This window comes from Akebia trifoliata, chromosome 14 (assembly GCF_017979445.1).
Source record: "Akebia trifoliata isolate Shusen 1 chromosome 14, ASM1797944v1, whole genome shotgun sequence".
In the NCBI taxonomy this organism is placed as follows: Eukaryota; Viridiplantae; Streptophyta; class Magnoliopsida; order Ranunculales; family Lardizabalaceae; genus Akebia; species Akebia trifoliata.
This window is the reverse complement of record NC_141388.1, coordinates 26,798,874-26,870,962: the sequence shown is the minus strand read 5'-3', so window position 1 is coordinate 26,870,962 and position 72,089 is coordinate 26,798,874. Positions and strand designations below refer to the sequence as shown.

General features: G+C 33.0%; 2 protein-coding genes across 11 annotated transcripts in view; both read left to right on the top strand.

The window, feature by feature from the left end:
• Positions 1-1,187, top strand: part of LOC147386638 (uncharacterized) — an 8,265-nt gene extending 7,078 nt beyond the window's left edge. Inside the window, exon 6 of one of the 3 annotated variants that reach the window (XM_086424670.1) lies at positions 491-1,187. The gene's annotated coding sequence lies outside the window, so the exon portion shown is untranslated. The remainder of the gene's footprint in view (positions 1-490) is intronic. The other 2 variants (XM_086424668.1, XM_086424671.1) reach the window with 2 other exon arrangements.
• Positions 1,188-23,280: 22,093 nt separating this feature from the next.
• LOC147386637 (uncharacterized) lies at positions 23,281-32,154 on the top strand. 8 transcript variants are annotated; one of them, XM_086423841.1, is made up of 6 exons: positions 23,284-23,626; positions 27,006-27,181; positions 27,424-27,482; positions 27,640-27,822; positions 27,955-28,103; positions 31,322-32,154. In XM_086423841.1, exons 1-4 carry the CDS (start codon positions 23,506-23,508, stop codon positions 27,692-27,694), a joined length of 411 nt encoding a protein of 136 aa, XP_086279967.1. In that variant the 5' UTR covers positions 23,284-23,505; the 3' UTR covers positions 27,695-27,822; positions 27,955-28,103; positions 31,322-32,154. The 8 variants fall into 8 exon arrangements, 4 of the variants coding, with proteins under 4 accessions (XP_086279968.1, XP_086279967.1, XP_086279966.1 ...); XM_086423840.1 differs by having other exon boundaries at positions 27,577-27,822; XR_015172120.1 differs by having other exon boundaries at positions 23,287-23,626; positions 27,314-27,482.
• The last annotated feature ends 39,935 nt before the right edge of the window (positions 32,155-72,089 follow it).

The window sequence follows — 72,089 nt, the reverse complement described above, 5'->3', positions numbered from 1 at the left end:
CACATTTTATTGATTAATTGCTATGGGATTTCAGTTTTAAAAAGAAAAAGTTAGAAATTTAGAATATTTCTTTTCTGCACTTCCATTGTGATTGCAATCAAATAGAGCTGGTCAATTGTGAAGATCGATGAACGAAAATAAAGTCAAAATTTCCTCGAGATTCAAAGGAAAATTAAACCCGTTTATAGGTCCTGCAATGAATGAATGAAGAAAATAAACTCAAACACTTCATATAGCATTCATATGATGCATGAGTCACTATAATTGAAACTATGCTAGCGTTGTTAATAATATACTTGAGCTTTAAATTATTGTTGCAGTGAATTTTAAATTGTGCTTAATTTTATGATATATCTTTCGTTTGAGAAGAAATCTAATGGAGGACATTAATCTCTTTGTACTGTCTTTGTTGCTCTATTCTCAAATTAGCCATTTTAGGAATTTTGAGACATTCATCACTTTTGACCTTATCAGAGTCAATATTTTACAGGGACGACAAGTATAAGTAAATCTGCTGCTCATCCAAGGCAGGAGTTGGTTGATAGGGTTTGCCAATCCTTCTTGACCGAAAGACCATAAGATCGGTACTACTACAATACATTCTAATTCACTTTTGCCTGAGTTATATGGTCCATATCTTCTAATAAATTAAATAGACCAAGTTCTTAGCTTCATAAATACAATTCTTTTGTCTTTGATGACTCTCTCATTGAGAAATCATCAAATCGATGTTCCTAGTTTTATGAATACTGAATTTGCTTCAAAGGGCTCAAAACTGTTGATGCACCAACTAGCTCAAGCTCTTTGATTTACCAATTCTTCTTCATTTGTTCTTGAGGTTTGAAAGAAAAAAAACCTCAATATGCTTGGTACTGTATTGGGAAGGTACGTCTTGGTTCTTTGACTTTATTTTTGTTTTGATCTTGTATTATTAATTGCTAAAATGCAGTGTTTGTCCAATTTCTTTACATTTAAATATGAGTTAAATTGTTACATATTTTATTAATTTATTGCTATGGGATTTCAATTTTAAAGAGAAAAAGTTAGAAATTTGGAACATTTCTTTTCAACACTTCCATTGTGAATACAATCAAATAGAGCTGGTCAGTTAAAATCAGACATCATGTTCTGTTTTCAATGTCTATTTAAAACACTTAACTTCTTAATGCTCCAATTATGGGATATGTATAACATTGAAATTTACCATTGAGGCCATTCACTTCTTAATGCTCCAATTATGGGATATGTATAACATTGAAATTTACCATTGAGGCCATTCAGCTGTGCAGACCCCACTTTGCATTCTCCTAATTTAGCCACTCATCACCCGTTTGTGGTTGGTTATCATATATATGAGTCTTGTTAATGTGTGCCTAGGCATACATTAAATTAAACTGCATTAAATACACATTGAAAATAAGAACTTGAGGGTATTTTTGGTATAAAAAAACATTTTGAGGGAATTTTTGGTAGGAAACTCAATTTTCTAGGCGTATTTAATACACCTAAACATATGCCCTTAGGGCACTTGTTAACAAAACCCGTCTTATATTATGGGACATGATGTATGTAACTTATAATGGAATATAAAAGGCTTTTTATTTTTTTTATTTTACAATTTTGAATTACATTTCTACACAATTTTATATGGGGACTTCAATCTTGAATCTTTTTTCTCACATGATCAATTGGAATGTGATTAAACTTTACATGGATATTTTATGAAGAAAATATCAAAAGTTTGGATCACATACACCTAGGGACAAGATAATATTTGAGATGTAGGACTTGGTTTCAACCCCCATCCCTGGATATACAATTCAAACTCATAACAAAAAAAAAGGAAACATATGAACTCATTGGATGCTAGTCATCCATATCCTACTTGTATGCTACATGTATGCATTGTTCATAGAAAATGACGGTTCATATTGTCCTTGACTATAAAATACGTTGATTTTATGCTACTATCACACTCTCTTCAAGCATATCGATTTGAGACTCAAAACCATTTTGTAAAGGGAAATTTTGGTCTTAAAAAAAGTCTTCTTGCATGGAACTTTTAAGTAAATATTTTAGAATATAGGTACTATGTGGTCATTTTGTCAAAATAAAATTATTATTTGAAAGTTTTACCTGGGAGACCTAATTGTAGCATTTTTATTACAAAAACGCCCTTGAAATTCTAACAATTCCAAGAGAACATTACGAAGTTTGTTATCCACTAAACTTACTTTATAAAGCTTGTTTCTTTGTTATCCGCTAAACTTACTTTATAAAGCTTCCCACTAAACTTACTTTATAAAGCTGGTTGCCAGCAAAACTTGGAGTGGGGACTCAAGTCATAAAAGTGGAATTGATGTAGTTAATCTGTTACTTAACATACCTTGGAGTGGATTATAAACACATCAATTTGTGACATTCAAAAATATGATCTAATGCCACAAGGTTATAAATGTTTCAAATATTTTTCTTTTGAATCTTTGTTTTCCCTGAAATCTAGAAGATTGTGATGTTGAATTGCCAATTTAATAATTCATGTGGGCCAACAAACTTTAGTAAGATTTGAAATCTTACCAAAGTTAGTCATGTTAACCTCATTCATAAAGTAAGGTTGGTTCAGTAACCAACTTGATAAAGTATGGGAGTTTTTGTAATAAAATTACAACAAATCGAACTGTCCGATAAATCTCTTATTATTTTTCCTTGCATCAACAATGGCTGATATGGAGATGTGTACGGAATCCTAAATGGGGTTTTCACTCGTGTATCATAATATATATGGATGTGTGTACACTACCACATCAAGAAAGTATAAATGAGGTCAATCTTGAGGTCACTCCACCGCAACTCTAAATGGGATTCACAAATCCAGTTACCAATCACACCACAAACTAGTTTTGCTTTAAGTGGATTCACAACTCGATCTAATTAATTAGGAGAAAGTAAAATGCAAAATGATTTGAGTGCCTACATTGGACACTACGTTCAACACTGAGCTGGACTGTCCAACCATTGATTTTTAGTTTGCATCTCGAAGAAAACAAATCTATGATTATTTATGCACTACCTCGTCAGCTTAGTGTTGAATGCAGTCTCCAACGCAGGTAATGCAGCAATATGCAGTTTATTTTCAAACAACAGAAGCAAAGCAACGATGACTAACATTACATCAAACACTACTTATTCTTCTTAGTAGAAATTAAAGTCTGCAGTACATACATATATATCTATAACTGCAGATTTATTTCCAAACAACAGAAGCAACGATAATTGCATCATCAAACAGTTGCATGAGGCAGCCCCCCTTAATTAGTCTTCAGGTTGAGCCTTGTTGCTGCATTGTTTATAACAAAAGTCATTGACATCGGTGCAACGACATTGAGGTGGGATTGATCTGGTGCACAGACACGATTTGCAGGATGAATGACACGATGTAGCAATGTCAGAACAACGGCATTGAGGAGGGTAAGATCTTGTACATATGCAGGCATCACAGCATGGTGATGCTTCCGAAGACCCCCAAACTGCATATATGCCCACAACGCGTGTACACAGAGATGAACAAACATGTATTAATTAGTTTTGCTTTGCAAATTAATTAAGAGAATTATAAGACCTAATATTAAGTACTTAACAACAATATACCATCATTAGACGTTTCGGTGGTCATGATGGAGTTAAGAAATGGCAGAAGGTTAAGCCTAGCTTCCACAGTAGTACCGACACCAGCCATCATCATCGCAACCAACACCACTATTACAAACGATGCCTTCATCTCCATCTCTCTCTCTCAAGCACACAAGTTGATTACAGTTTCGATGGCATTTTATAGACCCATATCCAAAAGAGGATAAGGATAAGGATAAGGGTCAATACTTTCCTCATTTTTCACGTGGTATACAACTGTGTAGTCACATGGTGTAGTCAGAGATTATCATGACTCTTTAAGATAAGGTTCAATACTCTTCAGTTTTCACGTGATGATCTGAAGATTTGTCGTTCAATTATTGGTCCAGATTTTAAGATAGAATGGTGATAATCTGACTACCCATGTCCACCGGGTGTGTCACGTGGTGTAATCGGACTATCATGACTCTTCTGTCAGAGTATTTTTTTATATTTAGCAATGTCCCGTGCTGCAGTGAGATTGTTTCACACATTAGTGTGCTAAGAACCATAAGACATTTCTCACTTACATCTCGATGAAAAGCAATTATGATTCTGTACACATTCACATTGACAGTGTGTGAAACTATGTCAATTTCAATGTTATTTAACATTTTCCATTAACTATCCATATTCATAACGAGGTGGGGGCGTTAAGAGTGATGCTGGGGTGACAAGTTTTATTCTGATTCTCACAATTCTATCATGGAAGTGCACACATAATTGTAGATTGTTTTTACTCGTATTATTAGAAAACACATCTATGATTATGTGCACAACTGCATGTCAAAATTGTGAGAATCACAGTAAATCGTGTCACCCCAACATTAATGTTGAATTAAATGTTCACTAATGTTAGAGTGACACAAACGGAGACACAGGGGTGACACAAATGATGTGGTGGCGAGCACATAATTGTAGAGCACGACTCTTAAATGTTAGCCACTTACTTTTTAACTCATCACCATCTCTGCAACTTATTGATCAAAGGGAAAATAACTTTTCTAACCTCAACCTTAGAGACTGTCCATCAAACATATGGTTGAGATAAGAGGAAAAATGCACGTTTCCTAGAGATTATTAATTTTTCTAACGATATGTTGTTCTTAGAAATCTATAGCATCTCAACAGTTTGTTTGAAGGGGAGGCCAGTCATTTTCTTGGATCATCTATTTGATTTGATTTTTGGTATTGAGGATTGTGTATAGGATTTTGTTTTCTTTGATCAACTAATTCGGTGTTATTCTTGATCCGATTTGTGGTTCCATTTCTTAATGAGGCGTGATAATAAGAAACCCTAAAACATAGGCTCTTTGTACGCTCCTTGACATGGCACCATAGATATTTTCTTCGAGATACTCAAGTAAATAGATCTATAGTTCTATGCTGACATATCAAGGAGCGTCAGATTATCATTGAGATCCTTTAATCTTTCTTGTTGCGATCTCCAAATTGTGAAAACACTCCAATGCTCAAATTCATTAGCCAAGCTTTTGAGAAAGTTCATGGAGTATTTGAAAATTGCATACTTTTTTCCAGGTTGGACCTCTATTTATAGAGTTTTCCTTTAAGCCTAGCTTGGTACGTTACAAACAGATGATTTTCATTACAAATGTTTCGCAACGAAGGTCCTTCTTAATACCATGTAAATCATTTGCAAATGCAAAAGCTTCGCACCACAAATGATTTGTAATGCAAATTATTTGCAGCACTTTTTTTACTACAAACTATTTGCTGAAATTTGCGAAGGGTTTAAGAGGTTTATGCGAAAAATTTCAGAATGTAACCATGCATCTGTAAATTAGATTCCAACAAATCATTTGCATTTGCAAATTATTTGCTTCATGCCAAGCAAGGTCAAAAAATTTACGTAACCGTTGGAAAATCTTGCAAAAAAAAAATAAAATTGTGATTTGTTGATATGTGCAATGTAAACTTTTGTTGTAACTTGAAAAAAATTCTAACTTATTCAACCTTATCAGTAAATTATTCAAATTACTAATATAACCTTAGTACTTGCAATATTAATATAATATGAACTTGCAAAAAACATTCCTAGAGGAAATGTAAAAAACATTCCTAGAGGAAATGTAAAAAACGTCGAAGGGCATCCTGTCGAAGGATGTGAAAATGAGAGACAATAAAGTCGAGTTTTCCTTAAATTCGAAGGAAATTAAATTCCAACCCCTCTATGTGGGGGATAAAGAAAGTGAAATCCATGATCGTACTTTATTGTATGGATTAGATTTTGCCTATGCCTAATACCCGAGCATCTTCTTTGAGGTTAAAAAGAAAAGAAAGTACAGTTAGAAGGATATTATTAAAAAAAAAAGGGTAAAAGAGCAAAGATAGTAAAATTGGAGAGATGTTTTTGAAAAGGGAAGGGGTGAAAAGGGAGAGAGGAGAGGAATGACAATAAAGTGGGATATTGTGAACTCCACTCCACTATAGTTAGAGTGGGACGTTTATACCCACAATTGTAACTTGAGTAGGACCCAAAATTGAGTTTTATTATATAGTTGCTTCTGTTGGGGATCAATTCTAATTTAGTAATTTATGCTGATTCAAAAAATAAGGTGATGGATAGACAGATTAGGTACATAGAAATCACTCCATCGGAGACATTGCGTGATTATAAACACCTTCAGAAGAACTTTCAAATGTAATTGGAACTTGATGCAATTTGAAAAATACAAACTATTCCTTATGAACATGAATATAAAACTAGAACTAAAATAAATTAAATAATCTTTTAGTGTAAAAAGCCAAAAATATGGTTACAAATTAAAGATTCTCCTTTGAATTTCAGTTAACTCCCTCCACATCCAACTTTAGTAACATCTTTACACATTCCCCTTAAGAGCACCTGACCCATGAAATTTTAGACCATCTTTTTGTGTTACCCACATAGAAAATTTTTGCTTGATGAGACATTAGATTAGAGCATTTTTCAACATCAATTTAATGAACATGCCCGTGGATGGGGTTACAAGCCCAACCTTTTCTTTTGGTTCTAAACTTTTCAAATTTTGGGTTTATCACATTTCATCTATGTAATGATTCCTTCTGTTTCCTGTTTTTTCTTTGTATTTTTCATGGTCATCTCGACTAGCTTAATGAAATTTTTTACTTATCAAAAATAATAAAGGATAGGTTTCATGCCCACAATTAATAGGAAATGCTTGAATGCAAGTCGATTTTCATTGTGCAGATCCAATAAAATGTACGATTAAAGCATAAAAATTACGCACGCACAAAATATTTTCCTCCGATAATTTCAATTTCTGCAATTTTATAGAATAAAGAATTTTGGATGTGTAGACACCCCAATTTGAATGTGCCCTCACTCAAAAAGGCCCAAAAACAGTGATTTTCCAATAAACTGGGCCAACGGGCCTCGAAGGCTCGAATCATCGAAATATAGCACTTTTGTCAAAATTAAAGCCCCTAAGACCCCTAAAGGTCTAATGGGCTCACCTGGAAAAACTCGGCATGCTCCCATCTACCCCGCTCCATTCAAACTACTGATTTTCCAACAAGATAGGCCAACGGCCTCTACGGCCCAAAACATTAAAAAATGACAGTTTTGATTAAACCGAGGCCCCTAAGACCTCCCAATGGTCCAGGGGACCCATCAAAAGGGTTTAAGCTATCTTACACTTGCCCAACCCTCACTGCTCCACGTTTGCATCCAAGAATATCTAAATACTCGAAAAATTCTCCAACGTGCCTAAAAGGCCCAATTTGCCAACACGTGACATTTTTTATCGAACCAACAATTGCAAAAATCTCAAAAAATTAATAAATTAAAAAATGTGAGATTTGGGATGCCTACCCCTCCTTTACCTTCACCGCTCCACCTCCGAATCCACAAACACCCTAAGCCCATTCAAGGCCCATAAACCCTCAATTCTCTAAAAACCAATTTCTCACCTTACCCTTAACCTAAAATCAATCCCATAACCCTAAAAGAAACCTACCCTCAAAAACCCAATCCAAAACAAGCCCTACCCAATCCAATAACCCAAAATCATTCCATAACCCAAGCCCAATACACTAAAAAGCCCACAAACCCTTATTAATATCCAATTCACATCCAACCCATAATCCTAACCCACAAACCACTACCCACATCAACCAATCACCCTCTCAACATCAAAAGATGACACATGTCATCATCCCCTTTTACCTCCCTCATCTAATCACTTACCCCCATCATCATTCTCTAAACAATTTATCTAACCCACATCACTTCCCTCTAAAATCACTTCAACCCATACCCTACCCTAACCTAACCTAACTTATACCCATTCTCTAACATTATCAATCACTCACATCACAACCCATACCCTACACCCCCTAACCTATCATCATTCTCTAACACCATCAACCACCCATATGACAACCCATATCTCTATTCATCACTTTCCTTAAAACACTCCAACAAAATCACCTCAACCCACACCCCCTTCATCATCAACTAACTAACTCATACTCTTCTCTCTAATCGAATAACCACCATCTACCAATCAACCAATCTCATCACCTCACCATCTCATCATAATTGTCACATGTCTTCATCCTATTAATCCTCCCAAAAACCAATCTACCAACTTCTTACATAACCCATTCTCCTAAATCTACACACCTCACCTCTTCAACCAACCTAACATTATTTCTCTAAATAACCCTCTTACACCCTCATTCCCCCTATCAACCATCACTCATCTCACCCCATCAAACACTCTACCCAAATGGATTTGGGTAAGATCCAAACCATTTGGGTTAAAATACAACCCATTTCCCTCATTACACAACTACCCTCACTTACACTCCAAATTTCATATCCTTCACTTCTAAAACCCATGCCATTCTCTATTCTCTCAACTCATCACCCCATTATACCCCTAAAATATCCTCCAACACCTATAAATACCCCTCCCATCCTTCCAAAAATGGTTACCAAGTCTCACATAAAAAAGAACTCAAATCTCTACTCACATCTCCTCTACTATTCTACCTTCACAATAGTCCTCTAAAAAATACATACACATCCTCTCATAGTCTACTAAGGATTCAAGAAGACATAGAAGAAGAAAGAAAGAAGAGAAGAGAAGCTTCAAGGTGGGTTCAAGCCTCCATACTACCTCTTCTCTCTACCCTTTCATCCTCCCCCTTCTATTATCCCCTCTCCTCTTCATTTATTTTAAATGACTTAGGATGAATGAACTTCAAGGCTAAGGATCTAAAAATGTCATCTCCATCAATGGGATTACCCTATGATCAAACCAAAAATAAATCTCTACTTAGGATACAAATGCACGACACGTGGCACTTCCTTTTTTTATTTTTTTTCAAAATCAAAATAACCGAGTTCTTTGAGGTTACTGCCACTTGGCGGGAAGAAAATGGTGCATAACACCTTCCCTTTTATCCAATCGAGCCACTTACTCGAATCTCAAAGTTTGATTACCCCTTATCCATCGTGAGTCACTAAAAATGTCAAAAATGTCATTTTTTGGAAAATGTACATCGGGTGACCATTCACACCCACTTACAACATGAATGGTGGTGACTCCAAATCATAGTAGGTGTGGCCGTTGTAATGACGAAAATCACGTATCTACAGCTGGCGACTCTGCTGGGGAGTAAGGTTCTACCCTCGTGTCAACTAGGTAACTTCCAAAAAATCAAAAAAAAAAAAATTTATTTGGTTTACTGACATAGTTTGTGTTTGTTGTTCATGTTCATTTCTTTTTTTTTTTGCTTCAAGTGACATGTTGTAATATTTATTTTCTTTTGCTTCAAGGATATTTGTAAGGGGGTCGATGAAAGAAATAAATGAAAATACACGTGTGTATTTGCGAGCATAGCCCCAGTGCACGACCACTCCACCCTCAATATATTTAGTCCCGATGCCTAGTAGTTCTACGGCTTGAGATCGTTGCTTCAAGTGTCGGGAATGAACACATCAAACCCGATCACCAACCAACGACGTGCGTACTTTGGTATGCATCGAGGTTTGAAGGTCGGATAGCCATGAAACTACCTACTAAGCCGCATGCATGTTGTAGACACCTAATTTTTGCATCCGCCTGATTAATCAACTCGTCAACCCGATTGCAACGGTTCCCAATGATGGATGATTATTCCAATACTTTATTTTGTTACCAGATATGTTTCAGAAATCTGGATGAGGTATCTCGAACTGACAAAACTGTAGAAACCACGCTACGCTAGGAAAATATAACCACAAAAGTTTAGAAATCATCATTTTTCAGACAAAAAGAAATTTCAAAATAAAATTCACTAAAAAATGACCAAATTATCAAAATACCCCTAGTCTTAAAATATCCCTAGAGCCTACGTTACGCTTAGGAAAACCCATTATAACACATAAAATAACAAATCGAAATCAAATAAATCATTTCGCCAATTTTCATAAAATTTGACAAAATTACGAAAATGCCCCTCATAAAATTCACGATCATTCCACACAAAAAAATTTCATAAATGACACAAACTAATATTTTCATTGAATTCCTTATGAAAAATCGATTCTAAAATATCCTAGAACATCAAAAATTGACTTGAAACACAAAAAGTCCTCTCCGAGGGCAAAACGGTAATTTTACAACTTTTATAGTTAAAAATTTAGAAATTAATAAATAAAATATTAAATAATTAAAGTAAAATATTAATAAAATTAATTTAAAAATTTAAACAAAAAAAATCGATCAATTAGGCTCTTAGGCAAAATTGTTGATGGTTGCCAAGATATTTATTCAAGGACCCCTCCATTTGGGGGTCTAAAGAATTAAAAATATAATAAAAGGGGGTTCTCCAAAAAAATTGAAGTCAATCAAGTAGGACTAAAGTCAAGATATTAAAATCAATCAAGTAAGACTAAAGTCAAAATTAAAGTCAATCAAGTAAGACTAAAGTCAAAATATTAAAGTCAATCAAGTAAGACTAAAGTCAAAATCTTAAAGTCAATCAAATAAGACCAAAAGTCAAAATCCTAATAGAGTTCTAATTAAATAATAATTCTATTTAATAATAACTCTATTTAATAGAATTCTAACTAAAATATAACTCTACCTAAAACAATTCTAATTAAAATATAATTCTAACTAAAATAATTATAATTAAACACTAATTCTATCTAAACAAACCCTTAAAAAATCTATAAATAGGGGTCCTCACACCCTATTTTCGTATCAAATAATAAATCCTAAAAGAAGTAGGTCAAAAAGCTTCCCTAACCTCCATAAACCCTGATTTTGAAGTCCTAACTCCTTACCTAACACTCATACCTCAATTTTTGCTCGAAAAAATACCTAGAAGCCCTTCAAAAACACCTAGAAATCCATAAACAAATATGAAGAATCCAGATCTAAGAAAGAGATACCTTGCCTCAGAGATCAGAAATTAGATCCGGAGACAGAACAAAGCGAGGAGTACTGTACAAGGAGTTACTCTATCAGATCTGAGGGAACAAAACCGTTGCATTCAGAAAAGGTAACTATTTTTATTTTTTATTATTATTATTTAGAACTTGTTAGCAATGTAATTTTATTTGGAAATTAGTAGAGACTGATGTTTGTTGGGCGGGGTTGGTGCCTAACACCTTCCAACCCCATAACGTGATCCCCAAAATTAGTATCATTTGTAGATTAGTTGTTTTATCTGTTTCGAATCAATATTTGATTCCTAGACCGTAATAACTAGGTGGCGACTCCCAAACCTTAAAGGTCAAAAGTGGATCCGCGTAGCCCGCGGATCGAGGGCGCTTTCAGTAGCGACTCTATTGGGGACTATTGAGGATTAGACTTGAAAAACCTCAAGTATGGGAGCATTGCCAGGATGAACTAGTTTTTTTTTATTTAGTTCCATTTATTTTATTTATTTATTTATTTTTGTGACTTAATTGTGAATGATTTTTGGTATTGTATTTTTGTCCAATTAAGAGTCACTTTTTGATGACCCTTAAATAATGAAATATTCAAATTGACATATGAAAAGGATGGAATGATGAAGGTTGGGACAACAATGTTAAAACGTTTTTACAGAATATTCTAGTGAGAATTAAGTCTGGGCACTTATTAATAAAATGTAGATCCCATCGAGTAGGTTAATTTAGAACCTGAATTCACTCGATTTCGTTATCGAGAGCCTTGGATATCATTGATACAAGTTCAATATGTAAATCTGGAATTATTGCTGAATGAAGGTTGGGACAGCAATGTTAAAACGTTTTTATAGAATATTCTAGTCAGAATTAGGTCTGGGTACCTATTAATAAAACGTAGATCCTATCGAGTAGATTAATTTAGAATCTGAATTCACTCAATTTCGTTATCGGGAGCCTTAGATATCATCGATGCAAGTTCAATCTGTAAATCTGAAATTGTTGCTGAATGAAGATTGGGACAGTAATATTAAAATATTTTTACAAAACATTCTAATAAGAATTAAGTCTGGGAACCTTTAATAAAACGTAGATCTCATCGAGTAGATTAATTTATAATCTGAATTCACTTAATTTCGTTATCGGGAGCCTTGGATATCATCGATACAAGTTCAATATGTAAATCTGGAATTGTTGCTGAATGAAGGTTGGGACAGTAATGTTAAAACGTTTTTACAGAACATTCTAATAAGAATTAGGTCTGGGTACCTATTAATAAAATGTAGATCCCATCGAGTAAATTAATTTAGAATCTGAATTCACTCGATTTCATTATCGAGAGCCTTAAATATCATTGATGCAAGTTCAGATTGTATTTTCCTAATTCATAAAAAATCTGAATTTATCTAGTGTTAACACAGTTAATGTTCTTGAAGCGAGCTCATTTGGCACTAGGATTTTTCTCTTTGATTTTCTTTTGAGATGTGTTTCTAGTTTTTTTTTTATTTAAAAAAAAAGAGGGTTCATCGCTCCTCATCTCAACAATTATCATTCTATCATCAATGTAACATCTATTGGAATCTCGATTTATTTTAGATCACCCAAAAGTGATCATCAATTGGACCTTAAAAATTATGAAAATTATGCCTATTGCAATGTTTGGGTTTGATCAATTATTCTATGTCATGATCATTAATTGATTTGCCATTGATCTTGATCAGATATATAGTTGATGTGTTTATTGGTGATCTTAATGATATTATTGGATTGGTATTTATTTTGGCCAATATTCATATGGTATCAATGTGTGATGGTATGATCAGGACCATGGGCCCATTTGTTTGAAAAGGCCCCGGGCACACCCCACCCTGTTTTGCACACACCACATGCACGTTTACTGTTTTGCATGCTTGCATGTCCCATATAACCAACGTGGCACTAGTGCGAGACCCGGTCTCTTCGGAGATGCGACATTATTCATGAAAATCACAACTCCAGTCACATACCTCAGGGTATATCAAACTGGGGCATCAGTACCGTCTGATCAGGTGACTTTGAAAGGAATATCGATGCACCCAGGCTGGAGCGACTTGAGCCTTTGACCTATTGTAAGCCACACAGTCACATGTCCCTTTGCCAACGTAGTACTAGTACGTGGTCGATCCCCTCGTGGGATGCCAAACCATTTATGAAAGCTACAACTCTTGACTCGTACCTGTAGGTATATCAAAGATAATCCAAGTACATCAATTGCACTTCTTAGTCAAAACCAGTACCTAAGCGAGATCCTGTCCCGCTGTGCCCTACTGTACGAGGGGGATAGACTACGTCTATTCTAGACGAGAGGTATTTAAGTGGGCCCTTGCTCAGCATTGTGCGCCACCTCTTAACTGGGGATCAAACTAACTGTTTTTTACTTCAGAGAAGTGAGTTGGAGTTTTAGATTATCACCTATACGGTATATCAAACCAAGTCACCACGTACCGTCTGATTGAGTATGCTCGAGAGGTATATAGGTGTACTTGGGCAAGGTTGGCCAGATAAAAATGCATTGCATATAGTAAGTTTAGAGTCTAAAAACTTACCCTATAGGTCACGACTCGAAATTATCGTGGGTGTTCACGGGTTATTTATTGGAATCGGACCTCATGAATTATGAGATCAGGAATGTGTGTTTTGTCCTCAAGGATAAATCTTTTTGTATTACTGGGTGTACCAACCCAATAAAAAATTCATTTTAAAACTTGGCAATGATTCATAATGACCCAGTCCGTCTCGATCCAATGATCATAATGAGCCGGGCCATTTAAATCAAAATGGAATTTAAACCATTTTCTAATTCGATTTTCAACCCATCTTAAATGAAGAAAAGTATTTGAAAAAATATATATTTTTCAGAAGAAAAATATTTTCCAAAAGAAGAGAAGGAAGGAAAAATGATTTACAAAAGATATATTTTTGCATGAACCTTGAAAATTTCTTTTTTGCATGGACTTTGAAAAATTACTAAAATATATTTTTTTTTAAAGAAAATGACTTGCAAAAAAATAATCGGATTTGTGAAAGTTTTATTCAATGAAAACATTATTTGTCAATAACTTTCAAGAGTACAATAGAATTATTTTCTTTCTGAATAATCATTGCATGAATTTTCAAAGTTCATTTAAAATGTTATTAAGGAGGTAATACTGGAATTGATTAAATTCACCTTCAATGAGGTTTAATGGTTATCATTGTACCTCAGCTCAATCGTCGATCGTCTAGCCATGGTTATAAGTCTAACAAACGTCAATATCAAGTCAATAGTGAGAAATGACTTCAGAATTTCTCAACATCACCCAGTTATTCCCTGAAGATCATAGTGCTTCAGTCTTGCCGGTTATAAGCATTGTCTCAAATCCTCAGTCCATAATCAAGCCCGTTGTGAGTAGTTTTGAGTTTTCATGAGTCATTTGGGTTAGCTTGAGTCATTTTTTTCAGCAAGGTTATGTCTTCTTTTCGAGTCGACTTTTTTTTTGTTGAGTCGACTTAGTTTGTCGAGTCATAGAGGTGTTTGTCGCCCCTTCTAAATTTGATTAGATAAAGAAAATTTTTGAATACCTCGAGCGCATTAACGAATTAACTAATAATCTAATAGATTTCTCTCCTGAACAAAAAAGATAAGAGTCGGGCTCAACTTTTTATCAAGAAAGCAAAGGTCATTGACTTCGGAACAGAAAATAATTCTTAAAGAGATTCAAATAGAAACCATCATATCCCTAGAGAAACACAAGGGGATAATGAATTTTCTCAGAAATTTCAAAAGACTTGTTCGTGCGGGCCTATGAGGATATGTTAAGTGCAAGCTTGGATGTTGTCTGACACAGAATAGATACTGGCTTGAGAAAATGAGATCAAGGAAGATGTTACAAAATGTATTAGTACTACACTTCTCAAAATGGTAGAGCTCCCATAATAGATTACCATTATCAGATTAATGAAACAGTTGAAGCAGTATTGATCTCTAATAATGAGTCGTACATCAAAGCTTAGGTTATCACTCTGTGTTCAAAGTTTGAGATTCGACATCACATTATCTCTCTACCATCCTTAGATTAATGGAAAGGTTGAAGCAACCAATAAAATATCTCAAAACAATCTTCAAGAAAATGTGTCAATCACACCAGGATTAGTAAGAGAAGTTACCATTCATACTAGGGGCACATCATACTTCAATACAGTCTTCCACTGGAGCTATTCCCTATTTTCTAGTATATGATATGGAAGCAATCTTACCAGTTGAAATGGAAATCCCGTATCTCAAGGCCTTCAAGGAAAGTCAATTGTTAGAAATAGATTGGGTTAGTCAATGGTATAAAGAATTAAATTTGATCGGAGAAAAACGACTAAGAGCTTTATACCGCTTACAAGCTTATCAAAGAAGAATCGTCCGTGCGTTTGACAAAAAGATCAAGGCCCGTTACTTACAAGTCGGGGATTTCGTACTCAAAGAAAATCGGGCACCTATCTTTGACCCTAGAGAGAAGTTCAAACCAAATTGGGGTGAGTCATTCATCATCAAAGAAATATTACCTGGAAAAATTGTCAGACTTCAAGATTATGATGAAATTGAATTCCCAGAACCAACCAACCTTGACCAGATCAAACGGTACTACATTTAAGGAGGCCATCTTTAACCGAATCAATTTCCTGTTATCCAGTTCAAAAGTTCAATATCTCATTTCTCAGCCTTTTGCAGCATTTTTAAAAAAAAATAAAGTTAAAAAAAAACATTTTTATTCTTCAGCCCGATCACCTAACCTAGGGGAGGGAAAAATTCGAACTACGTTTTGGTCTGATCCCAAAATTTTGGGGCACGTAGGCAACCTGAGAAGTTATTTCAGGCCCGACCACATCAAAATAAAAAAAATAGATTCTTCGACAAAGAAAAAATCTGAAAAGAAAAAGAAATACCATCCAAAATGGGGAAGAAAATTCAAGAAAAAAAAATAATTTAAAAGGAAATGTCATACAAGGGGCATTTGGGTTTTTGAACCTCAAAATTCCTTTCTTTTTATGCCTAGTCCTAAGCCTATTCATAACAGTCCTCCTAAGTACTATGCGAAAAAGTTAAGAAAGGTAGTAAAGCATGATCAGACAGTAACTCCAAAAGTTCAAAAGGGAAGAGAAAGAAAAAAATAAGATAAAAAGTCTGCTAAATTGACCCAAAATGACAACTTAAGCAAAAATTAGGGCAAGCTCGCAAGGTTGAAAATCTGAAAGGACGACCTTAGCAACAATCAGAACAAAGAAAAGAGAAAAAATTGTAAGCTCGCTAGATCGAAAATCTGAAAAGGTGATCTAGGCAAAAGCTAGAGTAAGCTCGCTAGATCGAAAACCTGAAGAGGTGATCTAGGCAAAAGTTAGAGCAACAAAGAAAAATAGAAGAAAATCTCAGGAAGTTTGAGCCGAGACATTTGAAGTCAGAATAATCAAGTTCAACACTTAGCTTAAACCAGGCAGAGACTCAGAAGCCACAAGTATCTTGTCTATGATGGATCTGAAAATTTTCTACTTCTCCAAGTGAACCAAGGGGGATAAGGGTGAATTCTATGATGATTTCAAAAGGAAATATTTTATTCTCGTGAGCCTAACTCAAAATCTTCAATAAAATCAAAATTAAAAGTTGGATCTTTATTGTGCTTGTGGTAATCAAATATTTCAAACCTTCATACAAGGGGTATTTTCTTTTTATTCTAAATATGTAATTTCCCCCTTATATTAGGGGCATTTTTTTGCATGATGTATTCAATTATCTCCAATGCCATGTTTATTGTCAAACAAGGGGCATTTTATTTTTGAGCAATGTTAATCCTAAAAGATAATGGGAACCCCAAACTTAAGGTTACCCTCTTGATAATAGTTTTTCGAAAAACCCTTGAGGTTCAAAAGAAATAAAAACTCAGGTTTTAAATTCATAAAACTTTTGGAAAATCTTGAGATTCAAACAAAAGCACTTCGAATCTCACATTTGACTGTGCCCAGAGATTAACTAATAACTCATTTACCTAGAGTATGAGATATGGCATTCTTTCGTTCCCAGATCCTTTTTCAGATCTATTCATTATTGGATTCGATCATTCTCTTCCAGATTTATTATCTTCCAGATTTATTCGTTCCCTGATTCATTTTAATCAGTCTTCTCCAAATTCATTCATTCATCTGCTAGTTTTGCACAGTTGCCGCCAAAGGTTATCTTGGATTTTGTTCAGTTGTCGCCAAGGGTAATCTTGGATTTTGCTCAGTTGCAGCCAAGGATTATCTTGGATTTTGCTCAGTTGCCGCCAAGGGTTAACTTGGATTTTGCTCAGTTGCCGCCAAGGGTTATCTTAGATTTTGCTCAAATGCTGCCAAAGGTTATCTTGGATTTTGCTCAGTTGCCACCAAGGGTTAACTTGAATTTTGCTCAGTTGCCGCTAATAGTTATCTTGGATTTTGCTTAGTTGCCGCCAAGGGTTAACTTGAATTTTGCTCAGTTGCCGCCAAGGGTTATCTTGGATTTTGCTCAGATGCCACCAAGGGTTAACTTGGATTTTGCTCAGTTGTCGCCAATGGTTATCTTGGATTTTGCTCAGTTACCGCCGATGATTTTCTCGGAATTATGCTCAGTTTATACTCAAATTATACTCAGATTATGCTCAGTTTATGCTCAGTCTATGATCAGTTTATGCTCAGATTATGCTCAGTCTATGCTTAGATTATGCTCAAATTATGCTTAATTTATATTCATTTTATGCTCAGATTTTACTCAGTTCCAACTTAAACTCTTTGAAATTTATCTCAGATTTTAAGTCACACACTTGCACAGTTGTTACATCAGTCAAGGAGAATTTTCTAAAATTCAAGGATCTGACACTGCCAGTGAGAGCCCACTCTCAAGGACCTGACAATTTTTTAGTTCGGGGTAAATTTTACCCTCAAGGATCCGAACGCCCTGACGAATTGCTAAATCAAGCTGCAAAATGAACTGTCACTAGCTTTAGCATTCAGATATCGCACCATCTACCAAAATAGATTTGCTATCTAGTTTGCTTCAACCCTCTGCCAAAGAGGGGCATCTGTAGACACCCCATTTTTACATCCGCCTGATTAATTAACTCGTCAACCCGATTGCAACGGTTCCCAATGATGGATGATTATTCCAATGCTTTATTATGTTACCAGATATGTTTCAGAAATCTGGATGAGGTATCTCGAATTGACAAAACTGTAGAAATCACGCTACGCTAAGAAAATATAACCCCAAAAGCTTAGAAAACATCATTTTTCAGACAAAAAGAAGTTTCACAATAAAAATCACCAAAAAATGATCAAATAATCAAAATACCCATAATCTTAAAATATCCCTAGAGCCTACGTTACGCTTAGGAAAACCCATTCGAACACATAAAACAACAAATCGAAATCAAATAAATCATTTCACCAATTTTCACAAAATTATGAAAATATCCCTCATAAAGTTCACGACCATTCCACACAAAAATTTTTCATAAATGACACAAACTAATATTTTCTTTGAATTCTTTACGAAAAATCGATTCTAAAACATCCTAGAACATCAAAAACCGATTTGAAACACAAAAAGTCCTCTCCGAGGGCAAAACTATAATTTTAGAATTTTTATAATTAAAAATTTTAAAATTAAAAAATAAAATATTAAATAATTAAAGTAAAATATTAATAAAATTAATTTAAAATTTTTAACAAAAAAAATCGATCAATTAGGCTCTCAGGCAAAATTGTTGATGGTTGCCAAGATATTTATTCAATGACCCCTCCATTTGGGGGTCCAAAGAATTAAAGATATAATAGAGGGGGGTTCTCCAAAAAAATTGAAGTCAATCAAGTAAGACTAAAGTCAAGATATTAAAGTTAATCAAGTAAGACTAAAGTCAAGATATTAAAGTCAATCAAGTAAGACTAAAGTCAAAATCTTAAAGTCAATCAAATAAGACCAAAAGTCAAAATCCTAATAAAGTTCTAATTAAATAATAATTCTATTTAACAATCCTAATTAAATAATAACTCTATGTAATAGAATTCTAACTAAAATATAACTCTATTATAACTTTAACTAAAAGAATTATAATTAAACACTAATTCTATCTAAACAAATCCTTAAAAAATCTATAAATAGGGGTCCTCACACCCTATTTTCGTATCAAATAATAAACCTTAAAGAAGTAGGTCAAAAAGCTTCCCTAACCTCCCATAAATCCTAATTTTGAAGTCTTAACTCCTTACCCAACACTCATACCTCAATTTTTGCTCAAAAAATACCTAGAAGCCCTTCAAAAACACCCAGAAATCCATAAAAAAATATGAAGAATCCAGATCTAAGAAAGAGATACCTTGCCTCGGAGATCAGAAATCAAATCCGGAGACAGAACAAAGCGAGGAGTACTGTACAAGGAGTTACTCTATCAGATCTGAGGGAACAAGACCGTTGCATTCAGAAAAGGTAACTATTTTTATTTATTTTTATTATTATTTAGGTCTTGTTAGCAATGTAGTTTTATTTGGAAATTAGTAGAGATCGGTGTTTGCTGGGCGGGGTTGGTGCCTAACACCTTCCAACCCCGTAACGTGATCCTCGGAATTAGTATCATTTGTAGATTAGTTGTTTTATCTATTTCGAGTCAATGTTCGATTCCTAGACCATAATAACTAAGTGGCGACTCCCAAACTTCAAAGGTCAAAAGTGGATCCGCGCACCCCGCGGATCGAGGGCGCTTTCACATGTGCCCGATTAGACAATGCTAGGACACAAGTTTTCAATTTTATATCGACCCTCGAAGCAATGTTGTAAATGTTTAGTGTATTCGGGCCTCGAAGCCCACGGTGGCAAGTTGTATAGGTTTAGGTGTATGTCTTTGCTTTACTTATTCCCTTGGTAAGAGGGGAAAAATCAATTTTTTTCATTATCATGCATATCATAAAAAAAAATAAAAAAATGAAAAAATGAAAAAAATGAAAAAATGTAACTTTTTTTTGACCAAGCCAAAAACCAGAGGCAATGTGCCTCATTTTGGAATAACAAACATATAAATAAAAAATAAAAATAAAAAAATTTTAGCCAAAACTTGTACTGGTCCGTATTTCAAGCACGGATGGGCATGAAATACACTCATCCGTACTTGAAATACGGATGGAAATATATATATATATATATATATATATATATATATATATATATATATATATATATATATATATATATATATCTATATATATATATATATATATATATATATATATATATATATATATATTACTCATTTTATTCCCGACGTCAGTCTTGACAACTTTTGTTACAAAGGTAATACACTTCGTTACAAGAGTGCTTTCCGTTTTTCAATTACATCTTCTTCTCCATTTGAATTATTTTTCTTCTTTGTATATGTGTTTTCAATCTTTTTTCGAAACCTCTTTTCCATCTAAAATCTTCTTCTTTTTTGTTACAACTCTATTATTTTTTTATTGATACTAAATTGATGTTACGTATTAGAGACATGTGTCACATATGAAAATATGTGTGATAACTCAATATGGCACGTCGATACACACACATACGTGAAAATTGGAAAAAATGACAACAAAATTTGTGTATTTAGAGCCAATGATTCTAAGATAACAAAATTCATGATCTACATCCCAATGAATTTTGTCTCTTGTTTCTTAATAAAACTTTCTTTAACAAAGAATTGCAACAAACCATGTAACACCATAAAAAATTATTACGTATATCGAGAAATTAAGTTACCTATATTGACCTGCTTTCATATTTAGTTTAGAATAAAAATATTATAAATTGTAACATTGTAGATCTAAAATGAAGATTTGTTAGAAAGAGAATTTGATAAATGAAATGTGTAATTCGGGGATTTCTATCATAATCATGTAAAGTAGATAAAATTCAAAATTTTATAAGAAGTTCTTTTGATCAAATGAACGTTATCATTGAGTTCAAAAACATCGAAAAACATAGTTTAGATTGTCAACGTACTTAAATCCAAGTTTAATATGATAAGTTACGAAAACATTAACTTTATTAAGAGAACTTAGGGCATAGAGATATTTTGGTCAATAGAGAAAAATCAATAAAAAATTTCAAAAATTTGAGATACACAGTTCGAATTGGTCTAATGTAACAGAGACATAATAAAAAAAAAAGAAAAATATTATTTAATTATTTTTTTATTATTAAATATTAAAATAAAATTTTATTATAAAAGTGAGTTTAATTATAATTATTTATATAAGAGAATAGATTTGAAGTTATTAAAATATTAAAAAAGTGAAGTGTAATTAATATAAATATAAATATTATTATATTATATAATATTATTAATTATAAATATGTTAGTAGATTAGATGCAAGGTGTATTTATTTTATATGTTATATCATTATATTATTATATATTATAATTTTACTTGATATTCATTTATTTTTCAAAAATAGAAATAAAGATGAGTGGGTTTTAATAGTGGATTTGTGTATGTTACCTTCGATCGAGATGTAAATGTGTTTTAGATGTGAATTAAAATTCGGCACTGAAGAATAAAATATCAACGATGTCGAGATCTACTTAGTTATTGGATTATTTTATCGAGTCACTGAGGGAATTAACCGAAAAAATTATTTTAATATCGTAGGAAAGTGTAAAATCCAACTGCGACTGTATGAAACTTATAATTTTAAATTCTTATTATAATTTTAAATAAAATATATTTTATTTTAATTTTAATAATTAGTTTCAAATTTATTATGATTTAAATTTAGAATTCATGCATAGAATTGTAGAATAATTTGTTTTATATCTTTTTTCTGATATTTTAATATTGTGAAATAAAAATAAATAAATTTGAGTGAGTGTAACCAGAAAATCCATTTGTTTAACAAATTGATTTTCATAATAACTTTCGTAAATTGTTCATTTTAAAAACTGTTAAGACACCCTATTTTGAAAGTGTATTTTCATTGAGTGATAATCTATAAAAAATAAAATATTTAAGTTTAAATTTGAAATCAATAATGAAAGTCTTTATTGTTTAGAATAGGGAATGAGATTCTCAGTTGTATATGCTTGTGTTGAAGAATTTTTAGGTTTAGATTATTTTAGAACACTATGTAATAGGGCATGGGATGTAATTAGGATGGTAACCATGGGACGGTGTACCTGCATATTTACTGTTTTATGATTTACTACTTTCAATATATGTTGTATGTTTATAATTCTAGAATACTTGAAAATGTTATCACACTTGCAAATTTGTTTTTATTTATTTCAAATGAATTTTGACAAATATATTTATTATTTTTATTATCTATTAGAAAGGTAATGAATTCCTATAAGATTAATCAGTAGTTATTTTAAAAAATAAACAGTTAATTTAGAATAATAGGGATTTGATATTCTCTCTAATAGTATGAGATACCACCTAAGAATACCATTGTACTTACTATTCGAAAAATTCATATATTATCTTTATTAGAAAATAACAAATTATATTATAAAGATGATTTATAGATGACTATGTTGATTGAGAATACATGCATACCATAGAGCTGTGATGAAGCTAACTTGTTAAATAAGTATTTACAGTCTATATAATCAAACAACTGATCTCTGTTAGGGATCAACGACCAATCTAAGTTAGAAAACATGGTCATAAGCATATTACAAAATGGATCATGATACATAGGAATCCAACCATATTCACACCCTTTCAGAGTAATTTGGTAATCATTATATTAGAATCAATTATAATTTTAGAATCAGTCATACTAGAAACAATTGTGATAGAAATATTTTTTGAAGAATGTTTATCAAGCCATTAAAATTAATTAATCCTTTATATCGAAAGCAACACCAAGCCCCTCATATTGAACATTTTAAGAACATTGTAAGGAGGGATAGTGAGATTGTGAAACCTTAATGACAAAACTTCTTTTCATTAATTAATCCTTTTTCGAAAATTGAAAATTAGATAGTTAGATCAATGTTGAGTTCATCACTTTTTATTTGAAAAAAATGGTGAATTCGACTGTAATTAAAAAAAAAACATTGAGTTCAAGAGTAAAAATTATGAACTTAACAGTAGAAAGGACTATTAAGAAAGAAAAAGTTTGCATGTCCTGTCAAGGTGACACACAAAATTTAGGGTGGTCGATCCGGTAAATCTCTCTAGTTTATATCGCCCTCCATTATAAAATATGGAGATCTAGGGCTGGGATACTATCACAATCGCTCTTGAAGGGTATTATTGGTTTGAGAGTTGAGACTGAAACCTTTCCTAGGGTAAACTGGTTTGAGTTTTTATGTTTTTCCTTCATTCTTTTTCTACAAAGACATGAGATGTTAAATTCATGAGTTGAGCCATTGATGGAAGCCATTCATCTTTCAATAGCAATCTTAATCTTAATCTTGACCGTAAACCCCAATTGCTTGACAATCTACAATGAAAAAAACATGAGGTCACAAGTTCGATCCCTTCCCTCTAAGGGTATGTCTATCCCCATCATTATTTTGCTAAATAGTTTCTTACTTTAATCCATATTTTCGATAATTATTTTGTTTATTATGTCTGATGAGTTTAATTTGCTATATTTGAAAACTTCAATTTCGTATAGTAAGGATTAGGGGTGTAGAGCAAATCGTGTTTGGGCTTAGGCTTGTCTATGGATCTTAAATGGACTGATTTTCAATTAGACCTAAGACTTAATCGCAGCTTGACTCGTTCACAGTTTGGCGTATTTCATCAATCTTCTTGGGATTTTATTGGAAAGATGATTACTTCTAATTTCTATAATGAATTTCAAACCCCAATTTTCTAGTTTTTAATTTCCGTTTAGTTTCTCTCAAATTTTTGAGATAAGGCTTTGGTCATCTTAGCATTTTATCTTTCTCCATAGGCTATTAATCTGCTCGATCGAGTATATTTCGGGCCTGCAAGTAATATCCATTTAACCTTCTACTATGGCCCATGAAATTCTATTTGGCGGTGCTGATTTAATTTTGTAGTAGACACATTAGATATTTGGACAATTAATTCCACAGCCAATTTGTTTTCTTATCGGAGGGACATAATCCTCATGCTGTTTGAAGAATTTTCATGCAAATAAATCTTGCATGATTAGTAAAATAAGGCGCATCTTTTTATTTTATGTAAGCTAAGGGTTATGCCCTTCTCTTGATGTACATTAATTGTTTTTAATGAAATCTTGCTTATTTAGTAAAAAAATGACATATAAAAAGAAAATAGAAAAAAAAATGAACGAGCTTTTTATAGTTGAAAAGATTGAAATGTCCTCCACTACACCAAAATGAATAATTAGGAACATTTTCAAGGGATGATTTTAAGAGTGCCTAATTAAGAACGGTTTATAACCATTCCTTACTCAAATAATCATGCCTAAACATTGCTAACAATATTTGACCTACCAAGTGTGCCTAAGTTTTATATGAGAACACACGATTTTCACCTTCTGTGGTTTTCTAGTACTCTTTGAATGGATTTAAAAGTAAAACCATCTCAAATCTCTTCAACTTTAGGGTTTCATAGCGAGAAGCTATCAACGCCAAGATTCTTCGGAAGTCTCTCGAACTTAGGGTTTTGTTTAATTTGATGTTGAGAAGCTATCGAAGCTCCAATCTTTAATCGCAAGCCTCAATCAGCAGGGGCGGAGTCAGGATTTTGCTCATGTGGGGGCAACTAAGAGTAGAAAAAAAATTGTGGGGACAATTAAGAGTGAAACAAATAGTTGTGGGGGCAACTAAGAGTGAAAATTTTTTTTTGTGAGGGCAATAGTGGCAAATTTCTTTGTCCGCCTTTAAAATCTGTCGCAATAGCACATTAATCCATAGAATTTGAAAACTCTTGTTGGGGCAGGTGCCCCCACTCAAAATCCGCTCTTGTCAATCATATCAGGTGAATTGTGTGTTTTTAACTTAAGATCATAGATCTAAGTTGAAATTCATTCTCGAATCGTTGTTGCAATGAGAACGATAATTGATTCATCTATCTCGTCTCTAGTTAGCTCAAGTAAGAGTTGAATCCTTTTCGATTTTTTTTTTTTTAAGCTTCCAGATCCATAATCTCATCTCTAGATATAACTCTCCATTGTTTTAAGCTTCGAATTACTTCCAGATCCATTGTTTTAGTTCGTTTGAATTTTTGCTGAGATCTCTAATTACTTGTTCTTGTTTTTCTCCCTTATAATTCGAGTTATGGCAAGTATTTCTTCCTTTGTAAGTGTTTAAATTGCACTTTTATACCCGTTTCCATCTATATTTAGTTCTTTTAGGCAGATTTTGATTTCATGAAGCTGTATGAGTTAGTTTAATCAAGATTTCTGATTTGGTTGTATAGATCTGATCTGATATGGATCTTACTTTCGTGTTTTTATTCTCATTTCTTTGATCTCAAAAGAATTCGATTCGTCTGTAAAATTTACTGTGAGTGTTCTTTTTTTTTAATCGCCTTTATTGTTGACTCAGTCTTTAATATATACACACATATTTAGAGACATTTAAAATTTTATTATTTTTGACTATTTCAGCCCAGTATGAAATTGGTTTTGCACATCGTGTTGATGTCGCATATGTGGCCTTGGCGAATTCAATAGAAACATTGAATAGTTCACTGAGAAGACGGTTCTCTATTAGGATCAATGATGAGTGTGAATGTAGCTTTAATTCTAATCTTTTAGAAGCTAAATTTTGTTCCATATGTGTTAAGTCATGCTTCAAAGATATTTTGGCCAACTTTGGGTAGATCACGTGGGATGTCCAACTTCCTAGTTTCCTGAAAAGAAATTGGTTTTGTAGTAAAAAAATGTGAAAATGGTACTTCATTTTTACTTGAAATGTTTTTCTTTCCTCTTTGTTTTTCATGTGTGGTGAATGTAGTTATAGAAATAGAGGCTTTGATCTTGATATAAATCATGGATTATTTTGTTTTATTCCTTTCGAATATGTCAGATTTTTTTGCTTCTTGCAATCATACTTCACCATTGTAGGCCTCCATTTTTAGGAAAAGTGAGGTGATTTTTGATTGATAGGATGCAAGGACCAGAAAATATTATAATTTTTTGATACTAAAGTTTTCTCAAATTTGTTTAGAGTATTTTTTGATCATGAGATTTTAAATGTGACATTTGAATCCAATGGTAACCAAACATATGATGTTCCACGTAGGGTGACTACATCATGTTCACCAACTACAATTAGCAAAGAAAAAGAAACCAAGAAAATGTTCACCTATTATAACTCTTAGACTTTAGACTGGCAGAAAAATAAAATTCAAATGGCGAAGATCTGAGCGTCAGTTTGAGTAAGTGGCAGACTATGTTTTCTAGGCAAGAGGTGTGTTGGAGGACAGAGAGGATCCCAACTATGGATCCACGGAGGTATGTGGTGTCAAGGGTCATGGCGATGTGGATGATTGTGTGAACGTTTGTTCAGAGTAGTAATTTGGGGCAATTGATGCAATTTTGGAAAGTTGGGCCTTCTCTGAATGGTGGGAGACCTCCACCAGATTTGGTGTCAGAGGTGGTGTTGGTGGTGGAGAGTAAAAGTATTAGAATAGATGTGAGTGTTACTGTAGGAGGAGGGGGGGGGGGGGGGTATTAGTTTTGTGGAGACATTGATGGTGGTGGTGATGTGGTGGTTGCTATGTGGATGCATTTTAGTTCCTTTGCTTAATCAAATAATCATGCCTAAACATTACTAACAATATTTGACTGAGCAAGTGTGACCGGTCAGGTTATACTCTTGATTCAATAAGAGACAACTTCTCATTACTCCATTTATTTCCAAATTGACAGCATGTTTGGCTTGTTGATGTACTAGTTTTGATGTGCATCCCCATTTTCTTATCGCAGATTGTTTGCAACTATCAAGCATCCCAAATGGTAAATGGTATTGCCCATTTTGCTTAAATGCCAATGCAAAGGCAGCTGGGAGAGTTTCTGGAGTTGATTCTATTGAACAAATATCCAAGCGATGCATTCGGATTGTCAAAACACGAGACCGAAGCTGGTGGATGCGTTTTATGCAGGTGGGCTTGCAGGAAGCTTGTTATTGGACATAATATTGTTACTTCATGGTAGAGGGTTTTGTTTGTTGTGCTGATTTCCATCCTTTGTCATTCTGGTTATGCTTGAGCTTATGCTTTGAATTTTGCTTGTAGGCACGATGATTTTAGCAAATCAGGATTTGGTTCACGCACAGTCATATGAGTTCTCGATACGCATAATTTTTAGTATACAAATTTGAACCCCCCCTTTTTTTTCTCTCCAGTGCAAGAAGGGATTTCATGTTGGCTGTTTGAAGGATCATGAAATGGCGGATCTGAAGGGGTGTGTGTGTGTGTGTGTCAATGATCTGTTATTTTATTCTCATTTAGAGTTTCATCTTACCTATATAATAATCTTACCTATATAAATATAACAGGAATTGCCAAAAGGGAAGTGGTTTTGTTGCACAGATTCAAGTAAAGTCCACATTGTTTTGCAGAAGTTACTTGGTCGTGGATAAGAAAAGCTTCCAGACTCTCTTTCAAATGTTATAAAGAAGAGGCACGAAGAAAAAATTTCAATATCGAGACTGATCTTGATATAAGATGGAGCCTTCTTAGGGGGAAAAGTTAAGTCTCTTGAAAGTAGACTCTTGCTTTCAAAGGCTGCAGCAATAATCCACGTAAGTAGTTATCAATGCATTGGTTCAATCAAATTCCTTTTTGTGAACTATTTTGAGGGTTTTTTTTTCATGTGCGTAATATAGTTTGAAAAAATATTTCAGTTTTTATTCTAAAGCTAGGATTTGTTGCAGATGAATGGTCGATGGAAGCCCAATTCACCTTCCATTTTCATTATAGTTATCTTGGATCTTGATCCTAAAGCTCAACTTGCTGGCAATCATGAACAAAAAATGAGATCACATGTTTGATCCCGTCTCCCACAATTTTTCAATTTGCTGAGGTATGTTTATCCCCATAATGACAATTTTTCTTGAAGTATTAAGATTATTCAATAACTGAAATAATATTTTCATTCATTAGAAAAATTCAATTTGTACAATGACTTACTTGATGCTGTTTTCTGGGATTACTTAGCAAACCTCCCTAGTTTATTTCTTCCATAAACCCGTTCAAGGCTTATTAATTGATTCTTATTCTACATATTTGACAAACCCATACTTTGTATGGATTCATAATCTAGGTTTGATATTGATCTGATATGAACTGGTTTATTTATGCTTGATAAGTTTATTTTGATGTGAACCAATATTTAGTACACTTTAAACCACATGGTAAGGATTAGGGATGCCGACGAATTTGGTTTCGGCCTTCAGTATGGGTCTTAAATGAATTGATTTGTAACCAATCTTAAAAGTTAATCTTAGGAAAATTTTGGCATCGGTTTTATCATTTCTTTTTATTCAAGATCTTTTGACCTTCCTTTGATTGCAAAAAATGCTTCATGGGGGAATAGTCTTGCTTTACCTGAAATCAGAATTGTATAACAGGAGTTTTCCACGTAGTTTTTCCTCTTGTATATTTAGCCAAAAATAAAAAGTAAAAAAATTTCCAGAGTTGGGCTCTCATTGTGTTGGCTGTAACCATGCCCAAATTTAGTTTATATTTATTCCAATAGCTAAGCTTAATGATGAAATTACAATGCTAATAATTTATATTGAAAGGAAGATTACATATTAATTTAACTGATCTTACAAATCCTCATTTGAAATTTATCTATAAGGAATAACATTAATGTATATGTATGTTTTAAATATATCTATGTCTGTCCAACTAAGTTGAACTGTATCCGATCGTGGTCTGATCAATTTGATAAATTATTGGCCTAATCGTTGGTCTAGTTTTTAAAACATTGTTTGGTCAACTCTTAAAAGAACTGACTGTTTGGAAAAGAGTTTTGAAGGTAACAAAGATTTTGGACAAGAGTCCCCCTAGTATGACGATCCCCAAGGTACTGTGTTCCTGGTGAACAAATCTAAAGGTTAGTTTTTAATTAAATATATTCAAGGAACGAGGAGGTGTTGAAAGAAAAGGGGAAGCTAATTACACAGTTAGGAAATTGAATGATTAGTAGTGTACCATAACTTAACAGAAGTTGGTTAACAAATTGTGTTATGAAGTTACTTCTCTCATACCATTAACAATTATTTGGTGGATTTCTGTTCATTTGAATGGTGAAATGAGATTGAAATTGGCAAAACCCTGGATATATTGGGTACGGCATAAATGATGATGATTTTAAACATTTGAAGGTAGATTGAATGCAACAAGTGGGGATGGGATGAAATATAAATGCCTAACTGGTGAGCACTTGGCTCAACTTGAGAGAGTCTAAGGTAATTTGTCACTTAGCTCGCAACCATTGGATTCCTAGCTCATGTGCGAATATTGACCTTTGACTGTAATCTCGGGAGTTCAAATGTTTTACTTTTGGTATCTCCGTGCTTCTGACTTCTCAACTTCTTTGGGAACTCCAAAATTTGTCAAACCAGATAAACCCGTTTATAGGTCATGCAATGAATGAATAAAGAAAATAAACTCAAATACTTCATATAGCATTCATATGATGCATGAGGAACCATAATTGAAACTATGCTAACGTTGTTAATAATATGCTCGAGCTTTAAATTATTGTTGCAGTGAATCCTTCTCGATCGAAATTAGCCTTTTTGGGAATTTTGAAGCATTCATCACTTTTGACCTTATTAGAGTCAATATTTTAAAGGGACTACAAGTAGAAATAAATTCGCTGCTCATCCAAGGTAGGAATTGGTTGATAGGGTTTGCCAATCCTTCTTGATGGAAAGACCATAAGAGTACCACTCCAATACATTCTAATTCACCTTTGCCTGAGTTATATGGTCCATATCCTCTAATAAATTATATAGGCCGAGTTCTTAGATTCATAGATACAATTCTTTTGGCTTAGATGATTCTCAATTGAGAAATCAACAAATCCATGTTCCTAGTTTTATGAATACTGGTTTTGCTTCAAAGGGCTCAAACCCGTTGATACACCAATTCTTCTTCACGCCCAACTTCCCAAGTTTTCCAACACTTCGTCAAACACACCTAGTTTGAATGACTCTTTCTAATAGAAACCAACAATGTCTTCTAAACAAGATAGGGTTTTTTTCTTGAGGTTTGAAGGAAAAAACCTCAATATGCTTGGTACTATATTGGGAAGGTGTGTCTTGGTTCTTTGCCTTTATTTTTGTTTCGATCTTGTATAATTAATTGCTAAAATGCAATATTTGTCCGATTTCTTTTCATTTAAATAAGAGTTAAATTGTTACACATTTTATTGATTAATTGCTATGGGATTTCAATTTTAAAAAGAAAAAGTTAGAAATTTAGAATATTTCTTTTCAACACACCCATTGTGATTGCAATCAAATAGAGCTGGTCAATTAAAAATGAAAAATCAGACATCTTGTCCTGTTTTCAATGTCTATTTAAAACATTTCACTTCTTAATTCTCTAATTATGGGATATATATAACATTGAAATTTACCAAGGGCACACGTTAAATTAAAGTGCATTAAATGCACTTTGAAAATAAGCACTCGAGGGTATTTTTGTTAAAAAAATATTTTGAGGGAAATTTGGGTAGGAAACTCAATTTTCTAGGTGTACTTAATGCACCTAAAAATGTGCCCTTAGGTCACGTGTTAACAAAACCCCTTGTATATTATGTGATATGATATATGTAATTTATAATGGAATATAAAAAAATTTTCTTTTTAATTTACAATTTTGAATTACATTTTCTACGCAATTTTATATGGGAGCTTCAATCTTGAATCCTTTTTTCTCACATGAACAATTGGAATGTGATGATAATTTGCATCTTAAATTTGAAAAAAAAAAGCTTTGAGCACGAAACTTGAGGTACACAAATGCACTCACTAACACTTCATGCTCCAAAAATCTTAACTCAGTAACTTATCTTCAAAAGATTAGGTTATCTTTCTTTTAATAGGTAATTAAAAAAACAAAATGAACACCTCTTTTTTCCTTCGACAAATTCAAAAGACATGATGACTATTTTGATGGAAGGTTTAGATTCCATGATCGAGAAAAGTTTTAAAAAAGGAAAATTTATAAATGCCCGTGTCTTAAAATCTTTTGTTTTTTATTTTTGTTCTCAATTTTATACAGGACGAACTTATAGAAGAGGGTTATGTGCAAAAAATTAGCCAAGGATGGTCTTGGCAAAATACAGCAAAAAACCCACTATGAGTGTTATTTGAGGTGAGTTTCTCAAATTCTCTTGAACTTCATTAATTTTTTTCTTTGTTAATAAATCAACTCTCTCAAAAAACAGGGCCTATCTATGTGAAAATTGGAAATTTTGACAGGAAAATTCAACGGGCTTGGCCCATGAATTTTAGTAATAGAATTTCGACAGCCCATGACTGTTGAAATTTTTTATGTTCCCCGATTCGACGGCTTAGAACCACCGAATTTCTCCCATCCTCCATTAATTTGATAGTTTCGGCCCGTTGAAAAACAAATTAATGGAGGATGAATATAGTGTCTAAGAATTTCTATTTGGACTATCAAGTACATTTTCGGAGAGGGTAATACAGTAGCAGATGCCTTGGCTACATATGCTTCACGTTCAAATGGTTCTAGATTTTTATTTTTTTAAATTTTATGGCTGAGTTGCCTTCAATTGTCGAAAAAGCTTATGTTTAGGTTGGACCTCCTTTGTTGCTAGTCGTTGGTACCCTACCTACATGTGTTCAGTGTGTATGAACCACCGGTTTAAAGTTGATAGACAGAAATACCCCTCACAAAGAATCAATATGGATTACTAGTACAACTAAATTTCAGGTTGGAGCCCCTCGGATGCTAGTCGTTCATACACACATGGCATGGAAGCCAATTCAACTTTCATTTTCTTTGTAGTTATAAGATGACCTTGTAAACCAATATTTTATTTCTTCCATAAATAAAATACAATACCTATTAATTATATATATTTGGCACACTCATGCTACATTTTATTGGGATTAGATTTTGATCCGATATGTTTTGAGTGATATATGCTTTGCAAGTTCACAATGATGTACTTTAAATTATGCCCTCAGGATTAGGGATCGTGTCCACATTTGGTATGGGTCTTAGGTTGACTCATTTTTAATCATGCTTAAAACAAAATCTTAGCCTAGCCTAACCTTGGGTTGACAATGGATCGGAGGAGCATCGATACTGAGTCAAAATACTAGAGCTATACAAACACAATTTTTTTTACTATATGATCCAGATCAGATCTTATCTGATCCAATACATAAATTTTAGAACCAAATGACAACCGAGTGGAGAGAGTAAGTTATCCGTCTGGGAATTAAATTTTTTTTTTAAAGAAAAGTAAATTTGGTTAGGACTTTTATCGAAATGGGTTGGGTTAATCCAAAACCAATCTGAAAAATTTTCGTATTTACAACGTTCGATCCGAAAAACCAACTTTAAATCTAAATCCTATTTTTGCACATCGGAATGGATGTGTATCGGGTAAAACCCAACCCATTGCCAGCTATAGCTTAAACAGAGTTGGGTCTATAATTGTGCTAGTCGCAACCAATCTTGAGTGTTGAACTTACACCCTTTAATTTTTATCAATATTAGAGATACACCTTTCAATTTTGTTCGATATTAGAGATATCCCTTATTATTGATTGATGTTAGCACTAAGTCCCCACTGGCCAAAAATCCAGGCTCCACACCTACTTGCAATACATATCTTCTTGCAATATAATATCCAATTCACTGGGAATATGAAGCAAGGTAACAAAAACAAGGATTGCTTAGAAGTCAACCTTTTCTTTTAAAGTTCTTAGATTTCACTTTTATTTCTGGTGTAACTCTGATCTTCAATTTTGATAAATAATTAAATTTTCTTTTTCTTAGAAAATATAAAATCTAGACTTAAACAGAGTTGAAAAAATGGGAAAACATTAAAAGAACATAAAACAAACTATTAAATTATTAAAGCAACATCATTTTCAAAGCTTTATCCTAAAAATTTGGGGCCATCTCAAAAAATCATGTTCCACCTTTCAATTCTATTTAAAGACATGTCTTTAGGGGGAAAAAGCCATGCCACTTGGCAATTCAAGCTTTAGTTCAATTGGTCTTTGTAATTTAACATCTCCTCTTTCACCTTGCAATTATTAGTATTCCACTTAAAAATCCAAGCGTTATATGAGTGCAAGATGGCACATGCACTTTAATACTAACTAAACCATGTGATTCCAGTGGTATTTTGCTAACTAGTATAGAAATCCAAAAACATAACAGGAGGCAATGATGACAAACAACAAATAACATTATTCATTTTGAGCCATAGTAATAGTAAGAAGGAAATAACCTCCCAAAACTTAACCTAGAATAGCCACACCACGGCACTAAACTAACTATAATGTTATTGAGCCTACAATTGCTTAACAAAATCGAATGTTAAAATAAGATCAGTAGCATACGAAAATATGACAGTTCTGGAAAAAAAAAAAATCACAGATAGAACCCAATTTCACTTTGGCCTTCCTCTCATTTTTTTTTAATAAACAAATATGGAAAGAGAAAAAGAAATACAACATAAGGTAAATTACATATGAAACCTGGTAAGGTTGTTACACCAGAGCCTTTAATTTCCTGGTACTTTGAATGAAAGAGTTATGTTGTAGAGATTCTTCACGCCTTTGAACAGGTATGGTCAGTGTTAGATTAGATTCTTTATCATCTAAAATAATAAGAATGTTGCCTCAAACAGATAAAAAAACATGTACTTGCAAAGAATATAATGTTCCGGCTCGCAAATAAAACCTCTCTATACACTTACTCAATGGCTAAACCCCCATTTAAAGTCACTGACTTTAGTCAATAACGACTATTTAATGACAATTAAAAATTGTCACAATGAACGACGAATTTTATCAATTGTTTTAATGTTACGTAGTGACATCAACAATGTGAGAATCGATGTCAATTTTAATGTTATTCCAGGACGACTCTTTCTTGAATGAGTTGTGATTTTCTGACGACCCCTCTAACAAAAGCCCTTCTAGACTCCCTGACATGGCATGATTTGAAAGCATAGATTTCCTCAGGATACACAACTATGCATCTCCTTAAATATGTGCAGTTGTGTATCCCTTGCGTTATAAATGAAATGATTCTCAATAAAATTCAAAATGAATTAACTGAAGCAACTAATTACCGTTCGTAGTAATTAAGTTGACAAAAATGAAAAGGAAGATAGGAGAAAATAGCCAAGCACATTTGTAATTATCTAAGAAATATGTTCCAAACTGTAATTGTGTCTTTACCGTATTATTTTGAATTATTCGAAGTTTGCAATTTTCTATGATCAAGATCCCCATAAAAGGGATTGCAATTCTAGTGATATCTTCACCATGGCATTAACCCTAATCAAGAGTTTATATAGAGCATTAAGAGACCACAACACAATTATATTTCAATATTGATTAAAAGGGACTACAAGACAAAATGGGAGAAAATGGTAAATATAAAAATAGAAGTTTAACCATCAACCAATCTTTTGAGCAAAATGAGATATTATAGAAAAAAATTGAAAAAAAAAAAAATTATAACATTCAACATTATCATTACATCCCATATTAAACCACATTTATGAATCTAATGGATTAACGAACTAGAGAGAGTCCTAAAATTTAATCTACCCACATCGGTTCCTATCTCGAGGAAGCTGATGCTGCTGCACATTCCTACAAAACATGTCCCTCCTAGACATCGTCTGAGTATTTCTTAGTGTAAACCTCCTCTAGTTGGCTAAAGATCAATGTTGATGGCGCGGCAAATTCAGTTCTAAGGACAGCCAGTTGTGCTGAGGCTGAGTGCTTTGCCCTCTTAAAAGAATTGGAAAATTTCAGCATTTCCTATGCTAACATTATCATCGAGATGGACTCAACACTTATGATTAAGGGTCTCCTTGGTATGATTGAATTGCCCTGGAAGCTTGATCATTGGGTTCATATGATCAGAAATCTATTGGCTTGTTGCAATTGAAAAATCCAACATATCTATCAAGAGGGAAATTCAGTAGTTGATGCACTAATGTAGCCATTATGAACCGTGCTTCCTCTTCTTTTAGTTCTGTTGAGTCTCCCCCATTGAAAGCCAGGACTTGTTCAATGGGTGATACTCTCCAACTTCCTCAATTTAGACTTGTAAATTAAGGGCTTTCCCTTTGTACTCTTTCTTTTTTATCAGTATACAACTTTCTTGCTTAGCACCAAAAAAAAAAAAAAAAAAAAAACTATAGAAACTAACCATAAACCTACCCAATAAAAAATAAATTTGGGGTCTTATAATTATTATTACCTAAAAAATGTACTTACGATGTAAAAACACATTTTTTTTAAGATGATTTTTTTTTAAATTATTTTAATTGTTGGAATTAGAAAACACGTTTTAAATGAGACTTTTTCAAAAAAAAAAAAAAACATAGATTTTTTGAAAGGGGAAGAAGAGAGGAACAATAAAGTTGGAGGGGTTTTATTTGAGAAGGAAGAGAGATGTAATATATAAAGTTGTAGGGCTATATTTGGAAAGTGGATAGTAAAGGAAATGTAATAAAGGTCGAAGGGCATCCTTGGAAAAGATGTGAAGATCGATGAACGAAAATAAAGTCAAAAAATTTCCTCAAGATTCAAAGGAAAATTAAACCCTTTTATAAGTCCTGCAATGAATGAATGAAGAAAATAAACTCAAACACTTCATAAAGCATTCATATGATGCAATCAGGGACCATAATTGAAACTATGCTAGCGTTGTTAATAATATGCTCGAGCTTTAAATTATTGATGCAGTGAATTTTAAATTGTGCTGAATTTATGATATATCTTTCGGTTGAGAAGAAATCTAATGGAGGACATTAATCTCTTTGTACTGGTCTTTGTTGCTCTACTCTCAAATTAGCCATTTTAGGAATTTTGAGACATTCATCACTTTTGACCTTATCAGAGTCAATATTTTACAGGGATGACAAGTATAAGTAAATATGGTGCTCATCCAAGGCAGGAGTTGGTTGGTAGGGTTTACCAATCCTTCCTGACCGAAAGACCATAAGATCGAGTACTACTCCAATACATTCTAATTCATCTTTGCCTGAGTTATATGGTCCATATCTTTTAATAAATTAAATAGACCAAGTTCTTAGCTTCATAAATACAATACTTTTGGCTTTGATGACTCTCTCATCGAGAAATCAACAAATCGATGTTCCTAGTTTTATGAATACTGATTTTGCTTCAAAGGGCTCAAAATCATTGATACACCAACTAGCTCAAGCTCTTTGATTTACCAATTCTTTTTCATTTGTTCTTGAGGTTTGAAGGAAAAAAAACCTCAATATGCTTGGTACTGTATTGGGAAGGTGCTTCTTGGTTCTTTGGCTTTATTTTTGTTTAGATCTTGTATTATTAATTGCTAAAATGCAGTGTTTGTCCGATTTTTTTTTTCATTTAAATATGAGTTAAATTGTTATGTATTTTTTTTAATTAATTGCTATGGCATTTAAGTTTTAAAGTGAAAAGATTAGAAATTTAGAACATTTTTTTTCAACACTTTCATTGTGAATACAATAAAAAAGAGCTGGTCAGTTAAAAACAAAAAATCAGACACCGTGTTCTGTTTTCAATGTCTATTTAAAACACTTTACTTCTTAATGCTACAACTATGATATATATATATATATAACATTGAAATTAACCATTGAGGTCATTTAGCTATGGAGACCCCACTTTGCATTCTCCTAATTTAGCCACTCATCACCTGCTTGTGGTTGGTTATCATATATATGAGTCTTGTTAATGTGTGCCCTTGGGCATACGTTAAACTAAAGTGCATTAAATACACCTTGAAAATAATCACTTGAGTGTAATTTTGGTAAAAAAAATATTTTGAGGGAATTTTTGGTAGGAAACGCAATTTTCTAAGTGTATTTAATGCACCTAAACATGTGCCCTTAGCGCATATGTTTACAAAACCCCTCATATATTATGGGACATGATATATGTAATTTATAATGGAATATAAAAGACTTTTTTTTTTTAATCTATAATTTTGAATTACATTTTTACGTAATTTTATATGGGAGCTTCAATCTTGAATCTTTTTTCTCACATGATCAATTGGAATGTGATTAAACTTTACATTGATATTTTATGAAGAAAATAACAAGATTTTGGATCATATGCACCAAGGGATAAGATTCTTTCTTTTAATGAGAGATCTATGTGGCAATATTTGAGATGTAAGACTTGGTTTCAACCCGTCCCTAGGTATACGATACAAACTCATAATAAAAAAGGAAACATATGAACTCACAATTTATATTAGGAAAGATTATAACTCCGCCATTGGGGATCGATATGTTGAATACAAATCTCTAAATTCATTGGATGCTAGTCATCCAGATCCTACTTGTATGCTACTTGTATGATCGTTCATAGAAAATGATAGTTTATATCGTCCTTGACTATAAAATATGTTGATTTTGATTTTATGCTACTATCACACTCGTTTTTCAAGCGTCTTGATTTGAGACTCAAATCATTTTTTAAAGGAAAAATTGAGTCTTAAAACGTCCAAGTTTTCTAGTGTGGAATTTTTGAGTAAATATTTTGGAATAGGTACCATGTGGTCATTTTCTCAAAATAAAATTATTATTTGAAAGATTTACTCAGGAGACTTAATTGCAAATTTTTATTACAAATACTCCCTTGGAATTCTAACAACTCCAAGAGAACCTACTTTATGAAGTTTGTTATCCACTAAACCTTACTTTATAAAGTTTGTTTCCCAACAAACCTTGCAGTGGAGACCCAAGTCATAAAAGGTGAATTGATGTAATTAATTTGTTGCTAAACATACCTTGGAGTGGATTGTAATCACATAAATTTGTGGCATCCAAAAACATGATCTGATGCCACAAGATTATAAATGTTTCGAATTTTTTTCTATTGAATATATGTATTTCCATGAAATCTAAAAGACTGTGGTATTGGATTACCAATTTAATCATCTTTATGGGCCAACGAACCTTAGTAAGATTTGAGATCTTATCAAGTTAGTCATGTTAACCTCATTCATAAAGTAAGGTTGGTTTCAATAACAAACTTGATAAAGTAAAGAAATTTTTATAATAAAATTGCAACAAATCAATTTACGGATAAATCTCTCTTATTATTTTTCCTTCCACCTAATCTTGTTGGGTATTGTGTCAACATCATTTGTTTTGGAATTTATAAAGGAATAATGCTGGAGTAGTGACCTCATAATTGATCTCAATTCACACTTTTTGCTGACATGGAGATGTATACGAAATCATAAATGCTTTTCATTGATATACAAGTGAAAAGCATTTATGGATTTGTGCGCACTACCACATCATCAGAAAAGTATAAATGAGGTCAATCTTAAAGTCACTCCAACACAACTAACTCTAATGAGATTCAAAATCCAGTTACGAATCACACCACTTACTGGTTTGCTTTTAGTCGATTCACAGCTCGATCTAATTAATTAGTAGAAACTAAAATGACAAATGCACTGCCTATGTTAGACACTGAGTTGGGTTGATTTTTAATTTGCATCTTGAAGAAAACAAATCTATGCTTATTTGTACACTGTCACGTCAGTTCAATGTTGAACGCAGGCATTGTAGCACGACTCAAGTAAAATATGGTATTAAATAGAAAAGACTAATGATAAAATGGCATGCAAAGCCGTACGTAGTCGTTATATGGATGACGTGGCAGGTACACGTAACCGTAGATCGTTTCCATGTGCATCTCGGAGAAAAAGATTTATGATTCCTTGCACTTTCCACATCAGCCACACAGTCGTCTTTGGTTTAGTGCGTCATTTTATCACAGAAGAGGGATCTATTTAGGTAGACCTTTTCTAACTAAAGTTAGGTCACGCACTCCATTTTTTTACCACGTGGCATTTTTATTTTTGAGGACTACTGACCGTATGGATATATGTGTTTGATAATTTGTAAGCTATAATCATTAGATGACACGTGAAATAGAAGGGGGTGTCACCTGACCTGACCTGACCTTGATTAGGAACGAGATGACACCATAACTACATCAGTTTATTTCCAAACAACAGAAGAGAAGAAACGATGATTAACATTACATCAAACAGTTACCAGCAGCAACATGCAGTTTATTTTCAAACAACAGAAGCAAGGCAACGATGATTAACATTACATCAAACGCTACTTATTCTTCTTAGTAGAAATTAAAGTCTGCCGTACATACATACAACAACAGAAGTAACGATGATTGCATCATCAAACAGTTGCATGAGGCAGCCCCCCTTAATTAGTCTTCAAGTTGAGCCTTGTTGCTACATTGTTTATAACAAAAGTCATTGACATCAATGCAATGACACTGAGGTGGGATTGATCCGGTGCACAGACACGATTTGTAGGATGAATGACACGATGTAGCAATGCCAGAACAACGGCATTGAGGAGGGTAAGATCTTGTACATATGCAGGAGTCACAGCAGGGGCGGAGCCAGGATTTTCCTGTAGTGGGGGCAAACTATGGTTAGTTGTTTAGTGAAGATGAATGGTTTTAAGGAAAAATTAAGAGATTTTTAGTTAGAAGTTGAAGAAAATGATATTTAGATCATTTCCAATTAACATTTGAGAAGTCCCGGTCAAGGACAATGTCATCAACAAAAAATAGAAGAGGTGAGGGAGTGAGGACAACTGGGACATGTAATTAGTTGAAAAATATAGGGCTGTCTCAAAATTCTGTGGGGGCAAAAATTGGAAGGAGGTGAGGGTGTAAGGGAAAATGGGGAGAGACGTGAGGGAGTGGGGACAAATGGGACATGTAATTAGTTGAAAATATAGGGGTGTCAAGTTTTGTGGGGGCAAAAATGGGAAGGAGGTGAGGGTGTGGGGGCAAATGGGAGAGAGGTGAGGGAGTGGGGACAAATGGGGCATGTAATTAGTTGAAAATATAGGGGTGTCTCAAAGTTTTGTGGGGGCAATTGCCCCCACCAGCTCCTTACTAGCTCCGCCCCTGAGTCACAGCATGGTGATGGTTCCGAAGACCCCCAAATTGCATATATGCCCACAACGCGTGTACACAGAGATGAACAAACATATATTAATTAGTTTTGTTTTGCAAATTAATTAAGAGAACTATAAGACCTAATATTAAGTACTTAACAACAATATACCATCATTAGACGTTTCAGTGGTCATGATGGAGTTAAGAAATGGCAAAAGGTTAGGCCTAGCTTCCACAGTAGTACCGACACCAGCTATCATCATCGCAACCAACACCACTATTACGAACGATGCCTTCATCTCCATTTCTCTCTCTTTCTCTCAAACACACAAGTTGATTACAGTTTCGTGGCATTTTATAGACCCACATCCAAAGAGGATAAGGATAAGGTTCAATACTCTCCTCATTTTTTTACGTGGTGATCTAAAGATTTATCTGTATTGTTCAATTATTGCTCTAGTTTTTAAGATAGAATAGTGATAATCTGACTACCCCCACGTTGACTGAGTACGTCAGATCATCATGACTCTTTAAGATATTGGTAAATTATCGGTTCAGTCTTTTTTTTTTTAGTAATGCTGGGGTTACACTATTGGGAAAAAATACTGTAAACAATATATTTATGGATCTAGGATTTGATCTTGAACAAAACAGAATAATCGAATCGAACAAACAATAATTGTAAAATACCCGGATTCGCTTTTCCGATTATCCGTGGAGAATACGTTGATCTTGATCTACAAAGAATAGGTGTACTAGCCCAACTCTGCCTACACTTTTGGTGATGGGAACCTCTATCTCAATAATAGAATAATTTGTGTGTAGAGAGGGGGGGGGGGGACAACCACCTATTTATAAAGAAAGATACTAGATTTTCTACTCATCGTAGAATTCTAATATTAGGTAAACACCACTTAAGTTTTGATATGATGTTCACTAACCCATCATATTTGATGCTGGTAACCAATGCTAGACCACTAGCATGATTTCTAATTTTATCCTTAATGTTTTGAACAAATTACAATCCAGTATTTATATAAAATTTGAATATGTGAAAAGGCCACAAAATAATTTTAATTACGAAAATAATAATAATAATAATAATTCCAACAATCTCCCACTTGGCCTTCACATATACCTTTTGTTTAAAACGACTCTCTGGATTGTTACCTTTTGAATAATCGAGTGCACTCTTTAAAAAAAATAATTGTTCAAAACAATTCAGATAATCTTTAACTGTCACCTTCATTCAAAAATACCACTAATGATGGATCATTGATATAACAAAGTGCTCATTTGTCGGCCTTAAGACAGTTCTATGATCTCAAAACTAGTACCATCAATGAATTTCAGGAGTTTACCTTTACGTGAACTTTCTTTGTGGTATTAGGGTAATGTACACTCCTCAATATAGTCTGTATGTACATTCCCTAGGTGACCAACTTCATACTCATCGTATGTCATTCTGATATCTTACTAGCAACCAGTTATGTGATATTCCATCACCTTTCTATCCAGAATGAAGACTTCATCAACGTGATGCCAAATCACGTCTAGTCCAATCATTTCTTTAACACTTTACGAGCACATTTACTCACAGACAAACATAACATGTGTACACAATAATACATAAATAATGACTAGTCATAATCAATTTCTTTAAGCAGCAATAAATAGTCTATCAAGAGTATAAATAAATTAAAACAAGCATAAAATAACTTAACACTTAAATAACATGATCAAATGACATGATAACTCCCATAAGAGTTACATGTTCCTTGAAAATCTTTAGCGGGAGTCTTTTTGTGAGAGGGTCAGCTATCATATTGCTAGAATCTATCTTGACAATCTCGATCAATCCTTCACGAACCTTTTCACATACTAAAAGGTATTTTATTTCGATATGCTTGTTTCCTCTAGTTACTCTTTCATTATTTGTAAAATCAGTAACAACCTTATTATCACATAAGAGATGAGCATCATTGCTTACTAGCAATATATCATCAACATAAATCACAAGAATAATGAATCGACTCCCACTCATCTTGCGATATATGCATTTGTCGACGACATTTTCTTTAAATCCATATCTGATCACTACTTGATCAAATTTCAAGTACCACTGTTTTGTAGCTTGTTTTAACCTATAAATTGATCTTTTCAACTTGTAGACAAGATGTTCTCTTTTATCAACTTTAAAGCCATCAGGTTGTGCCATGTAAATCTCCTCATCCAGTTCACCATTCAAAAAAAATAGTTTTACATCCATCTGATGTAAATCTAAATCATAGTGTGCCAATATCGCCAAGATGATCATCAATGAATCTTTAAAAGAAATTGGAGAATAAGTCTCACTGAAATCAATACCTGACTTTTGCTTGAAACCTCTGCTACAAGTCTTGCTTTGAACTTCTCAACCTTACCATCTGAATCCCTTTTAGTTTTAAAAATCCATTTGTATTCTATTATCTTACGACATTTTGGAAACGTCGTTAGTTCTCATACTTCATTATTTTCCATAAATCTCAGTTCTTCTTTCATTGCTTCCTTCTAGAATTGAGATTTATTTGAGTCCATTACTTTTTTGAATGTAGAAGAATCATCTACATCTCCTTTGATAGTATCTCATTCCTGAAAGTACACCTCATAATCATCTATAATAGCGGGTAGATCTCCTAATGGAAATGATTGGTTGTAGAACTGGAACCACCACCACTTGAGGATTGGGTTCTGGTTTGATTACTACATTTTCTACAACGATTATACGGATAGGTGAAGCCACCAAATAAGGTAAAAGTTGTAGAATAAAATATATTGGTGGATCATTATGTTTCTCTTCAAATATAACTTTCTTTCGCTTTTCACTCCCACTATTTTGACCATATTCAAGAAACCTAGCAAATCGATACCCTAATAACTTCAAACTTTCGTTGCTTAATCATCTTATCTTTAAGGCAATTCACACAAACATCAAAAATCTAAAAATCTAGAGGACCTAGAATTCTTTCTTAAAATTAAGGATTCTAGTTTTTATTAGAAATGTGATCTAATTTTAAAAATCATAACATAGAAGAGTTTTCTGACAAACTAGGACGTTTAAACCCCGACACATGCAAATCAACAGATAAACATAATAGAGAATAAGCAAACAAACTATCCAAAGATAACTGATAAAGATCATCTAATAAAAATATGTCCAATAGTGTCATTATGATAAAAAACGTGCATCCTATTATCGCGAAAAATAAAGAAAAACATAACCAACAATGTCCAATTTAAAAATGGAAATAATGTTCCGTCTAAAAGACGAGATGTAGAAAATCTCCTCTAAAATCAAGGAATGTCCTATATCGAGACTGAGATGATAAGTTCCAACAACTTCAACCTGCAATGCCTCTACATTCCTAAGAAAAAATCTATCCTCTAGTTTGGGGTTTCTCTTGCTATCGAACCCCTTCTGGATTCTTTTGCAACCAGTTCTTATACGCAAAGCAATCTCTCTTCATGTGTCCCTTCTTCTTGCAGAACCAGCAATCTTCATTATCTATTTTCCCAATATCTATCTTTTCATTGATTATTTTCTGATTCTTGAAACCTTTGAACTCTTTTCCTTGTTTGAAATTCTTGTTGTCGCCTTTCTTGAAATCTTTATTGCTATTTAGGTGCACTGCCAAGTGTGCTGACTCAACCTTCGAACCTCTCAATCTTATTTCCTCAGTGACACAAAGGGAAATCAACTGATTCAGATCCCATTTAGTTTCTTGTGCACTGTAATTAACTTTAAAAGTATCAAAAGAATTAGGCAAAGATAAAACTGCCATGTGCACCAGAAGGTCATCTTCAAAAATAATCCCCTACTCTCGGAGACCAATTACAAGTTTGGACATCTTAAGTATGTGTTCCCGTACATTTCCATTACTATCATATTTCAAATTCATCAACTGACCCAAATATTCATATTGAACAAATCTCTTTGTTCCCACAAATTATTTCTTGATGATCTGTAACAGTTCTTTAGCTGTATCTATGGTTTGAATACCACCTCGAAGAGTCTCACTAATAGATGCTCGAATGATCATCATAGACAATCTATTAGCCTTTTCCTATTTAATAAAATGGACCCTCACTAACTCCGTAGAATCTGGAAATGGAGTTGGTAGCATGTCCTCAAAGAAAACAAAATCAAAATCCATGCATCTCAACAAAATGCCAATATTCATCTTTCAGGATGAGTAATTAGAGCCATTAAGAGGTTCAATCCCTAGCAGACTCTTTTGAATCAATGACCCATCCGTAACTGCAAAAAGATATGGTCAAATATTAATATATATTCTGGGATTAATTCTTTCAATTCGTACCAGGGGTATTGGTTGAATCATTTTAGAGTGTATTATTAAGGGTGAAACTTTCACTCTGCAAGTACAAACAAGTCGCATCATCAAGACTCGCATTTGGGCTGAGATCTTAATATGTTGTATGTTCCCTAAAATTGCGTTGGAGTACGCACATAGACCTAGCCACTCATGTTCCAGTTCAATCCAGACACTATCCACACCTTTAGGCAAGAAGGTTATCGTTTTCTCCCCTTCACACTTGTGACTATTCTATTTACTCAACCTACACAAACATCCATAAATCACCTTTAGGCAGAAATTAGTGATTTCATGTAAAAGAATGCCACAAAGTAATCGTAGTGAGATACTAAGTCTCAAAATTCAAGAACCTGTAACTTCCATAGAACGGTCACCTTTAGGCAGACTACTATCTTATTTCCATCACGTTCCTTGAACGATCACTCAAAATGTCTTCAAAACCCCTATTGGCAAGACCTATACCCTAATATATCTAAATTTGTTTTTTAATTATTCTTATTTTGAATGTGCGTACAACTATTTGTGATAAATATAACAACTAAAAATTACAACATAAAAGAAAGCAATTATAGATATATTCTCCAAAGGGTACAACTTGATCTGAATTTTATTGATATATGTTGTTGTCAAAGAATTATTTTAATAATTTTATTGAATAGATCTCAAAAAAATATTCAAAATGGACTCTTGTTTTGTCCAAATCGGAGTTAAAACGAATTAGTTATGATTTTTCAAAGTTTTATAAGAAAATGGTTTTCTATGGTCTGGTTCACGTTTGAACCAACTGAACCGGTTCGGCTGGACCGGTTTGACTAGAATCGAGTAGAGAGTTGACCCAAACGAGTCGGATAAATGGGTCGGTATGGCTGAATCGGGCATGACCCAACAGACTATTAAAACATTTGTTTTTATTTGAATCAGGTTTAGCCCAATCCACAGCCAAACGGGCTAGCATCAACTGTAGCTTAAAACAGCTTTGGCCCAAAAGAAATAATTAATTGGGCTTAGCCCAATTGATCAAATAGTGAAATCGATTTTGGTCAAATTGAAAATAAAAGCCCAATCACAATAACCTATCGGGCTTGGCCCAAACCAAAACTTAAAACCCAATTAAATAAAGAAGCCCAACGGAAATAACTATCGGGCTTAGCCCAAATGAAGAGTGAATTGGGCTTTTGCCCAAACCGATTATGCAAACGGGTTTAACCCACACCGAATAACAATGTCCAACAGCATCGTCTTCTTCGTTAAGAAGAGTAAACTTGCTGTAAACCCTAAACGCCGCCACCCATTCGACGACCGGCAGGTTTAATCGCCGGCATCAGACGACGTCTACGATCACCAGTAACTGTCCGGTAATGTCCGATTAAAATCCCCGTGACTCAGATCGACAGATTTACGATTCAAATTTTTTATTTATTTTTATTTAATCTTTTTTTAAACAAATCTGAAATCTTTTCTATTTCAGATTCTCACAATCGTTTAGTATATTCGATTTCATAATGTCTTTTATTTTAAATCAACAACGATAGAAACGATTTGGATTTTTCTTATTGTTTCAATGGGTTCACCCCATGAAGGTTTTTCCTACCGATCCAATCATAGCAGAGATGCGAACTTGAATAGGAAATTATTTGCTAATGTCTTTACAGAAATAGATTTCTATTCCATTCAAGTTCTTCGATTGATTTAAGAAACTTGATTCGTTTGGTTCTTTTAGATTGAATAAATAAATAAAAATATTTATTTCAAAATTAAATCTATTCAACTCAGATTTAATCAACAATTTTGAACAAGAACAAATCCAGAATGGCTCTGATACCAATTGTTGGGGAAAAATACTGTAAATAATATATTCATAGATCTAGGATTTGATCTTGAACAAAACAGAATAATCGAATCGAACAAACAATAATTGTAAAATACCTGGATTCGCTTTTCCGATTATCCGCGGAGAATACGTTGATCTTGATCTGCGAAGAATAGGTGTACTACCCCAACTCTGCCTACACTTTTGGTGATGGGAACCTCTATCTCAATAATAGAATAATCTGTGTGTAGAGAGGGGGGGACGACCACCTATTTATAAAGAAGGATACTAGATTTTCTACCCATCGTAGAATTCTAGTATTAGGTGAATACCACTTAAGTTTTGATAGGATGTTCACTAATCCATCATATTTGATGCTGGTAACCAATGCCAGACCACTAGCATGGTTTCCAATTTTATCCTTAATGTTTTGAACAAATTACAATCCAGTATTTATATAAAATTTGTATATGTGAAAAGGTCACAAAATAATTTTAATTACAAAATAATAATAATAATAATTCCAACAAACACAGGTCTTTTTCCACAGTTTCTCAAAATTCTAATGTGACTTAGTATCCATGTCACTCACTTAATGAGTCAACAGTCACGTCATCTTTTATTATTAAAAAAACAGAGTTGGTAGATTGTGCAGGCTTCTTCGAAGAACATTTGGATTGAGTAAATCTATAAATAAATAATAAAATAAAAATGGACAAAAGAGAACCCGTTGAAGAAGATTATATTCTCCTTCAATCAAGGACTTACAGGTCTAAACCCTTTACACTCCATTAACGTCTTTTGAACCCTACCATTACAAAAGAAAAAACTTAGTGGGCATCGAAACAAACAATTATCAACCAAGCTCACATTAGCAAACCCAGGTTTCAACGCCATTAACGGACTTGGAATGGGCCCAAACAAGTAATTCCCACCGAGCAATAATCTTTCAATGGAGAAATCAATTCGATAGGAACAAAAACCTTCAAAGTGTATTGTGAAGTTATCATCCCTATAAACTTGTTGTTCTCTAAAACCAAAGTAGAGAGCTTAGGCATGGTCGCCATAAAAGCTAGTAACAATACTTGAATCTCATTGTAGCTCAGACCGAGAGCTATTAATTGGCTTTGGGTACTTAGATTTCCTGGAATTTGTAAAAATGTGAACTTGTTGTGAGAGAGTGTGAGTTGTTGGAGTGATGGGTGATCGAACAGAGCGTAAAAACAGGGCTAGAGATTCAATTTTGACTCAGATCCATAACCTGTAAAAAAAACCCAAATTTCTAATGTTCTTTGGTAGATTTCCTTCTAGACTATTGTTCCTCATCGAAATTTCAACCAAACATGCTGGAAAATTATACGGACATGTCCAAAGATTCCATTATCACTGCAATCTAAGAAAGATAGGTTTTTTAAAGTACCCAAATTGGTGAATTTTCTAGAAATCTTATTTCCTTGAATCTCCAACCTTTTCAAGCTTACCAGATTGTTGAAGGTCGCGAGAATCTGCCTTGAAGAAGATTGTTATCGAGATAGAGCTCTTCGAGACTTGAAAGAGACCCAATTGATAAACCATAAATCTTTGAGTATTTGGGCTTGTTAACTTCAATCTAAGAAATAAGGAGAGAAGAGGAGAAGACGTTAGCTTCTTCACCAAGTTTTTATTTTTTTAATAATAAAAGATGACATGGCTGCTGACTGATTAGGTGGGTGATGTGGATATTAAGTCACATCAGAATTGTGAGAATCAGAGTAGAAGGCCTGTGTCACCCCAGCATTACTCTTTTTTTTTTGGATTTAACTATGAGTTGTGATGTAGTGTGCGGAGAACCATAAACACTTCTTACTTGTATCTCGATGAAAAGCATTTATGATTCTATACACATCCACATCAGCAATGTGAGAAATTATGTCAATTTCAATGTTACTTCAACATTTTCCATTAACTATTCATGTTTATAATGAGGTGGGGAATTAAGAGTCATGCTGGGGTGATAGGATTTATTCTCACAATTCTGACGTGAAGGTGCACACATAATTGATAATTGTAGATGATTTTTTACTTGTATTGAGAGGAAACACATCCATGGTATGTGCGCAACTCCACATCAAATTGTGAGAATCACAGTAAATCGTGTCACCCCAGCATTAGTGTTTAATTAAATGTTCACTAATGCTAGAGTGACACAAACAGGGATACATGGGTGCCACAAATGATGTGGTGGCGTGCACATAACCGTAGATGCTTATTACTTGTATCTCACGAAAAAGCATCTATGGTTGTGTGCGCGTCACCACGTCATTGTGTCACTGCAGCATGACTCTTAAATGTTAGCCACTTGCATTTTAATTCATCACCATCTCTACAACTTATTAATCAAGGAAAAATAACTTTTCTAACCTCAACCATAGAGACTCTCCATTAAACATATGGTTGAGATAAGAGGAAAATGCATGTTTCCTAGAGTTATTTATTTTTCTAACGGTATGTGTTTCTTAGAAACCTTTAGCATCTCAATAGTCATTTTCTTGGATCATCTAATTGGTTTGATTTTTGGTATTGAGGATGTGTCATTCTCCACTAAACAGTATCCACTTGATTGTGTATAGGATTTTGTGTTCTTTGATAAACTAATTCGGTGTTATTCTTGATTCGATTTGTGGTTCCATTTCTTAATGAGTCATGATAACAAGAAGCCCTAAAACATATGCTCTTTGTACGCTCCTTGACATGGCACCATAGATCTTTTTCTAGCGCTCCTTGACGTGGCACCATAGATCTTTTTCTTTCTTGATACTCAAGGAAAAAGATCTATGGTTCTATGCACTGACATATCAAGGAGTGTACAAAGATCACCAGATTATCGTTAGTCTTTCCAAATACAAGTAGAGGTGAGTCTTCAAGTTCATGAATTAGTAGTAAGTAGTTTCATTTCTATGAGGAAAATTTCATTGAGATCCTTCAATCTTTCTTGTTGCGATTTCCAAATTGTGAAAACACTCCAACGGTCAAATTAATTAGCCAAGCTTTTGTGAAAGTTCATGAGTATTCAAAAATTGCATACTTTTTCCTAGGTTGGGCCTCTATTTATAGATTTTTCCTTTAGGCCTAGCTTGGTACATTACAAACAGATGATTTGCATTGCAAATATTTTGCAATGAAGGCCTTGCTTGGTATCATGCAAGTCATTTGCAAATGCAAAAGCTTTGCACCACAAATGGTTTGTAATGCAAATTATTTGCAGCATTTTTTTGACTGCAAACTATTTGGTGAAATTTGTGAAGGGTTTAAGAGATTCATGCAAATAATTTGCAATGCCAAAAATTTTTAGAATGTAACCAAGCATTTGTAAATTAGATTCCAACAATTCATTTGCATTAGCAAATGATTTGCTTCATGCCAAGCAGGGCCAAAAGATATACTATTGCTTGGAAACAGTTGGAAAATCTTGCAAAAAAAAAAAATTGTGATTTGTTCAAATTACTAATATACCCTTAGTACTTGCAATATTAATATAACATGAACTTGCAAAAAATATTCCTAGAGGAAATGTAATAATGGTCGAAGGGCATCCTGTCAAATGATGTGAAGATGAGTGACAATAAACTCAAGTTTTCCTTAAGATTCGAAGGAAATTAAGTCCCAACCCCTCTACGTGGGGGATAAAGAAAGTGAAATCCACAATTGTGCTTTATTGTATAGACTAGATTTTGCCTATGCCTATTACCTGAGATTCTTCTTTGGGGTTAAAAAGAAAAGATGGTAAACTTAGAAGGTTATTATTGAAAAAGGGGATAAAAGAGGAAAGATAGTAAAATTGGAGGGATGTTTTTGAAAAGGGAAGGGGTGGAAGGGGAGAGAGGAGAGGAATGATAATAGAGTAGGATATTGTGGACTCCACTCCACTATAGTAGTAGGACATTTATACTCACAATTGTAACTTGAGCGGGACCCAAAGTTGTATTTTATTGTATAGATGCTTCAGTTGGAGATCGATTCTAATTTAGTAATTTATGCTAATTAAAACAACTAGGTGATAGATGGACAGATTAGGTACATATGTTTGTATTGGGGGATGGGTAATTGGGTATGTAAAATTCTTTGAGCAAGAAATCACTCCATCCGAGGCATTGCGCGATTATTAACACCTTCAGAAGAACTTTCAAATGTAATTGGAACTTGATGCAGTTTGACAAAATACAAACTATTCCTTATGAACATGAATATAAAGATATGTATGTTCATTATAAAACAAGAACTAAAATATGAACAAATTAAATAATCTTTTAGTGTAAAACCCCAAAAATATGGTTACAAATTAAAGATTCTCCCTTGAATTTCAGAAAACTCCCTCCACATCCAACTTTAGTAAAATCTTTACACATTCCCCTTAAGAACACCTGACCCATGAAATTTGAGACCATCTTTTTCGGGTACCAACATTGAAATTTTTTGTTTAATGAGACATTAGATTAGAGCATTTTTCAACATCAATTTAATGAACATGCACATGGATGGGGTTCCAAGCCCAACCTTTTCTTTTGGTTCTAAACTTTTCAAAAATTGGGTTTATTACATTTCATCTATGTAATGATTCCTTTTGTTTCATGTTCTTTCTTTGTATTTTTCATGGTCGTCTCGACCAGCTTAATGAAAATTTTTTACTTATTAAAAATAATATAGGATAGGTTCCATGCCCACAATTAATAGGAAATGCTTGAATGCAAAATATAAAAATCACAAATCAAGCCGATTTTCATTGTGTGGATCCAATAAAAGGTACGATTAAATCATAAAAATACTAACTATTCACACGCACACACACACATACAACATATTAGAAAATATTTTACTCCGATATCTTTAATTTCTACAATTTTGTAGAGTAAAGAATTTTGGATGGAATTGTAAAAAGGGCCTAAATTTTTACAAGAGATGTCTTTAGGTTCAAAAGGTTTTGAACTTAGGGGACATATAGATCTATTTCTTTGAAACAAAAGCTTCTGGGATTCACCATCAACTAGATGTCAAAAGGCTCCAACAATCAAAATATTATGAATCATTAGAGTATCGACTATTGGATCGAATAGATGGTTTAACTTTTAGGAAATTATGGCATTTGCACACATTCTGTTCCGACACAAGTGTTCGGGGAATAAGTACATCAACTTTGAAAGATGAGTCCCAATTAGAGATAAATAATTCTAATAGACTTTAGAGTTATTTCTGCATTCAAACAAAGCCTTAAAGAGACATCAAAAACAAATTAGATAAGTCAGGAACCAGGATGAACTACCATTTTAACAGTGTTTTTAATTGTAAATTTCTTTGTTGTTACCGAAAGCAAGATAATTGAGCAAAGATTTAACAGATAAAATAATCAAATTTCATGAACAACTATCGTACTTCAATTCAAATTCTAAAATGTCAGAAACATTGGCATTTCTTCAACTAGCAGGAGTTACATATATGTCAAAAGAGAAGTGTACTTGGAAATTAAAGTCAAAGAGAAGCTCATTTCTACCTTCACAGTCTCGAATTTATTTATTTTCTTTGAATTTCTATTGTCTCTTGAGTGGATCTCCATTTTTTTCGCAAAAATTATTTTTTAGAATAATTTGAATTTCATATATAATCTGAGATTTCTATTGTTGCTTTCTTGAGAAAAAACAACAATTTTTTTAACATATAAACAATCCCTTCAATTAGAATTGGTTAGTTTCTTACTTTATTTTCATTCCTTCAGTTTATTAGATTAGAAATTGTTGATTCTCTTTCAGATTATCAAAATTTTCTCTATCTTATGTTATGTTGTATACAAGTTTAGACTAAATTAATTTTGGATTAAGTATGAGGGTAATGAGGGAGGCCAATGTTTTGGCTGATAGTTACACTCAAGGTTTAGAGCTTATTTTTTGCATGAGAAATTTGGGAAAATGTTATACGTGTAACAAATTCATTGCCTTAAAAATAGTTTGTGAAATGCTAGAAAACCTCTTAAATCTTTTCCTGTTTTGTAATTTATGCATTTGCTACTCCATTGCATTGAAAAATATTAACTTCTATTTTTTTATTCAATAGGATCATTTTGTTTAAGTTTTTTAAGTGTTCACAGCTTCTTGTTAAAACTAATTTTTCACCCTTATTTAAAATTGTTAAATTGGATTTGTTGATAATGTGTTTTAATAATTCAAATATTTTTAATATACTTTTCACTTATAGATTTTCAACCTTGCTCAATCTGCGAGAAATTGGGTCCAAAGTATGCTTCCATGTGAGCCAATGAACTAAAAAATTGACCATAATTTTTTGAGGATCTTCTTAGGTATAAATCATATATGCTACCATAAAAATATCCTTGAAAAGAGTTCTTTTTATTAACATTCTAACTTATAGCATATGTCTTTTCATCTATTATTTTATTCTGCAATTGTTATTATTATTGTTGTTGTTATTGTTATTTATTTATTATTATTAATATTTTTTTTTGAGGGGGGGGGGTGTTTGTTGTTGGGGAATAAATCAGTGGTGGCTTTAAGATTCCCCGATACTTTACAAAATGTCATTTTCCCTCGAAGGCTTACTCCTTATGATACAAATTGAATGGCCTAATCAATGGATTAGAATCACATGTACAATAATGGTTTGGAAAGTTAAGCCCTCTTCTCTTGGGACAGGGCTCATAACACACAGAGAAAATATTTAGACTATTTTTCTTGTTGATTGGCCTAGTTAACCTTCTAGAAAAGAGTATCTTGGATCCTTACATCCAACTAGCTCCTAGTATTTGTGAAAATAGCTGTTTGACTACTTCCATGACAATTATCGACCATGTTCTACTATTTGTTAGACATGATCTTGGCTCATGCCTTTACTATTTTTTTTTTAAAGTAAATTTTGAATGTTAAAGCATTATTATTTTTTTCTTATACAATTGGTGGCAAACAAATTGGAATAGTTCACAATCCAAGGAGTATTTGACTTATACATTACTACAACTTAGGTATATACTAAAATTTTCCTATGTTCAACCTTTAAGGATCTTTTAGCCAATTTTTCTCTCAACTTTTAGGAGTAGTCTTATCTAGCTTATTGTTTTATGTGAAGAGAGAAGATTATGGGAAGTAATTAGAGCTCTTTACTACATCGAGTGTAGTTCAAAAACACAGCAGGTATCAATGCTTTTTGTGTCTCCTAGTGATCCATTATGGAGGTGTTGCAACCTTAATTTATTAGGTTTGTGAAACCTCTAGTGACAATGACAAATCTAAAGACAGTATTTGATGTGGAAGTGATGGATATATTAAACCTTTTGATTGCATTATTATAGAAATTGCATAATTTTTAATGCATTTTCCCTTTAAGGGATCTGAGAGCACAACAGGTGGTGTAGCCGTAGGTTACACTATGGACCCTTAATTATGTTATATGCGTTTCAATTCATTTTTGGAAGTGGTGGACAAATTTTAGACGTTTAATGAAGGATGTAAACAAAAAAAACTTTCAAGTTCTTCCATTATTATTAGAAAAATAAAAATTCTCACATTTACAGAATGAATAGGTTGATATGCTTTTACATCTTTTCTAATTATCATTATCTATTTTGGTTTTCTTTTCTTTTATCAGTGAGTGGCTATAAAAAAATTTCATTAACAAGAGATGTAACACATCAAAAGCCTCAATAGGTGTTTGATATTTCAATTTTTTTTTCTTGATAAATCAAAATCTTTATTGATGGCATAGTTGAAAAGGCCATGAAGTAAAGTACAAACCAAACAAGTAATAAAAAAAGTAATGTTTTTTTTTTGTTGAGCAATTATCTTTATGGATGGAGTTAAGTCAACAAGCACCACTTTGAGCAACTCTTCAAAAGGAGTTGGATAGTTTTAACAAGATGTTTCAGTCACATATGTCTTGTTTATGCTATTTAAAGTTTGTTGATTTCTAGTAAACTTAATTTCCACCAGTTTAATCTTTTTTAAGTGCACAACACCTTTTATTTTTTAGCAGTTGAAAATTCTTTTGGTTTTTCATGATAGTGTAATGAGTATTATGGATATTGTCGCCAGGTGTAGACACTTCATTTTTGCATCCACCTAATTTGGTGATTCGTCACCTAGTTGTGGTAGTTTCTTAACGATGAGCGCAAAGAACTTGAAAGTTTGAGAATCCTTTTCCCAAGTTTTTTGATTTCTAATCTTTTTCACTTCTTCCACGCGACGTAGAAAATCACACACGTTTAGGATCACTACACCTTATGCTCGATTTAGCAAGTACGCACGATTAGGTTCACTACATATTTTGATTGCCTAGAAACCTCGCAACACTAGGAAAATGAGACCTTGAGACTCAGAAGTAATCATATTGGGACACAAAGAAACCTCACGCCAAAATTTGTAAAATGTGATAAAATGACGAAAATACCCGTCTTGGGTTTCACGCTTCTGAAATTTCTCAAAAATATTTTCATTAATCACGGAATGTGATTTTGAGTCTAACGAGACTAAAACTGATGAAAATGAAGAATTGCAAAAATGATCAAAATACCCCCTTAATGTTCAATTTAGAAATCTCAATTTCTAAGAAAACATGATTGAGAAAAAAAAATTCGACAACATTCACATACATCGAGAAAATTTTAAAATCCTACATTTAGGAAAACTAAAACACTTCACATAAAATGATAAATATTTTAACATAAAACTACAATGTCCCTCAAGTGGAAAGATACCAATCGATCACATGAAAATAAATCAAACTTTAATTAGTCGACCAAAATCAAATTAAACAATCAAAATTGAAAATTTTAAATTCCATTAAACGACCAACTTGAAAGTTTTAAATCAAATTGAAATTAAAATTCAATCAACCAATCAAATTCAAATTTAAATTCAAATTTAATCGACAAATTGTAATTAAAATTTAATCAACCAATCAAATTGAAATTAAAATTCAATCGACCAATCAAATTCAAATTAAAATTCAATCGACTGATCAACATTCAAATTAAAATCCAATCGACCAATCAAATTGAAATTAAAATCCAATCAAATTAAAATTAAAATCCAATCGATAAAACCAAATTAAAATTGATCAATTAAAGTAAAATTGAAAATCAAACCATTGAAAATAAGTAAGTTATTAACAAAAAATACTCAAAAGAGTTGATATTGACACACCAACTTTAACTTGTAACGTGTCAATTCAATATAAACAATTCTTTACTTTTTAAATATTGGCATCTCCTAAGTAAAATTTGGGTGCCAATAAAATATCTTTGAGTCAATAAGGATTCTTATAGTGCGTTTGGAACAGCCGTGTGAAGGTAAAATTCAGCCGAATATGTTCCTTTTTTGGAATTTGAGTGGTTAGTATCATTCACAACTCCTTTTAGTTGCCGATTTGTTCATAAAAATCAGTCGAATCCCTTGATTACCAATACTTCACCGAGCCTCTGCACAGTTTAACAAGCCGTTGCAAAAAAAGAGTAAAACAGAGTAGAAAGTTGGCACCATGTCTCTCTCTCTCTCTCTCTCGCTGATCTTACAATCAATGAGCTTTCTTTCAATTTTCTTCATCTCTGCAACTCTATTAGGTAAGCAACCATCTCCAACTTTTGTTCATTTTTTTTTTTCAATGTTCATGTTTTAAATTTCTAGTCGACAATTGCACAGATGGATCAAAGTTACATACTATTGATTGGTAAATTCTTCTTAGAAGAAATATGAAATAGAGCTGAATAAAGTTCTTTGAAGTTGAGAGACCACCAAGCAATCCTCCCAAAATGAACCCTGGTCCCACTTCCAACCCTAAAGCTTACAAAACTCCCAAAGGACCCTAACTTCTGTCAATCCATTAACTTCTGCCCAAAAAATTGGTAGAGAACAAGTAGACTATAGAGAGAGGAAGGAAAGAGAAAGAAGACATACCTGAGAAGGACGTTCTAGGTTTGGATTGCAAGATGGAGAAGAAAACGACAACCTCCCAATGCTCTAATAACTTCTCGGATCTTGAACAAAAAAATGTGTTGTGATTTTTCAATTGAAATAGGTGTTATTGGCACTCCAACTTTGGCTTATTACACCCCAAATAAAAATAAAGAAAACAATTGTTGCTGAAGTAACTTGTTAAATTGAGTATATTGTTTGGTAACATACTGTTTAATTGTGTTGTTAAGATGTTGAACTGGTTGGTAACCTACTGTCTAAAAATTGCTAAATGAAATTAAAAATAATATTAAAAAACGAGATTATTTATCTAATTTAAGTGCTAATATGTTAACCATAAGTATGAACATAGGATTTAATATTAAAAAATAAAAATAAAAATTCAATTTCATTTTTTCGGTACTAACATATTTAATATCTATCAAATAAATAATAAATAATTAAATAAGAGTTTCTATTGGCACCCCAACTTTTACTTATTCTCAACCATTCACCTATTTTCTTTATTTATTACTAAGGTTTGCATCTAATGAAGTGTATTACCTTTGTATTGTAGTGTAATTTATTTGTAACGCATCGCATTATTTAATGATATTAGACTTTATAAAGGCGTCATGTCACTATGTGAAAAGACCCATATTTGATGGCCTCAACCGTCAAATTTTAAGAAATTTGATAAACCAGTTTGTCAAATACTTTCTTGTAAATTTTTTTTTTGACGACCCTAAACTATCAAATTATTTTAGGATGAGCTTAAAATTTTTTTAAAAATCCATAGTCTATGGCCATCAAATATGGAGGTTCGACAAACAACAGGATGTTTATCCAATTCACCAATCACAACAAACGAAATAATAATAATAAAAATCATAAAATAAATATCACTCATAGAAATTAAATCTTGACCACCCAAGAAATTCAATTCACATAAAATCCAATTGAAATATCAACTAATTCACAAACAACGTAGTAAAACAAATTGTTCAACTAAAATTAAGAATGGGAAACAAAAATGCAGGTTCCAAAATCGAAACTACTTCTCACCGAAGAGATCTAAATAATTCCACCACCGCTTGCTTCTCATTTGTAATTGGTACCCATTGTATATGTCTTCCCTCAACCAGTTTGCACCAATTATAAACAAAACACATTGTGTCCATATCTTAGTTTATTTTTTAAAAGGTTCAAAATATAAAATAAAAATGGAAAGAAACATAAACGCAAATTGGAAATGTAGGACCTAGCCATAGGCAAGAACCGCCACATTATAGCATGGTCATAAATCTTTCCTCGCTTGTCTGTTTCTTTGTGGGAGATCAATTCACTGATGTATTCTCCAAGGAAATCATTTTTGTTAACAGGGTTCTAAAATCACATTAAACCCAAGTTCAGGTAAGAAGTAGCAAGAATTATTGAGAAGCAATTGTCTACCCACCTTCATAAAGGCTCCCCATCTAGCAACATCAGATTTTGCTAAAAGGATCTACAAAAATTGGTTAAAAGTGATAAATTACAAATATGCCAATCATTACAAAACATACTCATTGCAATAATAAAACGATCAATATTCCTCACTCTCTATTGTTGTTTTAGGAGTAACTTCATGTTTTCGCATTAATAACCATCCCCTCGTGTTGGTGGCTGTAGACACCCTATTTTTGCACTTGCCTGATTAATCAACTAATCAATCTGATTGTGACGGTTCCCAATGATGAATGAATATTCTAATATTTTTTTATTTGTTACTACATATGTTTCAGAAATTCAAATGAGGTATCTCAAACAAACAAAACTTTAGAAATCACGCTACGATAGAAAAATATGACCCAATATATAAATCATCATTAAGAGACAAAAAGAAGCTTTACGAGAAAAATCACTAAAAAATGACCAAATTATCAAAATATCCCTAACATCAAAACATCATTAGATCCCACATCACTCTTAGGAAAATCCTTTCGAACATATAAAACAACAAAGTAAAACCAAATAAACCATTCCGTCAATTTTCACCAAATTCGACAAAATTAAGAAAATACCTCTTATAGGGTTCACAATCATTTCATACCACAAAATTCATAAATGACACAAACTGATAATCTCATCGAATTCTTTACGAAAAATCAATTCCAAAACATTCCAATACATCGAAAAACGACTCCTCAACACAAAAGTCCTCTTTAAGGGTAAAATGGTAATTTTTTAATTTTAAAAATTTAAAATTCTGAAATTACTAAATAAAACATTAATTAATGTAAAGTAAAATATTAATAAAATTAAATTAAAAATTTGAACAAAGACAACCAATCAATCAAATCCTCAGGAAAAATTTTAGGTACCACTTATTTAAGTAGAGCCCCCTTGATATTTATTAAAGGACCCCTCCATCCGGGGGCTCAAAAAATTAAAGATATAATCAGGGGATTTTTCAAAAAACTTAAAAATATATTCTTTCATCGTACACAAGATTGAAAACCCTAAATTCAAAATCCTAATTCAAAAATCCTAATTCACCTTATCCTAAGAGACCTAATTCAACACCAACTCTACCCAAAAAACTCTATAAATATAGAGCCTCCACAACCTAATTTCGTAGGTCAAGAGAAATCCTTGGAAAAAGAGGTCAAAAACACCCCCCCTTCCCAAAACCCTAAATTCGAATACCCAACTCCCTACCTAATATCAAAATCCCAGTTTTTTGCTTAAAAAACACTCAGAAACCCTCCAAAAACCTTTCAAAAATATTTAAAAAACTAGAAAATACTTAGATCATCTAGAAGGAGGATACCTCATCTTGGAGATCAAAAGTAGATCCAGTGATAAATAGAAAGTAGGAAAACTCACACGAGGACGCTCTCCACCAACTCTGAGAGAACCAATTGTTGCAGTCACCCAAGTAAGTTAGGTTTTTATTTATTTTAGGTCATTGTTAGCAATGTAATAATTTTTGGGAAAAGTAGATATCGACATTCGTCAAGTGGGATCGGTGCCTAACACTTTTCGATCCCGTAACGTGATCCTCAGACCTATTCTTTTTGTAGACCAATGTTTTTTTATCTATTTAGAGTCAATGTTCGGTTCTTAGACCATAATAACTACGTGGTGACTCCCAAATCACAAAAAAAGCGGATCCGCACACCCCGCGGTCGATGGCACTTTCAGTGGCTCACCTAAAGAGTCATCTCCACAGGTCACATAATAAGAACTATTGCAAAAATCAGTCGGAGGTAAACTTGTAATGGAAACAACAAAGAACATCCAATGTTATCTATTAATCATAAGTTTAATAGTTCAATACCATCTATCTCACACTAGTTACAATGTCAAAGTCCTCATTTGGAATCATGTCCATTGGATGTGGCTGCATTTGACCATGTTCCTTAGCCTTTGGTGCAAATCAATTGAATAAAAAAGAGAATACTAAAAATGAGAGGGTCTTAAATGACTACTTTAGTTGGTACTATGCCTCAAGTAGACTTTTGATTACGTTAGCACTTATTGTGATTGTATATGTACAAGATCACATGGGATGGAAAGTTGGGTTTGGAGTTCCTATCATTCTAATGTTCTTAACAAAATGTGATAAATTATGGTGTTATTTAGAAATACTTTGATGACTTAAGATACGGGATTATTATCAGTAGAGGTAGCTAAAATCCAATCAAACTCAGGTGAACGATTGGAAATAGTTCAATCCAATCAAGATAAAAGAATCATCCATAATTCTTAATAGTGTTTGATTTTTCTTCATGCAATTCACAAAAAAAATAATAATAATAATTGATTAGGTAGTCACCTTGCAAGTTACCAATTTATCTTGGTTTTTCAAACTCCATGCATGACCTGTTAATGGGACTATCATTGTCCTTCCCATAGAAATTAATATGTTTATAACTTTCTTTGACTTGTGGGGCTAGTAAGAGATCGAATCCAAGAGAAAGGGGGTTAACCAAGCTAAGGTAAAATGAAGTTAATCTAAGTCACTATTTTAAAATCTATTTTTGTGTTTTGTGTAACAAAAATGAATGTAAATGTTGCTAGAAAATAAAGTAATAGAAATGAAAATTAAATTGAGAAGCAAGAGAAGAATATTACTAGTGATTAGAGTAACTTAGGGCTAACAATTAAATCACATCTAAGTTCTATCATTCTTTTAACTCAACTTCAAAGGCTTGGTGTGAACTCCTTGGGTTGGAAGATATAACATAAAGCTTGAATAACACAATAGTTAAGGCTCCTTCACTCACTAATGTGTAAAACCCATACTACCAATTATCTAGATTAAGCATATTTTATCTTGATTTTATCTAAGTATAAAATGTCGAATTTAAGCATAAAAGATGTAGGGATTCATCTAAAGCTTTGATTCAATAGAGTTGGATAAAACCTTGAAGATAATCTAATAATCATAAAGAAATATAAAAGGATAAGAACTAAATTACAGAATTAAAAGTTTCTTCCTCTTACTAATAGAGGGAGTCTAGCATATAGTGTCATTACGAGGAGACAAGAAGAAGTTATGAAACTAACACCTATATTCATTAAGAAATCAATGTACACTATCTTCTTCTTGGAGAAATTATAGAAAATTGTAAACTATCTAAAAAAGGAAAATTATAAGAGAAAATGCCAAGGGCATTAGGAGAGAAAAGATAGAAAGGATAAGGCCCAAGAAGAAGGTTAAAGAAGGGGCAAGTTTCCTAATTGGGAAAATATTTATTTGTAAACATTCGAAGTTCTAGAAGAACCCAACAATAGCTACCATCAATCTTGCGCGTGTCAGCTCATGAGATGAAAATATTTAGGGCGCTCCAATTGAAATCCATCGCGCAACGTTAGTTCTTGACTGCGCCACATTGATGCTGAGACTTTTGGATCTCCAATTTTGCATGGTTGCTTGATTGGTCCTCTAGATTTTAATGCACACTTGATTTGTGGCGCCCCGCCAAACGCTAACACAAATCCCCATGTCAGATCTCGAGGTACTAGGTGGCACCTCGAAATTTCGGCATGGTCTCCTTTGTTTATGTTAGCATTCCAAGGCGTTCAACCTGCACCTGATAAACGACATACAATCCTGCATACATACAAAATATGTCAATAACCTAAACCCTAAAAAATGGATAAGGAAAGGGTGAGTAACAATGGTTACCCAGTAAGGAAGAAAATAATTTCTGTCAATAACCTCTCCTAACATGAACGAATAAACATACTGAATCATTTTAAAATATGTAAAATTTTAAAGAAGAAACTACGATTAACTGGTACATATAGCCAGAGATGAGCAACTAAACATTTTAAAACTCACATTACATCGATCATCATTACTCACTATAACATTCTCTTTTTTATACAAATCTAATTGATCAAATGGAAACATTAAACATGGATTTCATTTTATATATCAAAATAAGTAACAGATACATAATATACAATGGTGGAGTATTGGAATTAGAGAGTTGGGATTCACGACTGGATCGCTCCAGTCGGGACATGATGTTACAATTCTTCTCTGATTTTTTAGTTCCTGATTTTGTGACTGGTCGCTGTTTACCACGCTTGGTTGACCATTTATCCGGCTCAGGCTTGCCGTTTGACGTGACCGTAAGCAATGGGTCTCTTTTCGATGTGTCAGAACGTTCGACTACTATAGATTGTTAGTGATCACTGACTAATCATCTTCGTCTATGCCTATCAGGCGTGCATGTGATTCCCAAATATACAAATCATTCGTATACGACCACCTTTATATTACAAGTTCACTGGTAAAGATAGAGAGGAATATCCCGAATTCTAGTTGTGACTCCACTCTCATACGCGTCCCATACCACGTATGAGCTTGGTGGTCCCTACCGTACATCCCAGGATAGTACGCCACTCCGAATGATATAACGCACTATCCCTTCAGGCATTCACAAACTCTTTAACAATTCACAAAATAGCTACATATATATATATATTACTTTCATCTGAAAATAAAAGAGAAATTAACAATACAAGGTTGATAATAGATATCCAGTTTCCTACCATGCAAGTGTGGCTACCCGGCCTAAAATAAATAACATAACAGAAAACTACACAGCGCCTCGCGCAAACAGAAATTTAAATAAACATGCAACCATTAACATTATTCATGGATATCTGTTCACCAACCTACACACAACACAACAACGTAAAATGCTGACATCACCCCTCGGGTGACTCTGACATTTTACCATTTCATACCCTTTTTCCCTTTTTTCGATTTTTACAGTTTTCAATCTCTTCAATAAAATATCCATTTTCTGATATTCATCAACTCAATATGAGTTCATTGAATATTAAATCAATTTTTCCAACTATAGAATTTATTTTTTATCAATAATATTGAAAAAGAATATAAATTTTATATCAAAACAGGGTCTGAGCAGTGCACAAGACCCAATTGATGGAAATAACCCGTTAAAATATCTTACCCATGTATAACTTGTTAAAAATACAATTAAACATATCAAACATGCAATTTCTGGCGTGAATTTTTGAAATAATAAAAGAATTCTATACTTTGGAAATACATCAAAATTTTTTCGATAAAATCTAAATGCAATTTTCACAATCTACGATTACTAATAGAAATTGAAAGTTCCTTACTATCTTTAGGTGAAAGGATCGAAGTACGTGCGCGAAAATCGAGGCAATCAATGTGAAAATCGAGACAGACCAAACTTCGAAGCGGCTGATTTTCGAAACTGGCCCGGTGGTTTTGAAGATCCCGATGTACTCGTCCCTTCTCCCTTTTGCGACGGAGGACGATTTGACCCCGAAAAGGATGAAATCCGAGGTTGAAGTTACGAAATCTCCGTATATACGTACGGCTGATTTTCGACGATATGGGGTGAAAGAGAAGATGAAATGAATGGATCTTGGGTGGGTTTTATAGAGAACGCAGCTGCGGATCTTTTTCTCTTCTGCGACGATCGTCGAAAGTGACCGTTTGCGAGGGATCTGAGGTGGAAGATCGGAAGAAAAACGAAAATTTTTGTTTATATATGTCGCGCTGTTTGGGTAGGTTGGAGGAGACGAAATTTTAAAAAAAAAATTAAAAATTTTTATTTATATAAAATTTGGGACGAATTCGGTATTTTGTCAATTGTTTTGATTGACGATCACTTGATCATCCGGACTCCAAAATTGACAAATGAATACTCTATTTCGCCTAATTTTTCGTTCCGGATCTAACGGTATAGTCAATTTTCTATAAATTATGTCTCCATAAAAAATTTACATTTTTGGCCTGAGGTGACCCTTAAACTTGATGTCGTTTTCGTTTTTGACGATAATTCGACTTTCTGATCTCCAAAAATGACAAATAAATAGTCCATGTTTAATAATTTTTCGTTACGAACCCAATGGTGTAATCAAATCTTACTAATTCTTTCTCTAACAAAAAGTCACTATTTTAACCTGGTCCGATCCGGTAATCGAGGATTTTGCAACTTTTATATTCGGACTCGCATTTGAGCGTGCTTACAGGCTAAAGTATGTTTTTCGATCATTTTGAATCCAATGGTGAGGTCAGATTCCATTAAAATGATCAGAAACATTCTAAAGTTTTACCCCTAAGTCCCACTTTCAAGATTTTCTTAAAATTCTACTATTTATTTTTTTTCCTCGATATATGAATTGAAAATTTGGGGTTTTACATGATTGATTAATTTGGTGGTCCATCTTGATGATTTGATATTTGACTTGTACGATAAACATACGTAATCAATATTTTGATAAATTCATTAATTTTATGAAATTAAGCCTATTTAGCATAGTAGGACATGTAATGAGATAATTTAGGCTTAGCATTATTATTTATCTAATCTAATGAAATAGGACGGAAATTGAGATAAATATATGAGAAAAGTGCGGATAAATCAGTGTTTTGAGACATTGATCACGTGTCAAGGAACAAAATTATGAATTAATTTTACTACAGGCAAAAAATTTATTTTCATTGAAGTTCAAGACATTTCATACCCTTGTTTTGACTTAATCATGTGGTCTCCCTTGGTGTGTGACACCAATTAAGATTCTAACAACAACCAGTTTCATTCGTTGATTGAATTGATGTTTTATCATAGATTTGACAGATCTGAAGATAGTGAATGTTACCATATTTCTTCAAAAAATCTTTCTAATGAAGTTGGCTCTATCACAGGCTTAATCATTAGCTACAACTTATATTGGGCATTAAAATGAAATTGGGCCTATGTAAGCCTAGATGATCAGCTTGATCATTAAGGATTCAAAGACTCTTTGGACATATGTTGACGATTTAGGCATATGATACCAATAAACATTCATTTTTTCTCTTATTTGTGCATAAATAATAGTAGGATTTGAACTAAGTTTTAGCACTCAATGGAATCAAGACTTATATTGAAGGAATGAGTGAAGGGGGGGGGGGGGGGGTTGTCTTAAATCAACACTCTTGTTAACCTTCGACTATGGGGTGATGGAGTTCAAAGGCTAATGGTGAATGTGTCAATGTAGTAACATAAATTTGGTGAAGTTTTAGGTATGTAGGATGCAAAATAGGCACGTTTTGTTGCCATGATTCATATTCGAAACGACACAATTGAAGTTGAAGCCATGAGGACATCTTGTGGGGAAGATAACATGGATTCATTGATCACAAAATTAAAACCATGATTTCAATTATAAACTAAAAGTTCGAGAATTCAAGAACAACAACAACAAAACTAAAAATACGTTTTTCTCAATATAAATTAAAAGTTCATAAGAAGAAGCGGCACACATAGATAAATATTTAAGAACAACAACAACAATAATAAATAGTACATGAGCTCTGAGAATTCAAAAAGAATCCATTAACAATTCTCAAAAGAAGGTAATAAATCATGGTTGCTTCAAGCACAATATGACAGACCAGGAAACGAACAAGAGTGTTATTTTTTTAATAAAACACCTTACAAATTGTCTTATTTCTTGAATAAAATCATTTATAACTATTAAAAGTACAATGACAACTCAACGTGAAAGAATTTCAATGGAAGGGGGGCATTCACATGCATGCTTATTTGTTGAAAATGAAATATTTATTAGGAAAGTAATTTATTTATTTCTTTTTTTTTTCTTTAGTAATATTTACCTTTTTAGAGTCAGTATTCAGTTCGTAGACCGTAATAATTAGATGGCGACTCTCAAACCTCAAATGTCAAAAGCGGATCCGCGCACCCCACGGATCGAGGGCGCTTTTAGTGGCGACTCCACTGGGGATTATTGAGGATCAGACTTGAAAAGCCCCAAGTATGGGAGCATTGCCAGTATGAAGTTTTTTATTTTATTTTTAGTTATTTATTTTTTTATTTTGATTTTTATCATTCTTTTGGCTCTATTGGTGATCATTGATTGGGATGTTGAATATTTTTGTTTGGCACATCTTCGTTATGGTTCAATTTGGGATCATTCAGAATGAACCTAAATAATGCAGGATATCAAAAGTTAATGAAATAAGGAATGACCCATTTTTTTATTTGAATTATTTTTTGGTCTGTATTATCCTTTATTAGTATCTTTTGGTTCAATTTTAGATACTTTGTTTTTGCACTTTTTTTTATGGTTCAATTAATGGTCACCTTTTGATGATCCCTAAATAATGAAATATTCAAATTGACATATGAATTGACGATAAGATGATGTTAGCAGTAAAAGTTTAGATATCATATTCTTTGATGCTTAATTTTTGTGGTCCCAATCAAAGGGTTGAAGACTCTAAAAAACGTCTTAAAATTTTTTTTTTTTAAAAAGACGTTTAAAAAAAATTAAAAAAACGTTAAAAAAATGAAAGAAAAATGTTTCAAAAAAAAATTGTTTAACAAAAAACATTTAAAAAAAAACGTTAAAAAAAGTTTTTAAAAATAAAAAATGTAAAAGAAAAAAAATGTTTTTAAAAATTAAAAAATTAAAAAATTAAAATTTTTAAAAAAACATTTAAAAAAAATTACAAAAAAATTATAATTCATTTTTAAAAAAATATAAAAAAAAACTTTAAAAAAATTAAAAAAAAAACGTTTTTAAAAAAATTTAAAAAATAAAAATTTAAAAAATTTAAAAAATTTAAAAAATTTAAAAAAAAAGTTTAAAAAACATTAAAAAAAATTAAAAAATTAAAAAATTAAAAATTCGTTTTTAAAAAAATATCAAAAAAAAAATTTAAAAAAAATTAAAAAATATTTTTTAAAAAAATTTAAAAAATAAAATAAAAAAATAAAATAAAACGTTAAATTTTTTTTAAATAAATAATTAAAAAAAATGCTTAAAAAAATAAAAATAAAAAAGTTGAAAAAAAATTTAAAAAAAAACATTTAAAAAAAATTTAAAAATTAAAAAAAATAATAATAATTCATTTTTTAAAAAATATCAACAAAAAAAAAGTTAAAAAATCAAAAACAAAAAAACGTTAAAAAAATAATTTTAAAAAAAACTTTTGAAAATTTAAAAAAAAACTTTTTAAATTTTTTTTTTTAAAATGTTTTAAAATAATAATTAAAAAAAAAGTTATAACTCCTAATTTTTACAATTATCAATTTACCCTCAATTCAATATTCACAGAAATCTCAAATTATTTTGAATCGCTCAAAAGGGACCCTTGATTGGACCATGATAAAAAAAAAATTTGTTTGGATTAAAAAAAAAAATTTCCTCCTTGCTTATTCCAATGTTGGATCATATTGATTATTTTTGTGCTATAAATTTTTGCCCATCTAACATGCTATGATCTTTATATACATATCCTTGATGTACATGTCTTGATTCGATCTTGATGTTATGAATATTGTGTATATTTCTTGATCAATAATTGAAATTCATACTCTTGTGATTGGGTCTGGCCCATAGGCCCATTTAGCTGAAAAAAAAAAGCCCCGGACACACCCCACCTTACTTTGCACACACCACTAGCACGTTTATTTATTGCATTGCACGCTTGCATGTCCCTAATAGCCAACGTGGCACTAGTGAATGACCCGGTCTCTTCGGAGATGCGACGTCATTAATGAAAATCACAACTCCAGTGATGTACCTTAGGTTATATCAAACTGGGGCATCAGTACCGTCTGATCAGGTGACTCTGAAACGCATATCGATGCACCCAGACTGGAGCGACCTGAGCCTTTGACCTATTGTAAGCCACACAGTCACATGTCTCGTTTGCCAACGTAGTACTAGTACGTGGTTGGTCCCCTCATGGGATGTCAAACCATTTATGAAAGCTACAGCTCTTGACCCGTACCCATAGGTATATCAAAGATGATCCAAGCACATCAATTGCACTTCTTGGTCAAAATCAGTGCCTAAACGAGATCCTGCTCTGATGTACTACGGTACTAGGAGGATAGACTACGTCTATTCTAGAAAAGAGATGATTTAAGAGTGCCTTTACTCAAGCATCGCGCGCCACCTCTGATCTGGGGATTAAACTGGTTGTTTTTTTGCTTCAAAGAAGTGAGTTGAAGTTTTAGATTATCACCTATACGGTATATTAAACCAAGTCACCACGTACCGTCTGATTGAGTACGCTCGAAAGGTATATAGGTGTACTTGGGCAAATGTGGTCAGATAAAAATGCATTGCACGTAGTAAGTTTAGAGTCTAGAAACCTTCCCTATAGGTCACGACTCGAACTTATCGTGGGTGTTCCCGGGTTGTTCATTGAATGGGACCTTATGATTGATGAATGTATGTGTAGATCAGAACTTATGGTTGTCCTCAAGTTTTTGTTTTACTTGATTAAAATGGGTACACCAATCCAATAAAGAATCCATCTTTTGCAATGACCCAGTCAATCTCGATCCAACAATCATGATAGGCCGGGCCATTTAGGTCAAAATAGAAATCAAATTCTTTTCTAAATTTGGGGTTCAATCCGTTTTCAAAGAAAAAAAATGATTTACAAAAGGAAGTATTTTCCAAAAGAAGTGCTCCATAGGAAAAAAAAATTTCCAAGAAAATGTTCTCCAAAAGAAAAATATTTTTTAGAGAAAAAATGTTTTCCAGAAGAAAATATTTTCCAAAGGAAAATAAGAAAGAAAATTATTTACAAAAAATCTATTTTTCGCATGGACCTGGAAAATTACTAAAATGTATTTTTCTAAAAAAGGATAAAATGATTTGCCAAAAAAATCAAATTTGTTGAAAGTTGTTATTCAATGAAAATATTATTTGTCAATGATTTTCAATAATTCAATAAAATCATTTTTCTTTTTAAAATAATCATTGCATGAATGAATTGTTTAATGGATTAGTACACAGAATTCAACAGAATCTTATGGTTCATTTAAAATGTTATCAAGGGGGGTAACACTGGAATTCACTTTTGATAGGATTATCATTGTGCCCAAACTCAAGCGTCCATCGTCTAACTAGGGTTGTAAATCCGATCTATTAGAATAAACATCAATATCAAGTCAACAGTCAGAAATGGTCTCAAAATTTTTCAAAATTACACAGTTGTTCCCTGAAGATCATAGTACCTCAGTCCTATCGGTTGTAAGCAATATCTCGAGTCCATAGTCTGTAATCAAGCCCGTTGTGGGTACTTGTCTCAAGTTTTCATGAATCATGTAGTTTAGCTTGAGTCTAATTTTTTTTTATTAATCCATCAAGGTCATGTCTTCTTTAGATTGAGTATACTTTTTTCTATGAGTCGAGTTTGTTTGCCAAGTCTAGAACGACATCTGTCGCCCTATTTGAATAAAGAAAATTTTTGAATATCTCGAGTGTATTAATGAATTAACTACTAATCTGGCTTCAAGGATAGATTTCTTTTCTGAGCAAGAAGATAAGAATCGGGCTCAACTTTTAATCGAGAAAGCAAAGGTCATTGACCTCGGAACATAAAATTACCAAGAAATTCAAATAGAAACCATTCTATCCCTAGATGAACATGAGGGGATAATGAATTTACTCAGAAATTTCAAAAGACTGATTCGCGTAGTCCTATGAGGATATGTTAGGATGTAAACTTGGGTGTTATTCGACACGAAATAAATACTCACTCCATAAAATGGAAATACCAATGAGATCAAAGAAAACGTTACAAAATGTATCAATGCTAGACTTCTCAACACGGAAGAGCTCCCAGAATAGATTACATTCTTAGACTAATGAAATGGTTGAAGCGAAATTGATCTATGATAACGGGTCATACTTAAAAGCCGAGATTATTACTTTATGTTCAAAGTTCAAGATTTGGCATCATCTCCTTATTGTCCCCAGATTAATAGAGCAGTTGAAGCAAGCAAATAATAATAGTCTCAAAATAACCATTGTGAAAATGTGTCAATCAGTCAGAGAAGCTGCCATTCAAACTATGGGGGTACATAAACAGTCTTACCAGTTGAAAGGGAAGTCCCATATCTCAAGGTCTTGATGGAAAATCAATTGCTAGAAACAGATTAAGTTCATCATTGGGTATGAAGAACTAAACTTGATTGAAGAAAAACAATTTAGAGTTTTGTATCACGTGCAAACTTATCAGAGAAGAGTCACCCGCACGAAGGTCAAAGTTCACCACTTACAAGTTAAGGATTTAACCATTAGACTTCGAAGAAAATTGACCACCCCTCTTCGACCATAGGAGAGATTCATCCATTAGTAAGGAAACACTACTTTGAAAAATCATCAGATTTCAAAGAGAATTGAATACTTATCTTTGATCCTAGAGGGAAGTTTAAACCAAATTGGGGAGGTCCGTTCATCATCAAGGAAATATTACCAGGAAAAGTTGTCAGACTTCAAGATCATGATGGAATCGAATTACCAGAACCAATCAATCTTGACCAAATCAAACGGTACTACATTTAAGGAGGTCATCTTTGACCGAATCAATTCTCCTATTACCCAGTTCAATATATCATTTCTCAACCCCTTTGCAGCCTTTAAAAAAAAAATTATACCTTCTTATTTCTCAGCCTGATCACCTAACCTAGGAGAGGGAGGATTCGAACTACGTTTTGGTCTGATCCCAAGAATCTAGGGTACGTAGGTAACTTGAGAAGTTACTTCAGGCCCAACCACATCAAAATAAAAAATATATATTCCCCATAAATAAATAAAAATTCAAAAGAAAAAAATTTATTCAAAGAAAATATATTGGGGAAGAAAATTCAAAGAAAAAGAGAAAATGTCATACAAGGGGCATTTGGGTTTTTGAACCTCAAAATTCCTTTCTTTTTATGCCCAGTCCTAAGCCTACCCATAAAAATCCTCATAAGTACTGTGTGAAAAAGTCAAGGAAGATAGTAACTCCAGAAATTCAAAATGGAAGAAAAAGAAAAATGAAGCCTGCTAGGTTAAAAACTCAAAAAGGCAACTAAGGCAAAAATTAGGGCAAGCTCGCAAGGTTGAAAATCTGAAAGGACGACCATGACAACAATCAAAGCAAAGAAAAGAGAAAAAATTGTAAGCTCGCTAGATCGAAAATCTAAAAAGATGATCTAGGCAAAAGCTAGAGCATGCTCGCTAGATTGAAAACCTAAAAAGGCAACCTAGGCAAAACTTAGAGCAACCAAAAAATAAAGAAAAATCCTTATTGAGTTGAGAAGCTAAAAAGACGGTCCGAGCCGAAATATCAGAAGTCCGAATGATCAAGTTTTAATACCCATTTTGAACAAAATATAGACTCAATGGATACAAGTATCTCACCTATGATTGATATGAAGAGTTTCATGTTCCTAAGTGAACCAACAGGGAGAAAGAACAAATTATATGATGAATTTCAGAAAGAAATATTTTGTTCCAATTCCTTTGAGCCTGACTCAAAATCCTCAATATAAAAAGTCAAAATTAAAAGTTAAACCTTTATTGCGCTTGCGGTAATCAATGATTTCAAACTTTCATAACAAGGACACTTCCTTTTTCTAAAGAGTACAGTTTCCTCCCTTACACTAGGGGCATTTGTTTTCAAATTATGTTCAATTATCCCCAGTGCAATGTTCCCTGTCAAACAAGGGGCATTTTGATTCTGAAACCTGGTCAATTCCAACCCCAAAGGATAAGGTTAACTTTGAATTAAAGGTTACCCTTTTGATAGTAATTTTGAAAACTCCTAAGATTCAAAGAGAGTTAAAATGTTTATCGGACCTTCTTAAAATCCATTTAAAAAAAAAATCAAATGTAGTGTAAATCTCCCATTTATTCCCAAAAAAATTAGTTCATTACTCTTTCACCCTGGGTAGGTAGAGTAGGACTCCCTAAAAAAGAAAAAAAATTAGTTCATTACTCTTTCACTCCGAGTAGGTAAAGTAGAACTTCCCAAAAAAATTAGTTCATTACTCTTTCACCCTGGGCAAGTAGAGTAGGACTCGCAAAAAATTAGTTCATTATTCTTTCACTCTGAGTAGGTAGAATAAAACTTCCAAAAAAAATTAGTTCATTACTCTTTCATCCTGAGTAGGTAGAGTAGGACTCCTGAAAAGCTTAGTTCAATACTTTTTCACTCTGAGTAGGTAGAGTAGGACTCCCAAAAAATTTAGTTCATTACTCTTTCGCTCTGAGTAGGTAGAGTAGAACTTTCCAAAAAATTAGTTCATTACTCTTTCACCCTGGGCAGGTAGAGTAGGATTCCCCAAAAAAATTAGTTCATTACTCTTTCACTCCGAGTAGGTAGAGTAGAACTTACCAAGAAATTAATTCATTACTCTTTCACTCCGAGTAGGT

Coding starts and splice junctions, on each gene's coding strand:
- LOC147386637 (XM_086423840.1), top strand. CDS start 23,506: ATGGAAGCCATTCATCTTTCAATAGCAATCTTAATCTTAATCTTGACC. Junction 27,182..27,423: donor GGTGGATGCGTTTTATGCAG/GTGGGCTTGCAG, acceptor TTTTCTCTCCAG/TGCAAGAAGGGATTTCATGT. Junction 27,483..27,576: donor GAAATGGCGGATCTGAAGGG/GTGTGTGTGTGT, acceptor TAAATATAACAG/GAATTGCCAAAAGGGAAGTG.